The following is a 71,001-nucleotide window of genomic DNA, read 5'->3' as shown; positions in this document are numbered from 1 at the left end:
CAAAGAGCACAGGATAGGGGTTGCAGGAAGATAGGGACGGGTATTGTTCTTACTTGAATGAGAGGAAATTGTCCAGCGCTGCTGCCTAAGCTGAGACTTAAAAGCAGGCGATCTCTGGACAACATGGACTACAGTGTGTCCCAAAACGCCTTCATCTGCAGTCTGCAATGGCAGATGTGGAGAGAAGCGAGAGGAGCTGGGCAAGAAATGCTAAGTAGTTGAGAAAGAATTTCGGAGTTAAAAACAAAAACAGTTAGATGGGGTTGAGAAAAAACTGCAGGCATTTCCCTCCCCCGCCCCACCCCAGTCGGCCAATTCCTTTTATGTCACACTTCCTCTGTTTATTTTCTGGGGAAAAAAATTATCTTCAGTGGTATTTTTGCCTCAGGCTGGGGACAGAGATTTCATATAAGAATGAAAGAAAGTTAAAGCAGGAGAAGAAGGTATGAGCACCTGCTTTGGAATGGGGAGGGATTGATCCTTAGGGAGGATGTTCAGGCAAAGGAATTCCAGCTTGGAGAGTGGGGGAATCTGGAATTTATTTTGTTTGGTTGTTGTTTTCTTTGGTTGTTTTTTGTTTGGTTGTGGGTTTGTTTTTTGTTTTGTTTTGTTTTGTTTTGTTTTTCTCGGTACTGGGGATTGAACCCAGGGGCATTCTTCCTCTGAGCTACATCTCCATCTTATTATTATTATTATTATTGTTATTATTATTATTATTATTATTTTTGGCAGTACTGGGGATGGAGCCCAGGGGCATTCTAACTCCGAGTTACACCCCCAGCCCTAATTTTTATTCTTTATTTTTGAAATAGGGTCTCACTAAGTTGTCGAGGGTCTCACTAAGTAGCTGAGGTGGGTGAGAACCTGCAATCCTCCAGTCTCAGCCTCCCAAGTACTGGGATCACAAACTTGTGCCAGACACCATGCTCAGAATATGTTCCTTTTTTTGTATTGGGATTGAACCCAGGGGCATTCTACATCTGAGCTATACCCCAAGCCTTTTTTTCTTTTTTTTTTTTTGGTCGTACTGGAATGGTGGGACCCAGGGGCTTTCTACCTTCGAGCTATACTCCCAGACCTATTTTATATTTTATTTGGAAACGGTCTCACTAAGTTGCTGAGAGCCTCACTAAGTAGCTGAGGCAGGCTTCGAACCTGTGCGATCCTCCTTTCTGAGCCTCCCAAGTGCGGGGATTACAAGTGTGCGCCACCACGCCCGGCTTATTTATTTTTTGAAACAGGGATCTCACTGAGTTTCAAAGGGCTTCATTAAGTAGTAGCTGAGGCTGTCTGCAAACCACAATCCTCTTGTCTCAGCCTCCCAAATGCTGGGATTACAAGCGTGAGCCACCATGCCCAGCTTCCTACTTTTTATTCTTTATTTTGAAAGAGTCTCCCTAAATTGTGGAGGACCTCACTAAGTACCTGAGGCTGTCCTTGAACCTGCGATCCTCCTGTCTTAGCCTCCCAAGTACTATGATTATAAGTGTCGTCCCAAACACCTGGCTGAATATGGGCTTTGAGAATGTTATTAACGTACCAGAAATTATAGAAATTGTTTGAAGGGAACCAATATTCCCAGAAGATATATATATTATATATATATAATTTTTTTGTGTGTGGTACTGGGGTTTCTGGAAACCCTTCTACCTCCAGGCTACACTCCCAGACACCTATTTTTTTATATATATTTTTATTTGGAAATAGGGGCTCTTAAGCCAGAGAGAGACCTATCGAGGCTTCGAACCTGCGCTATCCTCCTGTCTCTGCCTCCCAAGCGCGGGGATTAAAAGCGTGCGCCACCAAGCCCGGCCAGAAGTGATTTATAATTTAATGCCTGCGTGTACACTCACATAGCTATGTTATGCTTTTTTCAGGAAATTCTGGAAAGGAGTTGAGGAATAGATTTGCACAGAAAGTCACCAAACAAATCTTTTCCCAAAAAGATTTTCCAGAGTTGGGCCTGGTGGCACACGCCTGTAATCCTAGTATTTGGGAGGCTGAGACAAAAGGATCTCAGGTTCAAGGACAGCCTCAGCAAGTAGTGAGATGCTCAGCAAACTAGTGAGACCTTGCTTCGAAATAAAAAATAAAAAAAAATAGGGCTGGGGGTGTAGCTTGGAGGTAGAATGTCCCTGGGTTCAATCCCCAGTACTGAAAAAAAAAAAAAAAAAAAGAGGTCTACTTCTGTAGCTCTGAAGGGAACTACCATGTAAACTGAAAGAAAGTGGGAGTGGGGCACGGCCACCCCTGCAGGGAAAGACCCTCTCTGCTTCCTTCCTTCTTCCATCCTGCGTTCAGGAAATTGAGAAAAAATTGAGATGAGGTCAGCACTGACCAGAGAGGAAATAGCTATCCTTGGCTGAGAGATTTTTATCAGAGGCATCACAGCAGGTACTTTGAGAATCAAACAGTCCTGGGTAAATGTTCCCATCCTCCATAACCAAGGCCAGCAGAAGAAGACTATGTGTGCGTGTGTGTGTGTGTGTGTGTGTGTGTGTGTGTGTGTGTGTGGTACTGGGGATGGAACACAGGGGCATTCGACTTCTGAGCTACACCCCCAAACCTATTTTTTATTTATTTTTTTTCTTTTTTACAGGACTGGGGGATGGAACCCAGGGACGTTCCACCTCCTACCTATACTCCCAAACCTATCTTTTATTATTTATTTTGAAATAGGGTCTCACTGAGTGGCAAAGGGCCTCACTAAGTAGCCGAGGCTGGCCACACACCGAGATCCTCCTGTCTCAGCCTCTCAAATGCTGGAAGTGTGCACTACCACGCCCGGCTTCCTTAGTCCTATTTTTAATTCTTTATTTTGAAACAGGGTCTCATTAAGTTGGGGAGAGCCTCACCAAGTAGCTGAGGATGGCCATGAACCTGAGACCCTCCTGTCTCCGCCTCTCAAGTACTGAGATTACAAGCGTGCACCACCACGCCTGGCTTAAGGGGGACTCTTTTTCCAATCTAGAAAAAAATGCTTGGTCCTTCCTCTGTGCACCTCCACCACGGCGATGGAGACTGCGACCAGGCTTCAGGGAAAAGAGCGAGGCTGGATGGCCGTGGTGAGTTAGGGACAGCAAGAGGGAAGGGCAGCTTTTTTTCCTGGACTGGGAGGAAAGAAGAGAAAGGAAAGGGTAAAAGCTTCTTGGTAAACTTTTCTTTTCTTTTTGGTGGTACTGGGGTTCCTGGAAGCCCTTCTACCTCCAGGCTACACTCCCAGACCTATTTTTTATTTTATTTTTGGAAACAGGGTCTCTTAAGCCAGAGCGGCTGGCTTCGAACCTGTACGATCCTCCGGTCTCCGCCTCCCAAGCGCGGGGATTACAAGCGTGCGCCACCACGCCCGGCTGGCTGACTTTTCTTTCCTTCCTTCCTTCCCTCCTTCCTTCCTTCCTTCCTTCCTTCCTTCCTTCCTTCCTTCCTTCCTTCCTTCCTTTGTGGTACTGGGGAATGAACCTAGGGGCATTCTACCTCTAAGTTACAGACCCCAGTCCGATTTTATTTTTATTTTTATTTTTTAAAAAAGGTCTCACTAGCCGGGCGTGGTGGCGCGCACGCTTGTAATCCCGCGCTTGGGAGGCAGAGACAGGAGGATCACGTAGGTTCGAAGCCAGCTGCGCTGGCGTAAGAGACCCTGTTTCAAAAATATAAAATAGGTCTGGGAGTGTAGCCCGGAGGTAGAAGGGCTTCCAGGAACCTCAGTACCACCAAAAAAAAAAAAAAAAGGTCTCACTAAATTGATGAGAATCTATTTGCTGAGACTGTCCTCACACCTGTGATCCTCCTGTCACAGCCCCTAAGTACTGGAATTACAAGTGTGTGCCATTGGTAGACTTTTCTTTGAAAATAGTGGCTGGAGTCCTGATGGCACCTTATTTAGGTCTGAAACCCACTTTGAGTCTGGCCTATACTCCCAGTACTTGGGAGGCTGAGACAGGAGGATCACAGGTTTGAGGACAGCCTCAGCGGCTTCGTGAGACTCTCAGCAACCTAACGAGACCCTGTTTCAAAAATAATAAATAGCCGGGCGTGGTGGCGCACGTTTGTAATCCCCGCGCTTGGGAGGCTGAGACAGGAGGATCGCATAGTTTCGCAGCCAGCCTCAGCTACTTAGTGAGACCCTGTTTTCAAATAAAATATAAAATAGGTCTGGGAGTATAGCCTGGAGGTAGAAAGCTTCTGGGTTCCACCCCCAGTACCACCAAAAAAAAAAAAAAAAAAAAAAAAAAAAAAAATAATAATAATAATAATAATAATAAAAAGGGCTGGGGTGTAGGTCAGAGGTAGAATGCCCTTGAGTTCATTCTCCAGTACCTAAAAATAAAAATAACTTTAAAAGCCAGGCATGAGCCGGGTGTGGTAGCACACACTTGTAATCCCAGTTTTTGGGAGGCTGAGATGGGAGGGTCGTGGTTCAAGGACAGCCTCAGCTACTACTTAGTGAGGCTCTTTGCAACTCAGTGAGACTTTGTTTCAAAATAAAGAATAAAAAATAGAACTGGGGTGTAGCTCGGAGAAGGCTCCTGAGTTCCATCCCTAGTACCACAAAAAAAAAAAAAAAAAAAAAAAAAGCCAGGCATGGTGGCCCATGCTTATAATCCCAGCATTTGGGAGGATGAGACAGGAGGATCACAGTTCATGGACAGCCTCAGCTACTTAGGCCCTCCACAACTTAGTAACCCTTTTTCAAAATAAAGAATAAACCAGGCGTGGTGGCGCATGCTTATAATCCCTTCACTTGGGAGGCTGAGACAGGAGTATCATGCAGGTTCAAAGCCAGCCTCCACTGGCTTAAGAGACCCTGTTTAAAAAAAAAATATATATATATATAATAAAAATATAATATATATGTATGTATGTGTGTATATATATATATATATATATATATATTTTTTTTTTTTTTTGGTGGTACTGGGGATGGCAACCAGGGGCCTTCTACCTCCAGGCTACACTCCCAGACCATAGGGCCCCTGGTTGCCATCCCCAGTACCACCAAAAATAAAATAAAATAAAATAAAATAAAATAAAGAATAAAAAATAGGTCTGGGGCCAGGCATGGTGGCGCACGCTTGTAATCCCAGCGCTTGGGAGGCTGGGACAGGAGGATCGCACAGGTTCGAAGCCAGCCTCAGCTACTTAGGCTTTGAGCAATTTAGTGAGACCCTGTTTCCAAATAACCTATAAAATAGGGCTGTGGGTGGAGCCGGGAGGTAGAACGCCCCTGGGTTCCATCCCCAGTACTGCAAAAAAAAAAAAAAAAATAGGGCTGGGGGTATCTCTCGTAGGTAGAGTGCCTCTTGGTTCCATCCTCAGTAAAAAAAAAAAAAAAAAAAAAAAAATTAAAAAGAGCTGGAGGTGTAGCCCGGAGGTAGAATGACCCTGGGTTCAATCTCCAGTACCAAAAATGAAAGCCACTTTGGGCCGGTGCACGCCTGTAATCCCAGCGACTGGGGAGGATGAGGCGGGAGGAACACACGTTCCAGGCCAGCCTGGGCAACTGAGCCAGAACCAGTCTCAGAAGTAACAAGGGCTAGGGATGTGCCTCAAGGACCACTCTCCCTGGGCTCAATCCCCAAACAAACAACCTCCCAACCACATCAGCTTTTCCATCTGGACAGTTCTGGTTAAGACCGCAATAACAGAAGATCTAATCAGCAAGTAGGCGGAGAATTCCGCCCCATGGGAGAAGAGTCCTGAGTCCCAGCAGCTCCATCCCCAGCTTCAGAGGCGCAGGGGAGGCGGGGTAAGTTTGGTGGGAAACAGTGTAATTTCCTCTTTTTACTTTGACAGCGAGAGTGCAAACCCAGAATGGATGTCCTCTTGGTAGCAATCCTTGCCGTGCCACTGATCCTGGGTAAGTCCACAGCTCTGCCGGAGCTTTTGCACCAGATTGTCTGCCATAAATGGGGAGGGGGGCGAGGAAAGTGTGAGGGGAGACTTCGCTTGGGGCTTGACTACGCTTTCTCATCTGTTTCCTGGACAATTAGAGTACTGGAAGACAGAGCCAGAGGCCAGGAGGAAAGCAAAGCCCTATCAAAACAGAGAGGTTAGCTGGGCGTGGTGCCCCATGCCTTTAATCCCAGTCCTTGGGAGGCTGAGACAGGAAGATTACAGGTTCGCAGCCAGCCTCAGCAATTTGGTGTGGCCCAGCCCAAATTAGTGAGACCCTCTTTCAAAATAAAGAATAAAAAAAAAAAAAAAGAAAAACAGAGCTGGGGGGTGTAGCTCAGAGGTAGAATGCCCCTGGGTTCAATTCCCAACACTGCAAAAATAAAGAAAGAAATAAAAATAGCCGGGTGTTTTGGTACAGGCTTGTAATCCCAATACTTGGTTGTCTGAGACAGGAAGATCACAGGTTCAAGGCTGCTTAGTGAGCCCTCTGCAATTTAGAGACTCTATTTCAAAATGAAGAATAAAAAATACAGCCAGGTATGGTAGCCCACGCTTGTAATCTCAGCATTTGGGAGGCTGAGACAGGCAAATCGCAGTTTGCAGACAGCCTCAGCTACTTAGTGAAGCTCTTTGCAACTCAGTGAGACCCTATTTAAAAATAAAGAAAAAAAAATAGGGCTGATGGTGTAGCTTAGAGGTAGAATGCCCCTGGGTTCTATACCAGTACCATAATAATAATAATAATAATAATAATAATAATAATACAATAATAATAAATAAAGCTGGGAGCTGTGCATGGTGGTGCACACTTGTAATTCCAGCATTTGGGAGGCTGAGACAGGAGGATTTTACAGGTTCAAATCCAGCCTCAGCTACTTAGTGAGGCTCTCAGTAACTTAGTGAGACCCTGTTTACATATAGAGTAAAATAGGTCTGGGAGTATAGCCCGCAGGTAGAAAGCCCCTGGGTTCCACCCCTAGTACTGCAAAAAAACAAAACAAAACAATAATATCTGGTGTCAGATATTGTGTGTCATGGTGGCACTTCTTGTAATCCCAGTATTTCGGAGGCTGATACCCGAGGCTGGCAGCCTCAGTTACTTAGTGAGGCCCTGTGTGAAAATAAAGAATAAAATATAGGGCTGGGTGGGGAACTCGGAGACAGAATGACTTGGGTTCAATACCTAGTACTGCAAAAAATAAATATAGAGTCAGGCGTGGTGGCACATGCTTGTAATCCCAGTACTTGGGAGGCTGAGACGGGAGGATCGCACAGGTTCGAAGCCAGCCTCAGCTACTTAGTGAGGCTCTCAGCAATTTAGTGAAACCTTGTTTCAAAATAAAATATAAATATAGATCCCTGGGTTCCATCCCCAGGACCACAAAAACAAACAAATAAATAAATATAAAAATAATAGAAATAATAATAAGGGCTGGGGTGTAGAACAATGGTTTCTTGGGTTAAGTCTGGGGGAGGGGGGGAGAGAGAGAGAGAGAGAGAGAGAGAGAGAGGGAGAATAAGAATGAGCTGTGTGTGTGTATGTGTGTGTCTTAGGTAAGATGGAGCCCCAGACTAGACTAAACGTAGTTGTTTTGTTTTGTTTTGTTTTGTTTTGCGGTACTGGGGATGAAACCCAGGGGCATTCTACCTCCGAGCTATACCCCCAGCCTTATTTTTTATTCTTTGTTTTGAAACAGGGTCTCACTGAGTTGCAGAGGGCCTCACTAATTAGCTGAGGCTGGCTGCAAACCTCTATCCTCCTGTCTCAGGGTCCCAGATGCTGGGATCACAAGCTGTGCCGCACCTGGTTTAAACTCAGTTGTTGTATTTTTTCCCACCAGAGTTGTACCAGATAAGAGGAACTCACTTAAGTGAGAGCAAAAGAGAGAAGTAGATTCTTTAAAGTTAAACAGTATGAAACTAGTGAGGGAAGTCAGGGTATTTCTGTGCCCAGGGAATAGGAGAGAAAAACCCTCCTATTAAGACACAGATGTGGGTTGGCCTTTATTTTTATTTATTTGTTGTTGTTGTTGTACTGGGGATGGAACCCAGGGGCATTCTACCTCCAAGCTACACCCCCAGCCCTATTTTTTTATTCTTTATTTTGAAACAGGGCCTCACTGAGTTGCAAAGGGCCTCACTAAGTAGTAGCCTAGGCTGTCTGCGAACCGCGATCCTCCTCGCTCAGCCTCCTGAATGCTGGGATTACAAGCGTGCGCCACCACGCCCGACTCGTGGGTTGGCCTTTAAAGTAGTGGAAAGCTGGCTGCCTTCAGGGACAGGGTTCCTAGAGCTTGGCTCTAACCTGGTGCAGTGCTAGACCCCTACAATCCCAATACTTGAGAGACTGAAATAGAGGATCTCAGGTTCAAAGCTGCCTCAGCTATGTCGTAAGAAGCTTGTTTCAGAATTAAAAATAATATTTGGGAGGCTGAGACAGGAGGATTGCAGGTTCGATGCTAATCTCAGCAATTTAGTGAGACCCTCAGCAATTCAGTAAAATCCTATTTTGGAGGGGGGTTATTTTTGTGGTGGATGCAGAGGATTGAACCTGGGGACACTCTGCCTTAAAGATACACCACAGACTTATTTTAGTTTTTGTTCTGAAACAAAGTTTCACTAGCTTACTTAGTCTTACTACTTTGCTGAGGCTGTCCTCAAACCTGATTCTTTTGTCTCAGCTTCCCAAGCACTGGGATCACAGGTATGTGCCACCACACCTGGCCGACCCTATTTCAAAACAAAAAATTAAAAGCCATGTGTGGTGGCATATTTTTGTAATCCCATTACTTGGGAGGCTGAGGCAGGAGGACTACAGGTTTGAGGACAGTCTTAGCAAGTAGCCTATCAAACTAGTGATACCCTGTTTCAAAATAAAAAATAATAAGCTGGGCCAGACTCAGCTACTTAGTGAGGCCCTTTGAAACTCAGTGAGACCCTGTTTCAAAATAAGAATAAAAAACATGGCTGGGTGTGTAGCCCAAGGTAGAATTCCCCTGGATTCCATCCCTAGCGCGCGGGTGTGCGCACACACACACACACACACACACACACACACACACACACACACACAGGAACAATAACAAAAGAATAAGAAAGAATAAGCTGGATGTGTGGCACATGCTTGTAATCCCAGTACTTGGGAGGCTGTGACAGGAGGATCATAGGTTCTTGGCCAGCCTCAGCTATTTAGTGAGGCCTCCACAACTTTGTGAGAATCTTACTGTTTTACAATAATGAATAAAGAATAAAAAATAGGCCGGACATGGTGGCACAGGATTGTAATCCCAGCATTTGGGATGCTGAGACAGGAGGATCACAGTTCACGGACAGCCTCAGCTACTTAATGAGGTCCTCTGCAACTCAGTGAGACTCTGTTTAAAAATAAAGAATACAGAGATGGGCTTGGTGACACACGCTTGTAATCCCAGCATTTGGGAGGCTGAGATTGGAGGATCGCAGGTTCACGGACAGCCTCAGCTACTTAGTGAGGCCCTTTGCAACACAGTGAGACCCTGTTTCAAAATAAAGTATTAGCCAGGCGTGGTGGCGCATGCTTGTCATCCCCGTGCTTGGGAGGCTGAGACAGGAGGATCACACAGGTTCAAAGCCAGCCTCAGCTACTTAGTGAAGCTCTCAGCAATTTAGTGAGATCCTGTTTCCAAATAAAATATAAAATATGTCTGGGAGTATAGCCCAGAGGTAGAAAGACCCTGGATTCCACCCCCAGTACCACTAATAATAATAATAATAATAATAATAATAATAATAATAAATAATAGGAGATGGAGGTATAGATCGGAGGTAGAATGCCCCTGGGCTCAATCCCCAGTACTGCAAAAATTAATTAATTAAGGTTAATTAATTAAAATTAAAAAGGGTTAGCAAGGAGTGGTGGCGCACGCCTGTAATCCCCCGCTTGGGAGGCTGAGACAGGAGGATCGCACAGGTTCTAAGCCAGCCTCAGCTACTTAGTGAGGCTCTCAGAAACTTAGTGAGACCCTGTTTCCAAATAAAATATAAAAAAATAGGTCTGGGAGTATAGCCCGGAGGTAGAAAGCCTCTGGGTTCCACCCCCAGTAACACCAAAAAATAAATAAATAAAATAAAATAAAATAAAAAAGGGTTGTGGAGTGTAACTCAGAGGTAGAACGTCCCTGGTTGCATTTCCAGTACCACACACAAAAACAAATAAATAAACAACTAGGGCTAACGGTGTATGTAACTTGAACATAGAATGCTCCTGGGTTCCATCCCCACCACACAAAAAATAATAAATATAAATAAATAAATAAATAAATAAATAAATAAATAAATAAAATAGGTCTTGGAGCATAACTCAGAGGTAGAGGGCCCCGGGGTCAGTGGGCCTGCCGCGCAGTGGAGAGGTGGGGGCATCTGGGCTCCTTCCAGCCTTTGTCCCCCGTCTGCCAGGTGGGTTCATTGTTTCCTTCTGGCCCAGATCCCTGTGTCATGAGCTTGGAGCTCAGGGAAGTGGTTAGCAGGAGCCCCAGAGTTCTTGATCCAATCATCAAAGCCAGGTATTTTTAGTTCTGGAGAGGAAGAACTCCTGACGGCGCTGGGTCCTGTAGCCCAGCTGACTCATTTTAAGACGGCGGATGTTAAGTAACTGGTCAAGGCTACGCGGCCCGTGAGCGGGGAGCAGCGAGGCTGGAAAGAAAGCGCACATCTCAGCGTCCCGGGTGTGTGGTTATTTGTGAGAGACGCTGATAAACATCCCTTGGGATGCAGGCGGAGCTCCGCGCCGATCTGGCCCCGCACGTCCCTGGCTCAGTCCCTAGCAATGAACACCAAAAAAAATTTTCTCAAATACCATACATTCTGGAGCATACTGAACAGAAGTTTTTATTTATTTATTTATTTATTTATTAACGTATTTTTTTGTGGTACTGGAGATTGAACCCAAGGACATTCTAACTCTGGGCTACACCCTCAGCCCTGTTTTTAAATTTAATTTAATTAATTTTTATTTTATTTTATTATTATTTATTTATTTATTGGTGGTACTGGGGGTGAAACCCAGAGGCTTTCTACCTCCAAGCTATACTCCCAGACCTATTTTATATATTTTTTTATTTTTTTATTTTTTTTGGGGGGGTCTAGGGATGGAACCCAGGGGCATTTGACCTCCGAGCTACACCCCCTAGCCCTATTTTTATTCTTTAGTTTGAAACCGGGTCTCACTGAGTTGCAGAGGGCCTCACTAAGTAGCTGAGGCTGTCTGCGAACTGCTGTCCTCAGGTCTCAGCCTGCCGAATGCTGGGATTACAAGTGTGCGCCCCCACGCCTGGCTTATATTTTATTTGGAAACAGGGTCTCACTAAGTTGCTGAGAGCCTCACTAAGTAGCTGAGGCTGGCTTTGAACCTGTGCGATCCTCCTGTCTCAGCCTCCCAAACGTGGGGATTACAAGCGTGCACCACCACGCCAGGCTTTATTTATTTATTTTTGGAGTCCTGAAGATGGAACTCAGGGGCATTGAACCTTCAACCTACATCCCCAGCCCTATTTTTTAGTCTTTAATTTTTAAACAGGCTCTCATTAAGTTTTGAACCTGTGCAATCCTGTCTCAACCTCCCGAATGCTAGAATTACAAGCGTGTGCCACCATGCTCAGCTTGTTTTTTATTTTGAAACAGGGTCTCCAGGCATGGTGGCACATGCTTGTAATCCCAGCACTTGGGAGGCTGAGACAGGAGGATCACACAGGTTCGAAGCCAGCCTCAGCTACTTAGTGAGGCTCTCAGCAACTTAGTGAGACCCTGTTTCCAAATAAAATATAGAATAGGTCCAGAAGTATAGCCTGGAAGTAGGAAAGCCCCTGAGTTCCACTCCCAGTAACACACACAAAGAAAAGAAAAGAAAAGAAGAGAAAGGAAAGAAAGAAAGGAAGGAAGAAAGAAGGTCCTACTAAGTTGCAGAGAAACTTATTAGGTTGCTGAGGCTGGCTGAGAACCTACGATACTTGCGTCTCAGCGTCCCCATGTACTGGGATTACAAGCATGTGCCACCATGAATAGAAGGTTTGGTGTTTGGAGGTGTGGAAACTGAACCCCGGGTCATTCTACATCTGATACCTCTGAACCATATACACAGCCATCCTTGTTAGAGTCTCATTAACTTGAAAAGGCCTAAATTGCTGAGGGTGATGCAAACCTGTAATCATGCTACACCGAGGATTCTACCTCTGAGCTGTACCCCAGGTTCCTAAGAGCCTCACTAAATTGCTGAGGTTGGCTGTGAACCTGCGATCCTCCCGTCTCAGCCTCCCAAGTGCTGGGATTCCAAGTGTGCACTTCCGTGCCTGGCTGATTCTTGTGTTTTTAATTTCTGGTCCTTATCTTCTTTATATATATTATATGAAGACTTTTTTTCTTTTTAGGTTTCACTCTCCCTTTGCGTTTATAGTATGTGAAGGGGCCTGTTTACTATACGAGGAGTTCCTGAATTGAAAGGGCACAGCCAGGCTTGATGACACATGTCTATAATCCCAGTACTTGGCAGGCTAAAATAGAAGGATCGCAGGTTCAAAGCCAGCAATTTAGACCCTCCGAAACATAGCAAGACCCTGTTTCAAAATAAAAATAAAGCTGGGCATGGTGGCACACGCTTGTAATCCCCGCGCTTAGGAGGCTGAGAGGAGGATCGCGTGGGTTCAAAGCCAGCCTCTGCTAGTTTAAGAGACCCTGTTTCAAAAAAAAAAAAAAATAGGTCTGGGAGTGTAGCCCAGAGAAGGGTTCCAGTACCACCAAAAAATTAAATAAATAAATAAATAAATAAATAAATAAATAAATAAATAAAACAAAACAGGGCTGGGGCTCGGCGTGATGGCACACCCATGTAATCCCTGCATTCAGGAAGCTGAGACCAGAGGATTGCAGTTTGCAGACAGCCTCAGCTACTTAGCGAGGCCCTCTACAACTTAGTGAGACCCTCTTTCAAAATAAAGAATAGGCTAAAACCAGGCGTGGTGGCGCACGCTTGTAATCCCAGCATTCGGGAGGCTGAGACCAGAGGATCATGGTTTGCAGACAGTCTCAGCTAATTAGTGAGGCCCTCTGCAACTTAGTGAGACCTGGTTTCAAAATAAAGAAAAAATAGGGCTGGGGTGTAGCTTGGAGGTCAAATGCCTCTGGGTTCCATCCCCAGACCCGCAAAAAAATAAAATAAAATAAAATAAAATAAAATAAAATAAAAGCCAGGCGTGGTAGTGCACACTTATAATCTCAGCACTTGGGAGGCTGAGACAGGAGGATCACACAGGTTCAAAGGCAGCCTCAGCTACTTAGTGAGGCTCTCAGCAACTTAGTGAGAGAGACCCTGTTAGTAAATAAAAAATAGGTCTGGGAGTATAGCATGGAGGTAGAAAAGCCCCTGGGTTCCACCCCCAGTACCACCAAAAAATAAAAATAAAATAAAAAATAGGGCAGGGGGTATAGCTCAGAAGTCGAATGCCCCTGGGTTCCATCCCCAGACTCGCAAAATAAATAAATAAATAAATAAATAAATAAATAAATAAATAAATAAAATAGGGCTGGGGATGTATTTTAGAGATAAAAGGCCCCTGAGTTCAATCCCAATAACACACATACACGCGCGCGCACACACACACACACACACACACACACACACACACACACACACACACACGACAGAGTAGCAAGCCTCAGTACAGATAGGGAGCCCGAGACTGAGAAGGGTTTCGAGGTGCAGAAGCAGGGAGATGATGTGACCCTCAGATGGGAAGACGCAGAGAAGGAACACTGGGGCAGTGGGGACCGACTCCTGCTGCTGCAGAGGCCATGTGTCCTGTTTCTCCTCCCCTAGGACAAGAATACGAGGACGAAGAAACACTGGATGAGGATTACTATTATCAAGTGGCTTATTATTACACAGTCACCCCTAATTATGGTGAGTATGTGAAAGCCTTCGAGGGGCGGAGAGAGGCTTTGGAAATATTTAGTTCTGATACGTCGAGCTTACTTTTCTCAGATGTGATGGCACACACTTATAATCCCAGCACTGGGGAGGCTGAGACAGGAGGATCGTAGTTTGTGGATAGCCTCATCTGCTTAGTGAGACCCTGCTTCAAAATAAAGAATAAAAAATAGGGCTGGGGGTGTAGCTCAGAGGTAGAATGCTCCTGGGTTCCATTCCCAGTACAAAAAAAAAAAAAAAAAAAGACTCATAATGTTAGGCAGGCATAGTGGCGCACACCTGTAATCCCAGTATTTGGGAGGCTGAGATAGGAGGAATTTAGGTTTTCGGCCAGCTTCATCAACCTAGTGAGACTCCATTTTAAAATAAAATAAAATATGGCTAGGGGTATAGCTCAGAGATAAAATGCCCCTGGGTTTAATCCACACACCACCACCACAACAACAAAAAGGCTCATGATTTTATTTTTCAAGCTAGTGATTCTTAATTCCTTGGAAAATGTTTGAAATAACCCAGAAAGTTTCAAACTTGTAAATTCTTTTAAGCCAGGCGTGGTGGCGCACGCTTGTAATCCTAGCATTTGGGAAGCTGAGACAGAAGGGTCACAGTTCACAGACAGCCTTAGCCTCTTAGTGAGGCCCTTTGCAACCCAGTGAGACCTACTTCACAATAAAGAGGGGGGGGGGAAGCCATGCATGGTGGCGCACGCTTGCAATCCCAGCATTTTGGAGGCTGAGAACGGAGGATCGCGGTTCACGGACAACCTCAGCTACTTAGTGAGGCCCTCTGCAACTCAGTGAGACCCAGTTTCAAAATAAAGAATAAAAAATAGGGTAGGAGGTGTAGCACGCATGTCAAACACCCCTGGGTTCCATCCCCAGACCAGCAAAATAAATAAAGAGGTGTAGCTCAGTGGTAGAATGCCTCTACATTCAATCTCCAGTTTCACACACACACACAAAAAGCTGGTCATGGTGGTGCATGTCTTTATTTCAGCAAGTTGAAACGTTCTGAGCAATTTCTTCCCCTTTCATTTTTGAAATTAGTCCCTTTTCTCCATCTGTGCGTGGTGCTGCAGCCCAGTAATCCCAGTACTTGGGAGGCTGAGATAATAGGATTGCAGGTTTGCCACTAGCCTCAGCAAGACCCTCCACAACATCATGAGACCCTGTTTCAAAATAAAAGATAAAATAGGGAGCCGGGTGTGGTGGCGCACACTTGTAATCCCAGCACTCGGGAGGCTAAGACAGGAGGATCACACAGGTTTGAAGCCAGCCTCAGCTACTGAGTGAGGCTCTCAGCAATTTACTGAGGCCCTATTTCCAAATACAGTGTAAAATAAAATAGGTCTGGGAGTATAGACCGGTGGTAGAAAAGCTCCAGTGCCGGATAAAAAAAATAGGGCTGAGAGTGTACCTCAGAGGTAATGCCCCTGAGTTCAGTCTCCAGTAACACACACACACACTCACACACACACACACACACACACACAGTTTCCTTTCTTTATTGTTACTACTGATTTTTTTCCTTCTCCCCAGATTACTATAATGTAAATTTTACGATTGATTACTCCATGTTTGAATCAGAGGACACGATGGTGAGTGACCTCCATATCTTAAACGGTCAGGTAAAGCTGGGCGTGATGGCGCATGCTTGTAATCCCAGCATTCGGGAGGCTGAGCTGGAGGATCGCAGTTCGCAGACAGCCTCAGCTACTTAGTGAGGCCCTCTGTCACTTAATGAGACCCGTTTTCAAATTAGAGAATACAAAATAGGGCAGGGGATGTAGTTCGGAGGTTGAATGCCCTTGGGTTCCATCCTCAGACTCAAGGGGAAAAAAAAGCACGGGGTAGGGAAAATCCCTGAGTTAGGTTTTTTGGGAGGCAGGGGAGTTTAAGGAGAAGGCTGGGGCAGGGAACCATAGATTCTCTAAGTAGAGAATCTTTGAGGATGTTGGATGGCGATTATAACTCTGATTCTCGATCCTACGGAGGGCAGAACAAAATGAGTAAGAAGGTAACCACGGAAGCCACGGAGACGACCATTCCTCAGAACACAGAAGGAGCCGGCCAGCAGAAGCCTGTAACTGTAAAACCAGTCACAATGGAACCAGTGAGTTGAACGGGCACTAGAGAGGAGGGGCACGAGACATCGCTCACCCAGGAGATCCCAGGGCTGGTCCATGGGGAAGACAGAGGGCCAGAAAACAGGCTCCTATTGGAGGGGGGAACCAAGTAACTAGTACTAGCTGGGCGTGGCGGCTCAAGGCTATAATCTCTGCACTTGGGAGGCTGAGACAGGAGGATCGCAGGTTTGCAGCCAGCCTCAGCTACTTAGTGAGGACCTCAGCAACTTACTGAGACCCTGTTTCAAAATAAAAAATAAAATAGGGGTGGGGCGCCGAGCGTGGTGGTGCACGCTTGTCATCCCAGCATTCGGGAGGCTCAGACCGGAGGATCGCGGTTCGTGGACAGCCTCAGCTACTTAGTGAGGCCCTCTGCAACTTAGTGAGATCCTGTTTCAAAATAAAGAATAAAAAACACGGCAGGGGTGTAGCTCAGAAATCGAATACCCCTAGCTTCCATCCCCAGACCTGAGGAAAAAAAAATAGGGGTGGGGGTGTAACTAGGAGGTAGAATGCCCCTGGGTTCAAACACCAGTGCCACATACACACACAGAAAAATAAACTAAAAACAACCGTACCGCTCTGATGCAGGGGATCCTCTCAACTTGGCCATTATATTTTTCATTGACCTTTCATATAACGCTGGGAGGATTTGGAATTGCAATTCAAGTGTGATGGCACAGGCCTGTAATCCAGTTAGTTGCGAGGCTGACAGGAGGATGGCAAATTCAAGGCCAGTCTCAGCAACTTATTGAGACCCTCAGCAACCTAGTGAGACCCTGTTTCAAAATAAAAAATAAGCCAGGAAGAGTGGCACCTGCTTGTAATCCCAGCATTTGGGAGGCTGAGATAGGAGGATCCAGGTCACAGACTGCCTCAGCTAGTGAGGCCCTTTGCAACTCAGTGAGACCCTGTTTCAAAGTAAAGAATAAAAAATAGGGCTGGGGGTGTAGCTTGGAAGTAGAATGCTCCTGGATCCCATCCCCAGTACTGAAAAAAAAAAAAAAAAGAATTAAAAAAATAGGTCTGGGGGTGTAGCTCAGAGGTAGAATGTCCCTGGGTTCAATTTCCAGTATCACAAAAGTAAATAAATAAATAAGCCAGGTATAGTGGCGCAAGTTTATAAACCCAGTACTTGGGAAGTTCAGACAGAAGGATCATAGGTTCAAAGCCAACCTCAGCTACTTAGTGAGGCCCTCTGCAACTCAGTGAGACCTTGTTTCAAAATAAAGAATAAAAGCCAGGCGTGGTGGCACACGCTGAGACGGGAGGATCACAGTTCGAGGATAGCCTCAGCTACTACTTAGTGAGGTTCTTTACAACTCAGTGAGACCCTGTTCCAAAATAAAGAATAAAAAATAGGGCTGGGGGTGTAGCTTGGAGGTAGAATGCCTGGGTTCCAGTACCAAAAAAAAAAAGGCTCGTGATGTTAGGGAGGCTGGTGGCCCACACCTGTAACCCCAGCATTTGGGAGGCTGAGACAGGAAGATCAACAGGTTTTCAATCAGCCTCATCAACCAGTATGCCAGTACTGAATAAATAAATAAATAAATAAATAAATAAATAAATAAATTAAAAAAGCCAGGCTTGGTGGCTCCTGATTGTAATCCCAGTATTGGGAGGCTGAAACAGGAGGATGGAAGGTTCATGGCCAGCTTCAGCAACTGTGAAGCCCTCTACAACTTAGTGAGACACTGTATCAAAAGAAAAAAAGAAAAAATAGGGCTGTGAGCTAGGTGTGGTGGCGCACGCTTGTAATCCCCGCGCTTGGGAGGCAGAGACAGGAGGATGGCGCAGGTTCGAAGCCAGCCGCGCTGGCGTAAGAGACCCTGTTTCCAGATAAAAATATAAAATAGGTCTGGGAGTGTAGCCTGGAGGTAGAAGGGTTCCATCCCCAGTACCACCAAGAAAAAAAAAAAATAAAGTAGCATTGTACAAAAACTATTCAGTTTTGTGCAAGATGCAAGTTGCACATGAGAGAGACTCGTGAGATTTGCACTGTCCCAAGCATGACCTATAGAAAACCTAAACTAATAAACCAGGCATAGTGGCGCATACCTGCAATCCCAGTATTTGAGAGGCTGAGACAATGTAGCAAGACCCTGTTTTCAACATAAAAAATAAAAATAAAAAGCTGGGATGGAAGCCAGAGGCAGAATGCTCCTGGATTCAATTTCTAGCATACATGCACGTGCACACACACACACACACACACACACACACACACACACACACCTGGTCATGGTGGTGCACACTTGTAATCCCAGCTTTAAAGAGGCTCAGACAGAAGGATGAAAGTTCGCCAACAGCCTCAGCTATTTAGTGAGGCCCTTTGCAACTCATTGAGACCCTAAATTAATGAGGCTGGCTTTGAATCTGCCTGAGACTGGTTTTGAATCTGTGATCCTCCTGCCTCAGCCTCCCAAAATACTGAGATTACAAGCCTGAGTCACCACACCCAGCTTTAAATATGTTTTAATATTTATAATAATATTAAATATGTTTTATGTTATTTATAATATTTAAGTAGGCTGTAAGTATATTTGGGAAAATAATTGACCAAGCTGAGAGTTTTGGTGCATGCCTGTAATCCCAGTATTTGGGAGGCTAAAATAGGAGGATTGCAGGTTCGAGGACAGCCTCAGCAAGTAGCGAGACTCATCAACTAGTGAAATCTTCTTCCAAAATAACAATGAGCTAGGGCTGGGGAGCCGGGCGTGGTGGCGCACACTTGTAATCCCCGCACTTGGGAGGCTGAGGCAGGAGGATTGCACAGGTTCGAAGCCAGCCTCAGCTACTTAGTGAGGCTCTCAGCAACTTAGTGAGACCCTGTTTCCAAATAAAATTTAAAAAGTAGGTCTGGGAGTATAGCCCGGAGGTAGAAAGCCCCTGGGTTCCACCCCCAGTACATGTATATATGGCTGGGGTTGTAGCTTGGAGGTAAAATATCTCTGCATTCAATCCCCAGCACCAAAAATAACTAAATAATTAAGTAACCAAATAAATAAATAAATAATAAAATGGGGCTAGAGGTGTAATGGTTAACTCAGAGATAGAGCGCCCCCTGGGTTCAATCCCCAGTACCAAAAAAAATAAATTTTTTTTGACCAAAATGGGAAACCAGGGGAACCAGAGTGGTTTAGGAGGAAGTTATAAACTTGTTATTGGTCAAGTTTAACTCATGTTGACAGCCCTAAGAGGGTGTCCTAAGGCAGAACTAGGTCAGGGTGAGAGTTCTAAGTGCAAAGTCACAGTTACGAAAGTAAATGGGCTCAATAGAGCCAGTACACACAGAGGATCAAAGGGCCAGCAGTCGTGCCTGTGGTTAGTGGGAGAAGAGCAATCAGCCAAGGAAGCGGCAGTGGAGTGATTGAAAGCGCAGGCAGGAAGCCAAGCTTGCACTATAGAGTCTAGAAGAGAATGCTGAATATAATCAGGCAAAGCTACCCAGAGCTGGGCGAGGTGGCACATGCCTGTAATCCCAGCATTCCGGAGGCCGAGACCGGAGGATCGCGGTTCGCGGTTCGCGGACAGCCTCAGCTACTACTTCATGAGGCCCTCTGCAACTCAGTGAGACCCGGTTTCAAAATAAAGAATAAAAAATAGGGCAGAGGTTGTAGCTCGGAGATCGACTGCCCCTGGGTTCCATCCCCAGACCCGCAAAAAAAAAAAAAAAAAAAAAAAAAAAAAAAATCTGGGCGTGGTGGCACACACTTGTAATCCCCACAGGTGGGAGGCAGAGACAGGAGGATCACTCAGGTTTGAAGCCAGCCGCGCTGGTTTAAAAGACCCTGTTTTCAAATAAATAAAAAGTATAAAATAGGTCTGAGAGTGTAGCCCGGAGGTAGAGGGTTTCCAGAAACCTCAGTAACACACACACATACACACACACACACACACACACACACACACACACGTTACCAAGAAGCCAGATGTAGTGGCACATGCCTGTAATCCCAGTACTTGGGAGGCTGACACAGGAGGATCAGAAGTTTGAGACCAGCCTCAGCAATTTAGTGAGGCTGTCAGCAATTTAACAAGATCCTATTTCAAAATAAAAAATAAAATAAGAGCCAGGTGTGGTGGCACACACTTGTAATTCCAGCATTTGTGAGGCTGACACAAGAGGATCATGGACAGCCTCAGCTACTTACTGAGGCCCTTTTTCAAAATAAAGAAAAAGCCGGTTGTGCTGGTGCATGCTTGTAATCCCAGTACTTGGGAGGCTGACAGGAGGATCACAAAGTTTTGAAGCCAGCCTCAGCTACTTAGTGAGGCTGTCAGCAATCTAGTGAGACCCTGTTTCCAAATAAAACATAAAAATGAGTCTGGGGCGCGGCATGGTGGCGCACACTTGTAATCCCCGCGCTTTGAAGGCGGAGACAGGAGGATTACGCAGGTTCAAAGCGAACCTTGCTGGCTTAAGAGACCCTGTTTCCAAATAAAAATATAAAAAATAGGTGTCTGTGCGTGTAGCCCGGAGGCAGAAGGGTTTCCAGGAACCCAGTACCACCCAACAACAACAAAAAAAATAGGTCTGGGGGTGTAGCCCAGAGGTAGACGGCCCTTGGGTTCCATCCCCATTACCACACATACACAAAAAAAGAAAGAATAAAAAATAGGGTGCAGAGTGTACCTCAGAGGTAGAATGTCCCTGGGTTCCATCCCCAGTACTGCAAAACATAAAATAAGACTAGGTGTGTAACTCTGAAATACAATGACCCTGGGTTCAATCCTCAAAGCCACATACACAGATAGAGCCTTGCACGGTGGTGAATGCCTATAATCCCAGTACTTGGGAGGTTGAGACAGGAGGATTGCAGGTTCAAAGCCAGCTTCAGGAATTCAGGAAAGCCCTCCGCAATTTAGCAAGACCCTGTTTCAAAATAAAAAATAGGGCCAGGCATGGTGGCGCACACTTGTAATCCCAGCGCTTGGGAGGCTGAGACAGGAGGATCGCATAGGCTCGAAGCCAGCCTCAGCTACTTAGTGAGGCTCTCAGCAACTTAGTGAGACCCTGTTTCCAAATAAAATATAAAATAGGACTGGGGGTATAGTCTGGAGGTAGAAAGGCTCTGGGTTCCACCCCCAGTACCTCCAAAGAATATAATAATAAAATAAATAAATATAAATTAAAAATAGGGCTGAGGGTGTAGCTCCGAGGTAGAACACCCACACACACACACCATTCCATCCTCAGTACCACAAAAAAAAAAAAAAAAAAAGTTAGGTGGTGCATGCCTGTAATCCTAATACTTAGGAGGCCAAGACAGGAGGATCAGAGATTCATGGCCAGCCTCAAAATAAAAAATAAAATAGGGCTGGGGGGTAGCTTGAAGGTAGAATGTTCCAGGGTCCAATCTCCAGTAAAATACACACACACACACACACACACACACACTCACACACACACACACACACACCTCATTGAATTGTAGTCTCCCTGATGTGGTCAGAGATGGCTGAAATAATTCCTTGTAGGGATGGGGAGAGGGCTGGATCTTTCTCTGAGACAAGAGGAAAGAAAGAGATTGGTGTAAAGAAGTGGCCATCCTTCTGGAGGGGGAGCAGGCAGCGGTGGGGAGGATGGCATGACCTCCCATCAGGGGCTATCCATACTTAACAGAGTCCAGATCTGAACAATGCTGTGTCCAGTCTTCGGGGTCCTGTTTCCCTTCTCCTGACCTGGGTCCTGCTTCAAGGAGGGATATATTTCGTATAGAAGGTAAGAGTGCATCCCCTGAGCCGGGCGTGGTGGCGCACGCTTGTAATCCCAGCATTCGGGAGGCTGAGACCGGAGGATCACGGTTTGCGGACAGCCTCAGCTACTTAGTGAGGCCCTCTGCAACTCAGTGAGACCCAGTTTCAAAATAAAGAATAAAAAATAGGGAAGGGGCTGTAGCTCGGAGGTCAAATGCCCCTGGGTTCCATCCCCAGACCCACAAAAAAAAAAAAAAAAAAAAAAAAAAAAAAAAGTGCATCCCCTGGCCTTGGAGGAATCTTCAAAGTAATTTCTGACTAGTTATTTCTGTCTAGGATTTCCATTCTGGTCAATTCTCAGCTGCTTAAAGAAGGAACAGGGGTTATCTTTAGAAAAATGTCCTTATTATCTAATCTTAAAGAGTGCGGGAGATGTTAAGGCTTTTGTGATATGCGTCATTAATTGTCCTGAATTGGGAGGACTCTCTGACCTCCTAGAGTAGCGGGTGTAATAGAGAAGAGACCTCTTGAAGAATCAGAGCTTATTCCATCTGGCCATGTTTCAAGGCATGGCAGGTACCAGAGGGCAAAATGGCTGGGTAATAAAAGTGGGTGGAGTTAAGAGGCAAAGTTCAGAGTCAGAATAGGGTGGCAATTTCCTAAGGAACCAGAGAGAGATTGGCGGGGGCAGAACTGTATTTATAAGGAGGAAATTTTTTTCCCCCTATCTCTTTAGAGTGTTTACTTTGAAGCCAGAATCATGGCAGCACAAAGGCACAGAGGTTCATCATGAGAGAGGAAGATATTTAAGTTAGGATTTTAAATAACTATGGAGTAGAAGAGATTTAGCAGGAGGAAGGAATGAGGAGGGAAAAAGACAGCTCTCTCCTAAGAGACAAGTTAGGGAAATCTCAGCTCAGAATATGAAATCTGGTGCCAGGCTTGGTGGTGCACACTTGTAATCCCAGCATTTGGGAGCCTGAGATAGGAGGATCGTGGTTCGAGGACAGCCTCAGCTACTTAGTGAGGCCCTTTGCAACTCAGTGAGACCCTGTTTCAAAATAAAGAATAGAAGCAGGGCGTCATGCCACAGACTTGTAATCTCCATGCTTGGGAGGCTGAGACAGGAGGATCACGCAGGTTCAGCCAGCCTCAGCTACTTAGTGAGGCTTTCAGCAACTTAGTGAGACCCTGTATTCAAATAAAGTATAAAATAGGTCTGAGAGTATAGCTGTGAGGTAGAAAAGCCTCTGGGTTCCACTCCCAAAACCACACACAAAATTTTTTTTTTCAAAATAAAGAATTGAAACTACAGCTGGGGGTGTAGCTCAGAGGTAGAATGCCTTTGGGTTCCACCCACAGAACCTCAAAAAAAAAAAAAAAAAAAAAAAGAAGAAGGCCGGGTGTGGTGGCACACGCTTGTAATTCCCATGTTTGGAAGGCTGAGACAGGAGGATTGTGCAGGTTCAAAGCCAGCCCTAGCTGGCTTAAGAGACCCTGTTTCCAAATAAAAATATAAAATAGGTCTGGGAGTGTAGCCTGGAGGAAGAAGGCCCCTGGGTTCCATCCCCAGTACCACCAAAAAAAAAAAAAAAAGAAATCTGGGGAGTTTTCCTAGAGATGGTGGCAGGGGATGGAGGGACTTCCTGTATCCTCTGATCTGGTACCCCCCTTTCTTTGTTTTTTTAGGTGCAAGAAGGTGCTATGACTCTGTATGGAGATTGGCAAGAGGAAACTGGCAAAAATAAATGAAATAATCTAATCACTGTCTACTCCTTCTTGAGGATCTGTTCTAAAGTTACAATCCTGCTGGGTATGGTGGCACACACTAGTAATCTCAGCATTCAGAAGGCTGTGATCGGAGGATCGCGGTTCACGGCCAGCCTCAGCTACTTACTGAGGCCCTCTGCAACTCAGTGAGACCGTGTTTCAAAGTAAAGAATAAAAAATAGGGCAGGGGGTGTAGCTCGGAGGTCGAATGCCCTTGGGTTCCATCTCAGACCTGCAATAAATAAATAAATAAATAAATAAAGTTATGATACTAAAGAGAACACCAGAATTGGAGGTAAAAAGAGTAGATCAGCAGAGCGTGGTGGCACATGCATGTTCTTGGAAAGCTGATACAGGAGGATCACTGGTTCATAGCCAATCTCAGCGACTTAGTGAGGCCCTTGCTCAAAATGAGACCCTGTTTCAGAATATAAAATAGGTATGAAAGTATACCCTGAATAAAGAATAAAGAATAACACACACACACACACACACACACACACACACACACACACACCTCATTGAATTGTTGTAGTCTCCCTGTTACCACAGATGGCAGGTTTATTCAGAACCTGTAATTCCCTTCAGTTCTATTGTTTTATCTTATTAAATATAGTGCTGAGACATTCTTTTGGGGGGAACAGGGTTGAATAAAGTATAAAGAATAAAGTTGGGCGTGGTGGCGCACACTTGTAATCCCCGTGCTTGGGAGGCAGAGACAGGAGGATCGTGCAAGTTTGAAGCCAGCTGCGCTGGCTTAGGAGACCCTGTTTCCAAATTTAAAAATATAAAAATGGGTCTGGGAGTGTACCCCGGAGGTAGACAGGTTTCTAGGAACCCCAGTACCACCAAAAGAAGGAGGAGGAGGAGGAGGAGGAGGAGGAGGAGGAGGAGGAGGAGGAGGAGGAGGAAGAATAAAAAAATAGGGCTGGGCATGGTGGTGCATCCTTGTAATCCCATACTTGGGATTCTGAGACAGGAGGATTACAGGTTCCTGGCCCACCTCAGCAACTTGTGAGGCCTTCTGCAACTTAGTGAAACCCTGTTTCAAAATAAAGAATAAAATAAGGTTGGGGTGTAGCTCAGAGGTAGAATGCCCCAGGGCTCAACCCTAGTTACAGGAAAAAACAAAAACAAAAACAAAAAAACAACAAAGCCAGGCGTGGTGGCACACACTTGTAATCCCAACGCTTGGGAGGCTGAGACAGGAGGATCACATAGGTTCGAAGCCAGCATCTGCTATTTAGTGAGGCTCTCAGCAACTTAGTGAGACTGTTTCCAAATAAATTATAAAATAGGGCTAAGGGTCTAGCCTGGAGGTAGAATGCCCATGGGTTCTATCCCCAGTACTGCAAATAGTTAAATAAATAAATATAAAAATAAAATTAAAAATGAATAAAAAGCCGGGCGTGGTGGCGCACGCTTGTAATCCCCGCGCTTGGGAGGTGGAGACAGGAGGATCGCGCAGGTTCGAAGCCAGCCGTGCTGGCGTAAGAGACCCTGTTTCAAAAATATAAAATAGGTCTGGGAGTGTAGCCCGGAGGAAGGAGGGCTTCCAGGAACCCCAGTACCACCAAAAAAAAATAACTAAATAAAAGAATAAAAAATAGGACTGGGGGTTTAGCTTGGAGGTTAAATGCCCATGGGTTCAATCCCAAGTACCTAAAGAAAAAAAAAGTAGATTAGAAAAAGAGGTTGGCTGGGGTGGTGTTGCACGCCTGTAATCCCAGTACCTGGGAGGCTGAGACAGGAGGATCACCATTCATGGACAGCCTCAGCTACTTAATGAATCCCTCCACAACTTAGTGAGACCCTGTTTCAAAATAAAGAATAAGAAATAGGACTGAGGGTTTAGCCTGGAGGTAAAATGCCCATGTGTTTAATTCCCAGTGTAAAAAACAAAATAAAAGAGTTAGGTGCTGGACATGGTGGCCAACGTCTGTGATCACCGTAGTTGGGAGGCTTAGGAGGATGGCAGGTTCACAGCCAGCGGCAGCAATTTAGCAAAGCCCTCAGCAACTTAGACTATATTTCAAAATTTAAAAATAAAGAATTTATATTTCAAAATTAAAAAATAAAGCTGGGCATGGTGGCGCACTCTTGTAATCCCAGTGCTTGGGAGGCTGAGACAGGAGGATCACAGGTTCAAAGCCAGTCTCAGCTACTTAGTGAGGCTCTCAGCGACTTACTAAGACCCTGTTTCCAAATAAGGTATAAAATAGGTCTGAGAGGATAGCCTGGAGGTAGAAAGGTCCCTGGGTTCCACCCCCAGTACCACACACACACACACACACACACAAAAATAAATAAATAAAAATAAAAAATAAGTCAGGTACATAGGAGGATTGCAAGTTCAAGGCCCACCTCAACAATTTAGCGAGACTCTCAACAACTTAATGAGAACCTCAGTAGCTTAGCAAGACCCTGTTTCAAAAAAAAAAAAAAAAAAAAGCTGGGCATAGTGGTGCTTGTCTGTAAAACTAGTATTTATCAAGCAGAGACAGGGAGATCCCAGGTTCAAAGCCAGCCTTGGCAACTTAGCAAGACTCTCAGCAACCTAGTGAGACTTTATTTCCAAATAGTAAATTCAAACAATCGGGCTAGGGGTGTAGCTTGGAGCTAGAATGCCTCTGGGTTCAATCTTTAGTTACACACACACACACACACACACACACACACACACACACACGGTCTGGAGTGTAGACAGGTAGAGAGCTAAATTATTCAATCCCAAGGTTGAAGAAGGAGGACGAGGAGGAGAGGAAGAAAGGAAGAGTTAGGGAGTTGATGACAGTAGATTAAAAGGAATTATGGGCTGTAAATATACCTGGAATTTTGGGTAGAATGACCAACCACAGATGACAAGTTCATTCAGAACCTGTAATTCCCTTCACTTATATTGTTTTATATTATTAGATATAGTGTTGAGACATTGTTTTGGGGGAAGCAGGGTTGAAATATATTTTGAAACCATTTCTTCTTGCAAAATACATTGTTAAACATATATAAAATATTAAGGATTAGAACAGATTTCAAATATTCACACCTTCTCCTGACTACCTATACCCCTGACCAACAATTTGCCTTTTGCATTTAGTCATTGTGGCAGGGAGATTTCTTTTTTTGGGTCTCGATCCTCGGGACCCTAATCAGAACTGAGCTGCCCCCTTGCGGTCTCTCCAGTAGCATCGCTTCAACCTGCTCGCGGTCGCTGAGATCTGTTCCCTTCTCTCCTTTGTTCTTTTTCAATTCTGCGAGGAGCAGCGAATAGTTACGACTCAGTTACTTTTGAGACTAAATTCTGGACTCGCCTCCTTTCCTGCTACAGTCTTTCGGATCTTCTCCAGTGGACAAATAAAGAAACGGAAGCTGGTCAAAGCCGCAACCTAAGGAGATCAGGGATCTACCCCATTCTATTTCTGGGCTCAGAATCGGAGAGCGCAGCGCCCAGGACCCGAAGAGCCGAGGCCGGAGAGTCAGGAGCAGCCGAGCCCGGCGTTGACCTCTAGAGTCTTGGCGGGCTGGCATCTGGGCTGGTAACGTGCGTGGCAGGTTATGTAAGGAGAGGGCCGGAGGAGCCGCCCCAGCGGGAGCCCGGGCGAGGACGCGGTGTTCCCGGCCGCAGTCCCCACCCTCCTCGCCCAGCAGGGCAGGAGGCACCCAACTTGGAGGCGCTAGCGGAGGGGCGGGTGGAAAGGGAACGGCGTCACGAGGGCCGGCCGCCGCGGTGGGCCGGATGCACGGTGTCACACATCCATTCTCGCACACACGTTGCAGGCACTAGCCGCCGGCGGGCTCCACGTGCTGCGCTCGTGAGCGGAGGCGCCCGGGCGGGACAGGCGTGCCGGCTCGGGGCACGCGCCTCAGACGTGCAGCCTCCCCGGAGCGCTGCAGCGCCGCGTCTCCCGCGCATCACCATCCTATTTAAGGCCACGGTCCCGCCCTTTTCCGCCCCTTCCTTCTTTTCTACTCTTTTTTCCATCCGCCTCTCTTTTTTTCATCACCGGGTCCGCTCCCGGAGCCGCATGTAGGGGCGGAGCACGGAATGCTTCCCTTCCAGCCAATCCTCACCGGGCTGATTTTCTATTGGCCGAGCCCCTGTGCGCTGTAGCAAATAGGCTGTGAATGTCCCTAACCGGAGTCACGTGTTGCCGGCTAGACGACCAATGAGGGCGCGAGGTCTGTGTACGCAGGGGGAGGCACGTGCAGAGCCGCACGTGTCTGGGAGGGGGAAGGGGCGGGACCCACCGAGAGAGGCGGAGGTGGGTAGATCAGACGCGGGGCGAGCGAGGAGGAGCTGGAGACCGAGCCCGGGCTGGAGCGATCGGCACAGGTAAGGAGACCCGGAGGGCGCAGAGCGAGCCGGTGGCGGGGACTGGACTCCGGGAGTGGGTTTGCGGGACTGCGTGCGGGGGGGAAAGGGGGATTGCATCACCTGGCAGGCGCGACCGGAGAGGGACCGGCGCCGGAGTCCGCCGTGACAGCCCGTGGGGGCGGTTCCCCAGGGGCCGCTCCGTGGGCTCAGGTGCGCCAGCGCCAGTGGTGCAGCCTCAGGTCGGGAGCTCAGGCCGGCTGGGGAGCAGCGGGTGGAGGGGGAGATGTCTAATCAGATACTGACTCTGAACCTGGGGAAGGAAAGAACGGAGGCTGTGTCAGACCGAGAGCCGCTTTGCAGAGGCCAGAGAGGCAGTCCAGTTTTTTTTAATGGGTGGGGGTAGGGAAGATGACTTTTTCTATTGTCTTTATGGAGAGGGGAAAAAAAAAGAGGTGTTAGTCCGCGCAGTACGCCCCAGCCTCCCAGCCCACTTCCTCGTTCTTAGACTCTGATTTCCAACTCCCTCGCTTTGCTCTCTAGTTGCAGGTTCCGATTTTTGGCTGCTCCAGAGCTGCTCTCCAGCCCCTGCTTCTGGACCTATGGATTCTCCATCTAGCGTGTCATCTTATTCCTCCTACTCTCTCTCTCCCTCTTTCTCCACCTCCCCTGTGAACAGTGACTTTGGCTTCCCCTCTGATAGCGAGAGGGAGGACAAGGGGGCCCATGGGCCCAGGCCAAACACTGTTGGGCAGAGGAGAGGGTCCCAGCCTAGCCTGGGTCCTATTCGCATCAGGCATCGAACCAAGGTTTCCGGGAACCAACACAGAGCGTCTTACCCGGAACAGCGAGGCGTCACTTCATCTGTGGCAGGATCTGGGATGAAGAGATCTAGAACTGGGGAACTGGAGACCTGTCTAAACATCCAAGGTTGTACCAGCGCAGGAGACCTGCTCTTTGCTCAGAAGGTGAGAGGAAGCAGGAGAAAGGAGGCACTCCTGCTAAAACACCCAGCAGGCTGAGACGGCCCTTCAGGGGAAAGGAGCTAGATTTGGAGGCAGAGAAAGAATTACAACTGAGCTGGGCAGTTCTTGGTCTTTCATAGCCTCTGTCCTGTGTTTCTACAGTGTAAAGAGCTCCGAGGATTCATCCGCCCCCTCACAGACCTACTGAATGGGCTGAAGATGGGTCGTTTTGAGAGAGGTAATAATCTGATTAATTGCATTATTTTGTTCTAGGTTTTTTTTGGGGGGGGTCTGGAACCCAGGGGCATTTGACCTCTGAGCTACACCCCCTGCCCTATTTCTTATTCTTTATTTTGAAACCGGGTCTCACTGAGTTGCAGAGGGCCTTACTAAGTAGCTGAGGCTGTCCGCGAACCGAAATCCTCCAGGTCTCAGCCTCCTGAATGCTGGGATTACAAGGGTGCGCCTCCACGCCCGGCTTGTGCTAGGTTTTTACCTCTGTGTCTGTTTCCTCCCCATCTCTCTCTCTCTTTCTCAGATGTGTATGTCTCTTAAGACTATTTGGTGCCTAGATTATTCCTTTTTTGCATCTGCAACTTAATTTTTTTGTGTGTCTGGGGATGGAACCCAGGGGCATTCTTCTTCTGAGCTACACCCCCAGCCCTATTTTTTATTCTTTATTTTGAAACAGGGTCTGAGTAGCAAACAGCCTCACTAAATAGCTGAGGCTGTCCGTGAACCACGATCCTCCTGTCTTGGCCTCCCAACTGCTGGGATTACAAGCGTGTGCGGCCACGCCCGGCTTGTAACTTAATTTCTTTAGGCAGATCCACTGTCCTTTTACCTAACTACATTCAGCCTTTAATCTTCTTTGGCCCCCAGGATTGAGCAGTTTCCAGCAGAGTGTGGCAATGGACAGGATCCAGCGTATCGTAGGTGTTTTGCAGAAGCCTCAGATGGGGTAAGCTCTTTGGTTCTTTCCTTGGTTCCTCATAAAAAGATCTCTCTAGACCTGTCTTGTTTCATTTTTCACACTTAATGTTGCTTTTCTTTCAATGTTCTTCTCACAGGGAGCGTTATCTAGGAACCCTGCTACAGGTAGAAGGGATGTTAAAGACGTGGTTTCCTCATATAGCTGCCCAGAAGTCAACACTGCGTGGAAGCGGGCATCAGCAGACCAAGGTAAGAGCTTTAAAACCTGAGGAAGAGCCAGGCATGGTGGTGCATGCTTGTAATCCCAGCATTCAGGAGGCTGAGACCGGAGGATCGCGGTTCGTGGACAGCCTAAGCTACTTAGTGAGGCCTCTGCAACTCAGTGAGACACGGTTTCAAAATAAAGAATAAAAAATAGGGCTGGAGGTGTAGCTCAGAGGTTGAATGCCCCTGGGTTCCATCTCCAGACCCGCATATAAATAAATAAATAAATAAATAAATAAATAAATAAATAAAACCTGAGGAAGAAGCCAGCCGTGGTGGCACATTCTTGTAATCCAGTACTTGGGAGGCTGAGATGGGAGGATTGCAGGTTCAGGGGCAGCCTCAGCCAACAGTGAGACTTCATCCACCTAGCAAGACCCTGTTTCAAAATAAGAATAGCCAGGCATGGTGGCACACGCTTGTAATCCCCACGCTTGGGAGGCGGAGACAGGAGGATCGCGCAGGTTCGAAGTCAGTCGCACTGGCGTAAGAGACCCTGTTTCCAAAAATAAAAAAATAGGTCTGGGAGTGTAGCCCAGAGGTAGAAGGGCTTCTAGGAACCCCAGTACCACCAAAAGAAGAAAGAAGAAGAAGAAATAAAATAGGGATGGGGTGGAGCTCACAGGTAAAACACCCCTGGGTTCAATCCCTAGCATCAAAACAAAACAAAAACAAAAACTGAGGAAGGGGTGAGAGAGTAATCAAGAAAATGAACTGTCCACGCAGAAGTAGACTCTCCAACCTCGTTTTTTTCTGGATCTTTTTTTCAGTTCCCTTTCAAGGAAGGAAATGCCTGAATATCCTGCATTGTCTTGATTGCTAGATATATTGTTCAGTTTTGTGAGAATCATTGGCCAGAACTCCATAAAGTTTAATCCTATCTCTCACATTGTAGTTTCTCTGTTTTCTGAATAGATACAGAAGAATTTTTACCTGGCCGAATGATTCATGTAGAAAGATGCCTCAGCTTCTCTCTGCAAAGCTCTTCTTCCTTGCTGCCCGTAAAAATCTTCCTCCGCTCTCCCTCTTCTGAACCCAGTCCAAATGTACTTGTACCAAACTCTGTGGAAACCTCTAAGTCTTCACTATGACTATGACTAGTCAAGGACTAGTCATAAGAGTTATAGCACCAGGCATGGGAAGAGGGTACTCAAGGGGATGCCATAGGGAAGAGTGTTGGATAGATTCTTAGACCCGGTATGGAAGCGACCTATTTTCTGTGCCCTCAAAGAATAGGGTATTTAGAGGGCATTGGAGTAATAGGAGGGGGGAGTGGCCTAGATAAAGGCCTGTCCTTGTTATTTATTTGTTTGTTTATTTGTTGGTGGTACTGGGGATGGAACCCAGGGGCATTCTACCGCCAAGCTACACTCTCATCCCCATTTTTTATTCCGTATTTTGAAACAGGGTCTCACTAAGTTGAGGAGGGCCTAAGTAGCTGATGCTGGTTGTGAAACCCTGACCCTCCTGTCTCAGCCTCCCAAGAACTGGGATTACAAGTGTGCACCACCACGTCCAGCTCCTATCCTTGTGCTTAGTTGACCATGGTTATTAATGCTGTGAAAATAACTGATTAAAAATAAGTAGCCAGGAGCCAGATGTAGTGGTGCACATCTGAATTCCATACGTCGGAGGATGAGACAGGAGGATTGCAAGTTCACAGCCAGCCTCCGCAGCTTAGCAAGGCCCTCTGAAACTTAGTGAGAGCTTGTCTCAAAAATAAAAAGAGCTGGGCATGGTGGTGCATGCTTGTAATCCCAGCATTTGGGAGGCTGAGACAGGAGGATCACGGTTCGTGAACAGCCTCATCTACTTAGCGAGGCCCTTTGCAACTCAGTGAGACCCTGTTTCAAAATAAAGAATAAAAAATAGGGCTGGGTGTGTAGTGTGGAGGTAGAATGCCCCTGGGTCCCATCCCCAGTACTGGAGAAAAAAAAAAAAGCCAGGTTCAAGGCCAGCCTAGGCAACTGTCTCAAAAAATAAAAGGCTATAGCTCAGTAGTAGAGTATCCTGGGTTTGATCCCCAGTACCAGAAAATAAATATAGAAATTGGGAAATTATGAATCCAGGTAAAAATACATTTTTCTTGCTGGGTGTGGTGGCATACACCTGTAAACTCAGTACTAGGGAGCTGAGTCAAGAGGATTATAGGTTCAAAACCAGCCTCAGGCCTGTGTGGTGGTGCACACCTGTAATCCCAGCATTTGGGAGGCTGAGATGGGAGGATCTCGGTTCGAGAACAGCCTCAGCTACTTAGTGAGCCCCCCCCCCACAACTTAGTGAGACCGTTTCAAAATAAAGAATAAAATAACAGGGCAGGGGGTATAGCTCTGAGGTCAAATGCCCCTGGGTTCCATCCCCAGACCCACAAAAAACAAAAACAAACAAAAAACGCCTCAGCAATTTAGGAATGCCCTTAGCAACTTAGGGAGTCCTGTTTCAAAACAAAAAATAAAGCCAGGTGTGGTGGCACATGCTTTTAATCCCGGTACTTGGGAGGTTGAGACAGGAGGATCTCAGGTTTGCAGCCAGTCTTAGCTACATAATGGGCCTCCTCAACTTAGTGAGACCGTTTCAAATTAAAAAATAAAAAAGTAGGGCTGTGGGATGTAGCTCGGAGATAGAATGCCCCTGGGTTCCATCCCCAGTACTGCAAAAATAAATAGAATAAGTAAAATAAATAAGTAAATAAACATATCAGACTGGGGGTGTGTGGCTCAGAGATAGACTGCCCCTGAATTCAATACCTAGTACCACAAAAAATAAAAATAAAAGGGCTGGCTAGGCGGGTAGCTTATTGGTAGAATGCAGGCCTAGCATGTGATAGGCCCTAGATTTGATTCTCAGGACTTAAAACCAGGCCTTGGTGGTGTGCACCCTTGTAATCCCAGTACTTGGGAGGCAGAGACAGGAGGATTGAGAGTATGTGGGCAGCCTCAGCTGCTTAGTGAGGCCCTCCACAACTTAGATCCTGTTTTTAAATAAAGAATAAAAGCCGGGCGTGGTGGCACATGCTTGTAATCCCAGCGCTTGGGAGGCTGAGACAGGAGGATTGCGCAGGTTCGAAGCCAGCCTCAGCTACTGAGTGAGGCTCTCAGCAACTTAGTGAGACCCTGTTTCCAAATAAATTATAAAATAGGTCTGGGAGTGTAACACGGAAGTAGAAAGCCCCTGGGTTCCACCCCCAGTACCACAAAAGAAAGAAAGAATAAAAAATAGGGCTGGGGGTGTAGCTCAGAGGTAGAATAACCTTGGGTTCCATCCCCAGTACCGCAAAACAAAGCAAAACAACCAATTTTTCTAAATAAATTCTAAAAGGAATTATTTTACAAATAGTGGCAACTATAGGACATAGAGGACTATTTCTTAATCATGACCTTGCAAAAACATACCTATTGCCGGGCGTGGTGGCGCACGCTTGTAATCCCTGCGCTTGGGAGGCGGAGACAGGAGGATCGCATAGGTTTGAAGTGCTGGCTTAAGAGACCCTGTTTCCAAATTTAAAAAAAGTATAAAAAGTAGGTCTGGGAGTGTGGCCCAGAGGTGAAAGGGCTTCCAGGAACCCCAGTACCACCACTAAAAAAAAAAAAAAAAAAAAAACCTATTGCACAAAACAAGATATATTTGCACTGCTAACGCAGTCCCTAGGGAAGCAAAGGTTTAAGCATCCAGGTGGCGTTAATTTGAAAGCTATCTCCGGTTCTTTTTCTCATTCCTTCTCTTCCCTAGGATTTCCCAAGCCACCACAGTGACTCAGCAGCTTCCTCTCCTGCACCTCCTGTGGACGCCATGGGCCAGGCACAGCTGGGACATTTAGTTTGGAAACCAAAGCAGTCCTGGGACCTCACAGAATGGCCAGCCATGAACCTCACCTGGATCCACACCGCCCCGATCTGTAACCCCCCTCTGGGCTCCCCAGGGGGCGTCTCCGTTAGCCATGATCCTCTGGGCACGGGCACCAGCATAGGTGTCATCCTCTTCCTCCAGCACGGAGCACAGCCCCTCCTGCGCTCTGCGCCAGCCACTCCGGTCCCACCTCCTACAGCCACTGCCGTCACCCCTGGCGATCCTAAGAAACTAGCGGGAGAGGGACCTCGCTGCCACAGTCTGCCAGTAACTGTAGCATCAGACCTGTCCCCTCCTGGGATACCTAGCAGGGCCAGAGAGAGGACCACGGGACACCCAGAGCAGCAGACGAGAAGCCATCCTCACGCTGCCCCCAAGGCCCACCTTCTCAACCCCTAGCCCCAGCCCACACCGCGCGGCTCTCCTCTGTGATCCAAATCTGTGTAATTATATGTACATATATTTTTTACTTTTAATGTGTGTGTTGAAGGAAGATAAGTCCTTTCTGATTAAAGATTTTTTTTTACCTAAACACTTTGTTGATTGAGATAAATCAAAACTTTCTGCCTCAGCTGGACGTGGTGGCGCACGCTTGTAATCCCAGTACTTGAGAGGCAGAGGCAGGAGGATCGCAGGTTCGTGGCCAGACTCAGGTACTTGGTGAGGCCCTCTGCAACTTAGCAAGACTCTGTTTTAAAATAAAGAATAAGCCGGGCATAGTGGCACATGCCTGTAATCCCCGCGCTTGGGAGGTGGAGACAGGAGGATCGCGCAGGTTCAAAGCCAGCTGCGCGCGCTGGCTTAGGAGACCCTGTTTTCAAATAAAAATATAAAATAGGTCTGGGAGTGTAGCCCAGAGGTAGAAGGGCTTCCAGGAAACCCAGTACCACAAAATAAATAAGAAAGAAGGAAGGAAGGAAGGAAGGAAGGAAGGAAGGAAGGAAGAAAGAAAAATAGGACTGGTGGTATAGCCTGGAAGTTGAATGCCCCTGAATTCAATACCCAGTAGTGGAAAGAAAGAAAGAAAGAAAGAAAGAAAGAAAGAAAGAAAGAAAGAAAGAAAGAAAGAAAGAAAGAAAGAAAGAAAGAAAGAAAGACAAACCAATACTGGGGAAAAAAACCTTTCCATTTCAAATCCCAACTTTTATTATCTGATCTGAAGAAAAGAAGACGAGATGGGGGTGTCTGTGAGCTCCACCATGTTAGGGTCTGGATGGGACAATATAAATCCTGTGAGAAGCCAGGCGCGGTGGTGCATGCCTGTCATCCTAGTACTAGGGAAGCTGAGACAGGAGGATTGCAGGTTCACAGCCAGCCTCATCCACTTAGTGAGGCTTTGTTTCAAAATAAAATATAAAATAGGGGACTGTGGGTATAGCACAGAGGTAGAATGCCTCTGGGTTCAATCCCCAGGAGCACAAATAAGTACAAATAAATCCTATGAGAGAAGTAAAGAGACTCTTGCCACTGTTTTCCTAGGGAACACCCTTGGGACAGTTACAGGGTTCAGAGTTGAATTTATTTTTCTTGCTCAGGCTTAGAGACTAGCAGCTTTCCCTTTGTGTCTGTCCCCTGGGGAATCTTCCAGCTGGCCCAGACCAGCAGGTTCTTCTGCTCTGGGCCTTCTGATGGGAGCTGCTGGTGCTCAGGGGCAATGCATGTGCAACCTGCTGTGCTGGAGGAGGAGCAGAGGAGCCACCTGGTTACCAGAGCTGAGAGGGAGGGGCGCCCTAGAATCATCAGCCTTGGGGGGCACTCGAATGCTGGGCCTCATCCTCATTCAAAAAGCTGGGGCTGCTAGATGCATGCTGGGCTGAGGAAGGCTAGCCGGTATTATCAGCAGGCAAACATTAAGCCTGTGAATGTATCTATTTCTACTCTTCTGTGTGTATTACGCTTTCTGATTTGTCCCAGTTTCCACCAAAACGATTTCCTCTCCCCTTTGTTGTGAATCGGAATAGTCGGTCATCTTAGTCATGGCTTATTGACTGCGTATCTTTCTCACAGCTGGTCAGACATCTTTCCCCATTTCTCCCGTCCTCTGTTCTTGGTGAATAATTGCCTCCCTTTATTTCAGAGAATATGACCTCCTTTCGAAGGCAAGCCTCGCTAGTTGTGCTCTGCCTTTGACTGCCTTTCCCTTCTGAAACTTTCGCTGTATCATGCTCCCTTGCGACTTCATGTGTGTGTGAGAGAGGGATACTGGGGATTGAACCCAGGTCATTCCACCTCTGAGCGGCATCCCCAGCCCTTTAAACTTTTTGTTTTTAAAACGGTCTCGCTAGGTCACTGAGAGTCTTGCTATGTTTCTGAGGCCAGCGGAAGCCTGTGATCCTCCTGTCTCAGCCTCCCAACTCTAGGGATTACGGGTGTGCACCCCCCCCCCAGCTGCCCTATCACCCCCTTCTGAGCCTGGTGCTGGGGGTCAATTCCAGAGTCTGGAACATACTAAGCAAGTGTTCTACCACTGAGCCAATCTACCAGCCCTTTCCATAATTCCTTTTTTGACAGTACAGGCATTGATTGATTGATTGATTGATTGATTTTGTGGTACTGGGATTGAACCCAGGGGCATTCTAACTCTGAGCTACACCCCAGCCCTATTTTATTTTATTTATTTATTTTTTTAATTTTGAAGCAGGGTCTAAGTTGCTGAGAACCTTGATAAATTGCTGAGACTGACTTTGATTTTGTTTTTGCTTTTTGCGGTACTGGGGATGGAACTCAGGGGCATTCTACCTCCGAGAGACACCGCCAGCCCTATTTTTTATTCTTTATTTTGAAACAGGGTCTCACTGAGTTGCAGAAGACATAAGTAGCCAAGGCCAGCTTCGAACCTGCACAATCCTCCTGTCTCAGCCTCCCGAATGCTGGGATTACAAACATGTGCCACCATGCCTGGCTGCTGAGGCTGACTTTGAACCTTCAATCTTCAGCCTCCCAAGTACTAGGATTCCAGGCCTGGGCCACCACACCCAGCTAGCCCAAGGGATTTAACCCTGGGCCTTGCATACTGGAGGCAAGCCATCTGCCACTGAGCTGGATACCCAGCCTTTTTGCTTGTTTTTGTTCTGAGACAGTTGCCCGGGCTGGCCTTGAACTTGAGACCCTCTTGCCTCAGCGTCCCCAGAAGCTGGCATTACAGGTGTGCGCCACCACAGTGGCTCTACCGCTTTCTCTTGGTTGGACCTTCCAAAGTCCCTAATGATTCCACTGCCCCAGTATTATGTAGCTTGCACCTAAGAAACAGCTAGACCCTCGCGGAGGTTCCGCGCTTCACGCCCTGCGGCTCCTTTGACACCTGATGCTGCCTCCCCTGCATCCCGTGACTGCACTCCAGCCTCATCTCCTCTTACCCAACTGGCAGCAACTTCTAGGTCTCTTACTGCCACCACTGCCACCTACTCCAGAGTGTGGGTGTCCCCTTAGGCTCAGGCCTTCACCTTTTTTCTAACTATATTCTTTCATATAAAGACATTGTTTGCTTTCATGGCTTTAGTAATTGCCTCAGCTTAGATGATTGCTAAATCTTCATCTCCAGCCCTAACCTCTCCCCTGAGAAGGCATACTGAATGTATACATTTCTGTTGGATAGTTGTGTGTGGGGGGGTACTGGGGCTGGAACCCAGGGGCATTCTACCTCTGGGCTACACTCCCAGACCTATTTTGTCCTTTATTATGAAACAGGGTCTCACTAAATTGTGGAGGGCTTCACTAAGTAGCTAAGACTGGCTTTGAACCTGTGCGATCCTCCTGTCTTAGCCTCCCAAGAGCTGGGATTACAAGCGTGCGCCACCATGCCCAGCTATTTTTTATTCTTTATTTGAAACAGGGTCTTACTGAGTTGCAAAGGGCCTCACTAAGGAGTAGCTGAGGCTGGCCTCGAACCGCAATCCTCTGGTCTCAGCCTCTGGAATGCTGGGATTACAAGCGTGTGCCAGCACGCTTGGCTCTGCTGTACATTTTTATTCATATATTTCTACATCAAAATTATTTAAAAACCTCAGCATTTTAGAGACAAGGTGTAGTTCTCTCCTGTGTCTGTCTGTCTGTCTGTCTGTCTGTCTGTCTGTCTCTCTCTGCAGTACTGGGGATTGAATTGAGAGGCATTCAATCTCTGACCTACACCCCCAGCCCTATTTTTTATTCTTTATTACCTTGTGTGTGTGTGTGTGTGTGTGTGTGTGTGTGTGTGTGTGTGGTACTGGTGTGGCAACCCAGGGGCCTTCTACCCCTGAGCTACACCTCCGGTCCTATTTTTTTTTTAATATATTTTATTTGGAAACAGGATCTCACTAAATTGCTGAGAGCCTCACTAAGCTGCTGAGGCTGGCTTTGAACCTGCAAACCTCCCGTCTCAGCTTCCCAAGTACTGGGATTACAAGCGTGTGCCACCACGCCCAGCCCAAGATGTATTTTTTATATTTCATTCAACCCAACCAACCCCTTTGTCTTACAGATGAGAAAATAATGTGTGCTACAGAGCCCTTGTTTTCCAATCTAGTGCTTTCTCCAGTGGTCACCAACGAAATAATGCTTAAAAAAATATCCTGTTCCCTTTTTTTATAGTCTCCTTTTAGTCCTATCTATGCTACCTACTTTTTTTTTTTTTCAGGTCTGGGGATGGAACCCAGGGGCATCCGACTCCGAGTTACACCCCATGCCCAATTTTTTATTCTTTATTTTGAAACAGGGTCTCACTGAGTTGCAGAGGGCCTCACTAAGTAGCGGAGGCTGGCTGTGAATCGTGATCCTCTGGTCTCAGCCTCCCAAATGCTGGGATGACAAGTGTGCGCCACCACGCCCGGCTCATTTTTTTAGATAACTAGGTTTAAAATGTAGTAGCAGTCAGACACTAAGTTCCATTTATTTATTTATTTAATTTACTTTTTTGTGATCCTAGGGATTGAACCCAGGGGTATTCTATGAGCTACAACCTAGACTGACTGACTTATTTATTTATTTATTTATTTATTTATTTATTTATTTATTTATTTGTAGTAGTATGTATTTGAACTCAAGGCCATTCTACCTCGGAGCTACATCCCAGCCCTCATTTATTTTTATTTTTTTTTTTTGTTTTTTTGCAGTGCTGCAGATGGAGCCCGGGGCATTCTACCTCAGAGCTACATCCCCAGCCCTATTGTTTTATTCTTTATTTTGAAACAGGGTTTCACTCTGAGATTACAAGTGTGCGCCACCACGCTCATCTTCCACCCCTCATGCATTAATTAATTTTGTAGTATTGAAGATTGAACCCAGGGGCATTTTACCTCTAAGACTACACCCCCAGCCTTATTTTTTTTTTTAATTCTTTATTTGGAAGCAGGGCCTCACTAAATAGCTGAGGCTGGCTGCAAACCTGTGATCCTCCTGCATCAGCCTCCCAATTACTGGGATTACAAGCGTGTGCCACCATGCCTGGCTCCTCTTTTATTTTTTATTTTGAAACTGGGTATAGCCGGGCATGGTGGCGCACGCTTGTAATCCCCACGCTTGGGAGGCTGAGACAGTAGGATCGCACAGGTTCGAAGCCAGCCTCAACTACTTAAGTAGTGAAGTAGTGAGGCTCTCGGCAACTTAGTGAGACCCTGTTTCCAAATAAAATGTAAAATGGGTCTGGAAGAATAGCCCGGAGGTAGAAAGCCTCTGGGTTCCACCCCCAGTACCACCAAAAAAAAAAAAAAAAAAACAACAAAAAAAAACTGGGTCTTAAGTTGCTGAGGTTGGCCTTGAACTTGTGACCCTTCTGTCTCAGCCTTCTAAGTACTGGGAAAACAGGCCTAGGCCACGATGCTTGGCTCCTTTAATATTCTTTATTTGGGATGTCTCTTACAGTCCATTTTTGTTTTGTTTTTCTATCCATTCCATTGCCACTGCTATAGTCTAAAAGTTCACCACCAAAATAGTTTTAAGTGGGCACGCTTGTAATCCCAGAAGGATCGCGGTTCGCAGCCAGCCTCAGCTACGGCTACGTAGTGAGGCCCTTTACAACTCAGTGAGACCCGGTTTCAAAATAACGAATAAAAAATAGGGCTGGGGGTATACCTCGGAGGTATAATGCCCCTAGGTTCCATATATACCGCAAAACATACATATATAATTTTTTATATTTTATATATATGCAAAACATATATATGTACCGCAAAACATATATATACCCCAAACATAAATACATATTTGCAAAACATATACCGCAAAACATATATATATATATATATATATATATATATATATATATATATATAATTATTTATATATATATATATATTTTTTTTTTTTTTTGGTGGTACTGGGGTTCCTGAAAGCCCTTCTACCTCCGGGCTACACTCCCAGACCTATTTTTTATACTTTTTTATTTGGAAACAGGGTCTCCTAAGCCAGCGCGCGCGGCTGGCTTCGAACCTGCGCGATCCTCCTGTCTCTGCCTCCCAAGCGCGGGGATTACAAGCATGCGCCACCACGCCTGGCCTAATTATTTATATTTTATATATATGTTTATATATATATTTTTTGGAGGGGTACTGGGAGATTGAACCCAGAAGCGTTCTACTCCTGAGCTATACACCCAGCCTTATTTTATTTTATTTATTTATTTATTTGCAGTACTGGAGATGGAACCCAGGGGATTCTAGCTCTGAGCTACACCCCACCCCTATTTTTTATTCTTTATTTTTGAAACGGGCTCACTGAGTTGCAAAGGGCTTCACTAAGTAGCTGAGGCTGTCCTCGAACCACGATCCTCCTGTCTCAGCCTCCCGAATGCTGGGATTACAAGCATGCGCCACCACATACGGCTGTATTCTATATTTTATTTTGAAACAGGGTCTCACTTAGTTGTAGAGGGCCTAAACCTGCAATCAAGTGTGTGCCACTATGCCTGGCATTTTTTTTTTTTTCCCCTTGGCTCTGGGAATTGAACCCACAGGCATTCTACCTCTGAGGTAAACCCCTAGCCCAAATTTTATTTTTATTTTTTATTTTATTTTTTTGGTAGTACTGGGGGTGGAACCCAGGGGCTTTTCTACCTCCAGGCTATACCCCCAGACCTATTTTATACTTTATTTCGAAACAGGGTCACACTAAGTCGCTGGGAGCTTCACTAAGTAACTGAGGCTGGCTTCGAACCTGTGCAATCCTCCTGTCTCAGCCTCTCAAGCGCGGGGACCAGCGTGCGCCACCACGCCCGGTGCTATTTACCTTTTATGTCACCATAGTGTCTTCTAGTGACGCAAGAGGCACTGTTGATATCAATCTACAGTGCCTGGCGCAGAGCAAGCATTAAATACAGGTTTGTTGATAAGCATAATGATATGCTGGTCTAGCTCTGTTTCAGCACTTCAGACTTGGCTTACTCTGAGGCAGGCTTAATCTTTGTGAATTCTTGTTAGTATAACTGATGAGGATACCAGGCAGGAAATTCAGTCCTGTGTGAGTTGTAGGGGAGGTACGTTTTTTCCTGTAGTCATTAAATCTGAATGTCTGTGAATAACCCAATTTGATATGTAGACGTAGTACAGAAGTAAAATAAAAGGAAATGTGGAATAATAGATTTTTTAAAATCAGGTTTTATTAGGAGGCAAATGACAAAGGTGACATCAAGATTTTTTATTCTAAACCCTGTGTTTCCTATTTATTTTTTGTTTGGGCGGGGGATGCTGGGAATTGAGCCCAGGGGCGCTCTATCACCGACCTATCCTTCCAGCCCCATATTTATTTTTTTAGTTTGAAAGAGTCTCATACATTATCTGAGGCATTCGGAAACTGGCCTCAAAAGCCGACTGTGGTGGCGCACGCTTGGAAACCCAGCATTCGGGAGGCTGAGAGAGAAGGATCGCGGTTCGCGGACAGCCTCAGCTACTTAGGTCCTTTGCAACTCAGTGAGACCCCGTTTCAAAATATAGAATAAAAAAAAAAAAATAGGGCTGGGGGTGTAGCTCGGAGGTAGAATGCCCCTGAGTTCCATCCCCAGTACCACAAAAGGAAAAAAAAAAAAAAAAAAAAAAGAAAGGAAAGAAAGACAGAAAAGAAAATCAAAGAAAATAAAAGAAACTGGCCTCGAGCCCTGCAATCCTCCAGAGTCCCAAGTGCTGGGATTACAGGCGTGCTCCGCCGCGCACATCTTTCCCATATCTTTACTTAGTGATTTCACCTTATTTAGTGAAATGACTAGGAAGGTGATGTTATAGGACGTACGCACCACCGTACGTCATTTGTTTCTTTTCTTTAGTTTTTAGGCAGAACTTGTCTTTCCATCCTGGGATTAGATCTGTGTCTTTTCCAAAGTAAACAATCAAACAAACAAACCAGGAAGCGCATGTTCAAGAAGCGATGCCTATTTCTCCCATTTTCCATCCAGGAAAAAAAAAAGAAATCGCTTAAGTATCCAGTAAGGGTTTAATAGGATTAAGGGATAGAGAATGGGGCTGACCTCGGAGGCCCAAAGACTGCGGTTGTGTGGGAAGGCGAGGAACCCGTCGCGGCGGAATCCGAGTCAAGGAGTGTTTTACCCGGAGGCAAGGAGAAGCCTAAAAAGGGGGCCCAAAAGAGCGTTGCCATGGTTTCCGGGGGCCGTTTTCTCGCTGCGCCCCGGCTGCGGTGCGCCGCGGAGGGGATTCCGTAGCTTCCGCTTCCGGTCGCGAGCCGGCCTGGGGTCGGGGCGTCCGGAGGGCTAGGGTGAGGAGCCACCCGGGAGCGCGAGGCGGCGGGCGGGGGGCGTGGCGGCCTGAGCCCTTCCCATCTCGGCCCAGATCCTGCGGCGGCCCCGGGGGCCTGCGGCGCCTCCCTGCCCCGCGCCAGCCTCGGTAGGGCCGCCCCGGTGCTCCCCTGCCGCGCGCTGCGGCTCGTACTAGCAAAAGCCAAGGAACGAGTCTTGATGAGCATCCGCACGTTCTCGGCTCCACGTGCCCCACCTCGCGTGTGCCTGGGCACGTTTCGTTTTCACACGTTGAATAAAACCCGCGGTAACGTGTGTGTTTCTTACTTGGCTTCTGTGCTTTCCTCGCCCTTTCTCCATCATCCTGTAGGTCCTACAGAGTGAAGTCTTAAACCCAAGGTTATGGCACAACATCTGAAGTTCGTTGCCAGGACGGTGATGGTACAGGAAGGGAACGTGGAAGGTGCATACAAGACCCTGAACAGGTAACCAAAGGGATCGGGATCATGGCTAAATCAACTCTCAGAAGTGCGGTGGTTATGTACCCACCCCTCACCACACCCGAGGGTTGTCCTCAAACCAGTGACAGCCCTGGTGTTCGCCTCTTGAAACTCATTAGCTACCTAGTTTCTTGTCTTTTTTTTTTTTTTTTTTTTTCGTTATTGGGGATTGAATCCAGGAGCATTCTACCTCCGACCTACATCCACAGCTCTATTTTCTTTCTTCTTTCTTTCTTTCTTTCTTTCTTTTTTTATTTTTGCGGTACTGGTGATGGAATCAGGGGCATTGTAACTCCAAATGACACCCTCAGACCTATTTTTTAGTCTATTTATTTATTTATTTATTTATTTATTTATTTTTGTGGGTCTGGGGATGGAACCCAGGGGCATTTGACCTCCGAGCTACAGCCACTGCTCTATTTTTATTCTTTATTTTGAAACAGAGTCTCACTAAGTTACCGAGGGCCTCACTAAGTAGCTGAGGCTGTCTGCGAATCGCGATCCTGGGTCTCAGCCTCCCGAATGCTGGGATTACAAGTGTAGGCCACCATGACCGGCATAGTCTTTTTATTTTTGAAACAAGGTATCACTGAGTTGCAAAGTGCCTGGCTAAGTAGCTGCACCTGTCCTAGGACTGCCATCCTCCTGTCTCAGCCTCCCAAATGCTGGGATTACAAGTGTGCATCACCACCCCCAGCTAATTATCTTTTTTCTTGGTGGGGGTTGAACCTAGGGACATTCTACCTCTGAGCACTGTCTTCAGCCCTACTTTACTTTTAGTTTGAAACAGGGTCTAAGTTGCTGAGGACCTTGTTCAGTTTGAAGCTTATCTCCCTAAATACTGGAATTACAGGCATGAGCCACCTCACCGGGCAGTTTATTATCTTAAAAATGAAGTTCTTCGCCGGGCGTGGTGGCACACGCTTGTAATCCCTGTGCTTGGGAGGCGGAGACAGGAGGATGGCGCAGGCCAGATGCGCTGGCTTAAGAGACCCCATTTCCAAATTTAAAAATACACATATAAAATAGGTCTGGGAGTGTAGCCCAGCGGTAGAAGGGCTTCCAGAAACCTCAGTACCACCACCAAAAAAAAAAAAAAAAAAAAAAAATATATATATATATATATATATATATATATATATATTATAGTTCTTCCCCAAAACCTAACTGTATGAAACTTATTCAACAAGCAAATATCATACCTTTGATGATGAACCTGAATTCTCTTCAAAACTTAAAAAGAACCCAAGTAGAAAACCAAGATGTGAAGCTCCTTAGGAAGCAGGGACCTGGTACATGGAAACAGCTTGGGGTTGTTGTGGAGACGAGGCCCGTGGAAGAGGTGAATTAAGATTGGGACTGTGGAAAAACAAGCAGGAAATGGGAAGGCTTTCCAGGATTTAAGGAGGGTTACAGCATAAGCAGAAATACATAGTGGTAAGTTAACAGAAGTAGGGGGCTGTATTGAAAGAGGGGTTTTTTTGTGAGTGTGTGGTGCTGGGGGTAGAACCAGAGCCTTTCTACCTCCAGATTATATGCACGCACCTATTTTATACTTTATTTGGAAACAGGGTCTCACTAAGTTGCTGAGAGCCTCACTAAGTAGCTGAGGCTGGCTTTGAACCTGCGTGATCCTCCTCCCAAGTACTGGGATTACAAGCATGCGCCACCATGCCCAGCTAGGAAAGAGTGCACATAACCTGTTTTAGATTCTAGCTCTACAGCACTTGCTAGCGTCATGATGTCTGGTAAGCTACATAATGTAAAATGGAGTTTCTTAATGGTGCCCACCTCATGGGATTGACTTGAGGCTTGTTAACTGATTCATTTAAGGAACCTAGAACTGTGCTTAGTACATAGTAGTTATATTAGGCAGCTTTCCTTTGCTGTGACAAAATACCTGAGAAAATCAACCAAAAGAAGGAAAGGTTTATCTGGCTTGGTTTCATAGGGTTCATTACCATGTGCTGACCATAAACTGAGCCTCTGAAAGCCTGAGCCAGAAGAAACCTTTCTTCCTTTTGGTTGATTTTCTCAGGTATTTTGTCACAGCAAATGAAAACAGAGTATTCCCGGGGGGGGGGGTGACAGAGCAAAGCAGGTTACCTCCCACTGTTGGGAGAGAGGAAAGGATGGGACAAGGTCAAGGATGACCTCCCGTTAGCTAGGCCCCAGTTTTTACCACCTTCCAATAATCCATCCAAAGTATGAATCCATTAGTGGATTAATCCACTGAGTAGGATGGTTCCTTTTTTTTTTTTTGGCAGTAGTGGGGATGGAACCCACGGGCATTCTAACTACGAGCTACATTGCCTGCCCTATTTTTTATTCTTTATTTTGAAACAGAGTCTCAGTTGCAAAGGGCCTAAGTAGCTGAAACTGTCGGCAAACCACAATCTTCCTGTCTCAGCCTCCCAAATTCTGGGATTACAAGCATCTGCCACCACGCCCTGCTAAGATGGGTTCCTCTTAATCTTCTCATTTCCTGAAACCCCACTTCTGGACTCTCCTTCAGTGGGGACCAAGCCTTCTTCACATGAGCCTTTGGGGAGACTCCAGCCCCAACTATAATAGTAGGCATTATGTTAGCTGTTATTCCAACTTGGAACTCATTGTAAGAGAGTTGTGCTTCCTTAAAGAAGCTTTGCTTCCTACAGTGGAACTCATTGTAAGTTGGTTTTGCTCTGTGGGGGGTTTGTTTATTTTGAGAGACTGAGGATTTACTTTAACTGTCTTTTTAACTATTAAATAGGGTATACTTAAGGTAGCTCAGAGATGAAAAAAGCAAGCAAATAATTTTACTTTATTTTGACATATGGATCAGTTTACTACTGGTATTAGAATGTATTTTTTTTTATAGACAGATATTTCCCAACTAAGTCTTCCTCTGTTTAGCCTATTGATAATCTCTCTCTTTTTTTTTTTCCCTTTGGTGGTACTGGGGATGGAACCCAGGGGCTTTCTACCTTTAGGATGTAGTCCCAGACTGACTTCGAAACCATGCGATCCTCCTGTTTTAGCCTCCCAAGCACGGGGATTACAAGCGTGCGCCACCACATTTGGCTTTGATAATCTCATTTAAATAACAGCATTTATTCCCTCTCTAAAACATATTACATATATATTTATGTCAAGAACTTAAAACAAGCCAGGCGTGGTGGCGCAAGTTTTGTAATCCCAGCATTCGGGAGGCTGAGAAAGGAAGATCCTGGTTCGCTGACAGCCTCAGCTACTTAGGCCCTCTGTAACTCAGTGGACCCTGTTTCAAAATAAAGAATAAATAATAGGGCTGGGGATATAGCTCAGAGGTAGAATGCCGCTGAGTTCCAGCCCCAGTACCGCAAAAAAAAAAAAAATTGACTCAAGCTGGGCGTGGTGGCGCATGCTTGTAATCCCAGCATTGGGGGGGGGGGGCAAGACTGGAGGATCACGGTTCGCAGACAGCCCCAGCTACTTAGTGAGGCCCTTTGCAACTCAGTGAGAACCTGTTTCAAAATAAAGAAAAAAAATAGGACAGGGACTGTAGCTCCCAGGTTCCATCTCCAAACCCTCAAAAAAAAAAAAAAAGAATTATCTGACCATAACATTTTTTTCCAAAGACTAAGTCATTTAATATGAGACTTTAATATGTAGTCAGGATTTAAAATCATTGTAGCCGGGAGTGGTAGCTCACGCTTGTAATGCCCGTGCTTGGGAGGCGGAGACAGGAGGAGCGTGCTGGTTCGAAGCCAGCCTCGCTGGCTTAAGAGACCCTGTTTCCAAATAAAAAGTATAAAATAGGTCTGGGAGTATAGCCCAGAAGAAGAAGGGTTCCATCCCCAGTACCACAAAAAAATAAATCATTTTGCCGGGCGTGGTGGCGCACACTTGTAATCCCCGCGCTTTGGAGGCTGAGACAGGAGGATCACACAGGTTCGAAGCCAGCCTCAGCTACTTAGTGAGGCTCTCAGCAACTTAGTGAGACCCTGTTTCCAAATAAAATATAAAAAAGGTCTAGGAGTATAGTTCGGAGGTAGAAAGCCTCTGGGTTCCACCCCTAGTACCACCTAAAATAAATAAATAAATAAAAAATAAATAAATAAAATCATTGTAAGCTGGGCATGGTGGCATATGCTTGTAATCCCAGTACTTGGGAGGCCACTACAGGAGTCTTTTAGGTTTGAGGACAGCCCCAGCAAGTAGTGAGATTCTATCAACCTAGCGAGACCCTCTTTTTTTTTTTTTTTTTTTTTTTTTTGGTGGTACTGGGGGTGGAACCCAGAGGCTTTCTACCTCCGGGCTATACACCCAGACCTATTTTATACTTTATTTGGAAACAGGGTCTCACTAAGTTGCTGAGAGCCTCACTCAGTAGCTGAGGCTGGCTTCGAACCTGTGCGATCCTCCTGTCTCAGCCTCCCAAGCGCGGGGATTACAAACGTCCGCCACTACGCCCGGCTCTAGCAAGACCCTCTTTAAAAAATATAAATAAAATAGGGCTGGGGGTGTAGCTCAGAGATAGAATACTCCTGGGTTAAGTCCCCAGGACCACACATACACACACATTTAAAAAAAAAAAAATCATTGTAATAACGCCAGGTATAGTGGTACACACCTGTAATTCCTGTACTTGGGATCCTAGACAGGATCACAGGTTCAAGGCCAGCTTCAACAACTTAATGGGGCCCTGTTTCTTTTTTTCTCTTTCTTTCTTTCCTTTTTTTTATTTTTTTTTTTTATTTTTTCAGGTACTGGGGATGGAACCCAGGGTCATTATACCTCCAAGCTACACCCCAGCCTCATACCTTCAAGCTACACCCACAGTCCTATTATTTTTATTCTATATTTTGAAACAGGGTCTCACTGAGTTGCATAGGGCCTCACTAAGTAACTGAGGCTGTCCGTGAACCACAATCCTCCCGTCTCAGCCTTCCAAATGCTGGGATAGTCTTTTTATTTTTGAAACAGGTTCTCACTGAGTTGCAGAGGGCCTCACTAAGGAGCTGAGGCTGCCCGCAAACCGCAATCCTCCCGTCTCAGTCTCCTGAAGGCTGGGATTACAAGCGTGTATCACCATGCTGGACCCTGTTTCAAAATAAAAAGTAAAATAGGGCTGGGGGTGTAGCTCAGCCCCTGAGTTCAGTCCCCAATACCACATACACAAAGAATCATTGTAATGAGACTAGGCTCCTTAAGGGCAGAGTCCATGTCTTCTTTTTTATTTGTACATCCTTTGTGTTTACCAAAATGTCTGGTACACAGGAAGCTCTCGTTAAATGTCGCTAATGAACATAAATGTTCCTTTGTCTTTTGTCAATCCCTTTTAAGTTTGTCAAACTTTTCCACTGAAGTGTTTATAATAGCAGGCGAAAGTAAAGAAACTATAGGAGCTGTGCCACTGTAAGCAAACACAGGATTTCCCTGACATCTCTCTTTTTAAGTAAATTTTAAGCGAGCTTTGTCTTCCTTGCTATCACATTTGTTTTAAAGATTAGCACCCCCACTGCCATTCCTATTTAAATTGGTGCATCAGGGCTGGGGATATAGCTCAGGGGTAGAGTGATTGCCAAGCTCGTGTAAGGCTCTATATCCATTCCCAGCACAGCCAAAATGAAAAGGATTTTAAGAGGATTTTGGTTTTCCAGGCAGATGTATCAAATTGATCTAGAAATTGTACTAAGTACTCTAGTTAAGACACACAGTGTTAACCAGGTGTGGTAGCATACACCTATAATCCCAGTACTTGAAATGCTGAGACAGGAGAACCACAGGTTCGAAGCCAGCCTCGGCAACTTAGCTCAGCTCCCAGCAACTTAGTGAGACCCTGTTTCCAAGTAAATAAAACAGGGATGGAGGCTGGGCATGGTGGCGCACGCTTATAATCCCAGCATTCAAGAGGCTGAGACAGAGGATTGCAGTTTGCGGACAGCCTCAGCTACTAGTGAGGCCTTCTGCAACTCAGAGAGACCCTGTTTCAAAAAAATAAAGGATAAAGAATAGGGCAGGGGATGTAGCTCGGAGGTCGAATGCCCCTGGGTTCCGTCCCCAGACTGCAAAAAAGGGGGTGGTGGTGGAGTGTAACTCAAAGGTAGAATGCCACTGGGGTCAATATCTAGTATCACCAAAAAACCCAGTATTTTTTTCTTCAGGGATTAAAACACCAAGGTAGAAATAGATTTAGGAAGCCGGGCATGGTGGTGCACACTTCTAATCCCAGCATTTGGAAGGCTGAGAAAGGAAGATTGTGGTTCATGGACAGCCTCAGTTACTTAGGCCCTTTGCAACTCAGATCCTGTTTCAAAATACAGAATAAAGAGTAGGACTAAGGGTGTAGCTCAGAGTTAGAATGCCCCTGGGTTCCATCCCAAGTACTGCAAAAACTGGGGGGGGGGGGGGGCTGGGCATAATGGCGCACACTCAAAAGAGACTGAGATGGGAGGATCGCGGTTCGCGGGCAACCTCAGCTACTTAGTGAAGTCCTCTGCAACTTAGTGAGACCCTGTTTCAAGATAAAGATTAAAAAATAGGTCTGGTGGTATAGTTTGTAGATAGAATGTCCCTAGGTTCAGTTCCCCATACCACACACACACACACACACACACACACACACACACACACACAAAGTACACTGGGAATGTAGCTTAGTGGTAAGCAGTTATATGATGTGTGAGGTCATGGGTTCAATCCCCAGTCAACATACACACACACACACTCACAGAATTGAGATTCCAGAGACTTGAAATCTGAAGTTAATTAATTTGTTTGTTTGTTTATTTTGTGTGGTACTGGGGTTGAACCCAGGGGTACTCTGCCTCTGAGCTACACCCCAGCCCTTTTTTTTTTGTTTTTGAAACAGTCTGAGTTGGCTAAAGTCTTACTATGTTTCTTTTTTTTTGGGGGGGGGGTATTGGGGTGGAACCCAGAGGCTTTCTACCTCCGGGCTATACTCCCAGACCTTTTTTATATTTCTTATTTGGAAACAGGGTCTCACTAAGTAGCTGAGGCTGGCTTTGAACCCGTGTGATCCTCCCGTCTCAGCCTCCCAAGCGTGGGGATTGCAAGCATGTGCCACCACGCCCGGCTAAGTCTTGCTATGTTTCTGAAGCTGTCCTTGAAACTGCAATCTTCCTGTCTCGGCCTCCCTTCCAAATACTTGCATTACAGGTATGCGCCAACATGCCCGGCTTATGTTTTTAAATTCTGAAACAGAACAGGGTATCACTGAGTTGCTGAGGGTCTTGCTAAGTTGCCAAGGCTAGGTTCAGACTGGGGAGGCTCCTGCGTAGCTTCCCAAGTACAAGGATTACAGGTGTGTACTGCCACACCCGGCTGGTTTTCCTGTGTGTGTGTGTGTGTGTGTGTGTGTGTGTGGTGCCAGGGATTAAACCCAATAGCGTTCTACCTCTGAGCTACACCCCTTAGCCCTATTTTATTTTAATTTTTGCAGTACTAGAGATGGAACCCAGGGGCATTCTACCTCTGAGCTACACCCTCAGCCCTATTTTTTATTCTTTATTTTGAAACAGGGTCTCACTGAGTTGCAAAGGACATCACTAAATAGCTGAGGATGTCTGTGAACGGCGATCCTCCGTTCTCAGCCTCCCATATGCTGGGATTACAAGCATGTGCCGCCATGTGCAGCTCCTGTTTTATTTTTTTTATCATGAAACAGGGTCTCATTAAGTTATTGAAGTTGCCCACAAACGTGGGATCCTCCTGTCTCTGCCTCCTAACTACTGTGATTATAAGCATGTGCCACTACTCCCGGCCAGGCAAGGACCTTTTTTGTGTGTTTGGTACTGGGGATTGAGTCCAGGGGCATTCTACCTCTGAGCTACACCTCCAGCCCTATTTTGTATTTGCATTTTGAAACAGAGTCTCACTAGGTTGATGAGAGTCTCACTTACTTGCTGAGGCTAGCCTCGAACTTGAGATTTTCCTGTCTCAGCCTCTCAAGTACTGGGATTATAGATGTGTGTCATCATGCCCAGCTAGGCAAGCACTTTTACACTTCCACTTCTGAATGGGCCAATTCTGGAGTGTTCTAGTATTCTCTCTTCCTGCTCACTAAATACAATATGTTCTGAGTGATGTACTTTTTCTCTAATGTCCTCTCTGGCCACCTTTTCTGTATACCTCCCTTATATCCCAGGCTTCTCCTTACCTCTCAACTTTCTGATAGTTGGTAGTTTAAAAATAAGTGGCTCGTTCTATGCTCTAATTATAGTAGGTGCGAGAGCAAATGAGAGGAGAAAGATGTTAAAGCGTGTTTGGAGTGGAGAGGGCGTCCCACAGAGGAAACAGCCCATGTGTCTGCCCAGTGAGACTGCCACAGAATGCCTGTTACATAACCGGGAGCCCTCATTGGTGCCTTGGGATGAAGAGCTGGAGAGCGGGATTGCTAGGAAGCCCATGTGATTGGCTGGCCTCCAAACTAGGAGAGGCTGACATACTGGAAGCGTGCCCAGTTGACCCCTTTTACTCCTGGTGGGCAGCTTCTGGGCCCATTGAGTCCTTCTGCATACACGTTGGTCCTGACGTAAGCTGGCTACACTGACATGTGAGTTTGCCGCCCCCAGCTCGTCCCTCTAGGCGGCTCAGCTCCTTTTACATAATCAGTTGAATTTCACTAAAACTGGCAGCTGGTTTCTCCTTCATATTAGGTTGCCAGGCACCTGAACTCCAGCCTGAGATGTTTACACTAGTGCTCTTGGCCTGCTGGACCTTGAACCACCTTTGGAAGCAGCAGCAGCATAAGGAACACCCTCCGAGTTTATTCTTGAGTTCTGCAAAGCTTTCGTGCGTCCTTGTCTGTTAGAGATAAGTTGAGTAGATGCCTCCCTTTGTAGGGACTCGGGAGCATTTGAAGCTGATCGGTGCTTTTTTAGGATGACCAAGGGGTTTAGGGTGAGGGAGGGAATCCTCACCTGGCATCTTGGAATTCATTTGGTCTGTGTTTTGGAAGTAACTAGGACCGTTCAAGGAACTCTTAACCAGTCCCATGTTCTTTCTGTCCTTTCCCCTCTTCCATCCTTATGTTCTTTTATTTTCTTGTCCTGCTTTATTGTTTCACAAAGTCATTTACTTAGTAAGATGATCACCTCTGTTTCAAATCCTTTTGAAAGTCCAGTCGCTCCCCAGTGTGTGTCTCAACTTTCTCCTTGTGTAGTTTTCTTTCATCTTTATTATTTTGCGTGCGTGCATGTATTACTGGTGATTGAACCTAGAGGCATTCTACCACTGAGCTACACACCTAGCCTCAGCCCTATTTCTTCCTTCCTTCCTTCCTTCCTTTCTTTTTCTTTCTTTCTTTCTTTCGTACTGGGGGTGGAACCCAGAGGCTTTTCTACCTCTGGGCTATACTCCCAGACCTATTTTATATTGGAAACAGGGTCTCCCTAAGTTGCTGAGAGCCTCACTAAGTAGCTGAGGCTGGCTTCAAACCTGTGTGATCCTCCTGTCTCAGCTTCCCAAGTGCTGAGATTACAAGCGTGCGCTACCACTTCCAGCTTATTCTTTATTTTAAAACAAGTCTCACTATGTAGCTGAAGCTGTCTGCAAACTGCGATCCTCCTGTCAGCCTCCCAAAATGCTAGGATTACAAGAATGTTCTACCACGCCTGGCTTTTTTATTATTTATTTTTTTATTTTTATTTTTTTTTTGGTGGTACTGGGGGTGGAACCCAGGGGCTTTCTACCTCCAGGTCACACTCCCAGACCTTTTTTAAATTTTATTTGGAAACAGGGTCTCCCTGAGTTGCTGAGAGCCTAAGTAGTTGAGGCTGGATTTGAACCTGTGGGATCCTCCTGTCTCAGCCTCCCAAGCGCGGGGAATTACAAGCATGCACCACCACGCCCGGCTATAATTATTTATTTTGAAACTTGCGGAGGGCCTAACTAGCACACACACACAAAAAAAATAGGGGTGGGGAGCTGAGCGTGGTGGCACACGCTTGTAATCCCAGTATTTAGGAGGCTGAGACAGGAGGATTGCGGTTCGGGGACATCTTAGTGAGACTCTGTTTCAAAATAAAGAATAAAATAAAATAGTCTGGGGTGTAGCTCAGGTGGGATGCCTCTGGGTTCCTCTCCAGTATCCCCCCTCCACATTTCCCCACAATTAAATGTAGGCAGTCAGCCGGGCGTGGTGACAGGAGGCTGAGACAGGAGGATCGCACAGGTTCGAGAGCTACTGAGTGGGGCTTTCAGCAACTTAGTGAGCCCCGTTTCCAAAATAGGTCTGGGAGTGTACCCCGGAAGTAGAAAAGCACCTGGGTTCCACCCCAAGTACCATACACACACACACACACAAAAAGTAGGCAGTTACTGCGGTCTTGTCAGCACTCTCCATTTGTTTTACAAACACCTGTTGCTTCATTCAGTTGACTTGTGAACATCTGCAGATCTGTAGAGTATCAGTAATGAGCGCAGGCCCCTAAGCTTGCTCCCTCTCTTCATACAGAATTCTCAGCATGGATGGGCTCATTGAGGACATCAAGAGACGGAGATACTACGAGAAGCCTTGCCGCAAGCGCCAGCGCCAAAGCTATGAAAACTGCCGGCGGATCTACAACATGGAGATGGCTCGCAAGATCAACTTCTTAATGCGAAGGAATCGGGCGGACCCGTGGCTGGGCTGCTGATAGGACTGGATAGGAGGCCCCCGGCAGTCTTCTCCTTTCCCCAGCCTCATTGCTGTCCTCTTTCTCTACAATAAACTCAATCATATGTATGTAAGACCTGCATATATACAAGCAATCCTATTGGCCCGCAGTGGACGCTCTCATGTGCGAGAAAAACTGAGTCCAAAGTAGTCTAGGAGTAGAATGGTGGTTGCCAGGGGAAAGGGGAGGGGGCAAAGGGAGTTTTTAAAAATGTGTACAGAGTTTCAGTTTACAGATAAAAAAATTCCAAGGTGAGTGGTAAAGTATTTACAATTAAAAATGTTTTAAGTGGAAAAGGCCCAGCACAGAGGTGCATACCTGTAATCCCAGCAATTGGGGAGACTAAGACAAGAGGATTGCAGGTTTGAGGCTATCCTTGGCAAATAAAAAAATAAAAGTCAGGCATAGTGACTCACTTGTTATCTCAGTACTTGGGAGGCTGTCAGGAGGATCCCAGGTGCACAGCCGTCTTCAGCAACTTAGCAAGGACTTCTTCAAGTTACATCCTGTTTCAATTTTTTTTTTTTTTTTTTTTTTTTTTGGTGGTACTGGGGATGGAACCTAGAGGTATTTTATCTCCAAGTAATACCCCCAGCCCTATTTTTCATTCTTTATTATTCAAACAGGGTCTCACTGTCTTGCAAAGGACCTCACTAACTAGCTGAGGCTGTCCTCGAACGGTGATCCTCCTGTCTCAGCCTCCCAAATGCTGGGATTACAACTGTGTGCCACAACGCTAGGTTGATGAGCCTAGTCCTATTTTTAATTTTGAAACAGGGTCTCACTAAGTTGTGGAGGGCATAACTAGCTGAGGCTTGCTGCAAACCTGCAATCTTCCTGCCTCAGCCTCCTAAGTACTGGGATTACAAGCATGTACTACCATACCTGGCTTTCAGCACTATTTAATATTGTTTTCCTGTGGTACTGGGGATTGAATTCAGGGGCATTCTACCTCTAACATACACTCCCCACTCTATTTTAATTTTTGTGATACTGGGGGTGGGACCCAGGGGCTTTTCTACCTCTGGGCTACACTCCCAGACCTATTGTATACTTTATTTGGAAACAGGGTCTCACTGTCTTTCCAGTAGTTTTCCTAAAGGAGGCTATGGGAGTGATGGTGGAGAATAAATCAGTAGATGGATGATAGAAAAGATGAAATAGAGGTGTGTTGGGAGAAAAAAAAAAGGGCAAAGAGCTAGAAATACCCTCTCAAAGTGGTTCTCAAAGTGTCCTTAGATCAGCAGCAGCATCACATGAGAAATGGTTTGAAGTGCAAATTATGGAACCCTACTTTAGGTCTCCCTGATTAGAAATTAGGATTGCAGCCCAGCAGTCTGTTTTAACGAGGCTGCAGGCGAGTCTCCTGCCTTCTGGAGCTTAATAATCATTGCCTTATATGTCCTCAGCATCCAGGCAAAGACTCCCGCCACCACCACCTCTCTCCAGCAGGCACTGCTTTATATGTTTTGTTTCTTGGTACTGGGGATGTAACTCAGATATTCTACCTCTGAGCTACACCCCCAGCCCAGTTTGCTTTTTTTTACTTTGAAACAGGGTTGCACTCAGTTGCTAAGGACCTTGCTAAATTGCCGAGGTTGGCTTTGAACCTGTGGTTCTTCTGTCTCAGCCTCCCAGGTACTTATGTTCCTTGGACCACAATGATAAGGCCGACTGCTCTGCGTCCCCTCCTGCCGTCCTCTGAAAGCCATGCTGCCAGTATTAAGAGTTGGCAGCAGGCATGGTGGTGCATGCCTGTAATCCCAGTTCTTGGGAGGCTGAGAAGGGAGGATTGTAGTTTGAGGCTAGCTTCAGAAACTTAATGAGGAAACTTAGACCTGTTTCATAAAAAAAAGGGTGGGGATGTACCTCGGAGATGGAGAGCCCCTGGGTTCAATCCCCAGCAGCATACACACACATGAGTTGGCACTGCTGGGCACGGTGGCACATGCCTGTAATCCCAGTACCTGAGAGACTGAGACAGGAAGAGCACAAGTTTAAGACCAGGCTCAGCAACTTAGCAAGACCCTGTTCAAAAGATGGGAGCAGGACCATGGTGGTGCATGCCTATAATCCTAGTATTTGGGAGCCTGAGACAGGGTCACAGGTTTGTAGCTAGTCTCAGCAACTTTGGCGCTCTATAATTTAGTGAGACCCTGTTTCATAATAAAAAAAAAAAAAAAGCCAGGCGTGCTGGTGGACACTTCTAGTACTGGGGAGGCTGAGACAGGAGGATTTCAGGTTTGAGGCCAGCATCAGCTACTTAGGCCCTCCACAATTTAGCAAGACCTTGTTTCAGATAATAAAAAATTGGACTGGGGATGTAACTTGAAGGTAGAATCCCTTTGGGTTCAATCCCCAGTACCACCAATAAAATTAAATCAAATAAAAAATAAAGTAGGCCGGGCGTGGTGGCGCGCGCTTGGGAGGCAGAGACAGGAGGATCGCGCAGGTTCGAAGCCAGCCGCGCGCGCTGGCTTAGGAGACCCTGTTTCCAAACAAAAATGTAAAAGTAGGTCTGGGAGTGTAGCCCGGAGGTAGAAGGGCTTCCAGGAACCCCAGTACCACCAAAAAAAAAAAAAAAAAGGCAGGAGGTGCAGCTTGGAGGTAGAAAGCCCCTGGGTTCCATCCCCACTACCGAAAAACTAACTAACTAACTAACTAAATAAATAAATAAAAACAAAAGACTAAAAACTAGGCCTGGGATGTAGCTCAGAGGTACAATGCCCCTGGGTTCCATCCCCAGTACCGCAAAAAAAAAAAAAAAAAAAAAAAAGTAGAATCTCCTGGGTTCAATCCCTATTATGCTACCTACATGCACAAAAGAAAACAGCCATGTGCCAAACTACCTAACACTTATTTGTTAGTGTTCAAACATCACCCCCTTGTGGCAGAATACAGTGGCTTCAGAGTTGTGGCCTTCAGTCCTTTAAATAAATTGTACTTTTCACAATTATCAAGCAGGACTTGGTGGCGCACGCTTGTAATCCCAGCGTTGGGAGGCTGCGACAGGAGGATTGCGGTTGGTGGACAGCCTCAGCTACTTAGGCCCTCCGCAACTTAGAACCTGTTTCAAAATAAAGAATAAAAGCCAGGCGTGGTGGTGCACAGGAGGAGTGAGACAGGGGGATCGAGGTTCAAGGCCAGCCTCAGCTACTTAGCAAGGCCCTTTGCAACTCAGTGAGTCTCTGTTTCAAAATAAAGAATAAAAAATAGGGCTGGGGGTGTATCTTGGGAGTAGAATGCCCCTGGGTTCATCCCTAGTACCGCAATAAATAAAGAATAAAAAATTAAAAATAGGGCAGGGGTGTAGCTTGGAGGTAGAACGCCTCCAGGTTCCATCCCCAGTACCGCAAGGAAAAAAGAAAGAAAGAAAGAAAGAAAAAATGATCATAGTTCCTGATGAAGCGAGACCGGCAAGAAGATATTGTGGAACCACGGTGATTCCTGCTTCTCAGTACTTCCTCATCTTTCCCTCACATTAGCAATCAGGCCCAGTGAATCCAGCGTTTTGTGCCCTCCATAGAAACGGCTTAGAAATGAGCCCTTGCCCTGAGGAAGCTTACGTTATGACTGGGGAAAAAAACTCTGGATAGACTGTATTCAACTTTGTTACATTTAAGCAAACTCATTTTAACAAATTAGACATAGACACTTCTGAATCTTTCAAACTTCTGAATTTGGCTTTTAAATGATCATTTCAAGTCCAAGCCAAGGTGGTAGCACACATCTGTAATCCCAGTACTTGGGAGGCTAAGACAGGAGGATCCCAGGTTCGAGGCCAACCTCAGCATTTTAGTGAGACCTTGTTTCCAAATAAAATAATAAAGCCGGGCATGGTGGCCCACACTTGTAATCCCAGCGCATGGGAGGCTGAGACAGGAGGATTGCACAGGTTCAAAGCCAGCCTCAGCTACTTAGCGAGGCTCTCGGCAACTTAGTGAGACTCTGTTTCCAAATAAAGTATAAAATAGGTCTGGGAGTATAGCCTGGAGCTATAAAAGCCCCTGGGTTCCACCCTCAGTACCACACACATACACACACACACACACACACACACACACACACACACACAAAATTGGGTCTGGGAGTATATCCTGGATGTAGAAAGCCTCTGGGTTCCATCCCACTACCACACACAAAAAAATAAACATAAAGTTCTAAAGGGTAGCTAAGATCTAGTTTACTCTCTGAAAAGTATTTCCTACAGTGGTTTGTGTGTGTGTGTGTGGTACTGGGGGTGGAATCCAGGAGCTTTCTACCACCAGGCTATACTCCCAGACCTATTTTATACTTTATTTGGAAACAGGGTCTCACTAAGTTGCCGAGAGCCTCCAGTCTCAGCCTCCCAAGCTCGGGGATTACAAGAGTGCACCACCACGCCTGGCCTTCCCTGCAAGTTCTAATTTTCAGTCTTGACCATAGTTCATACTTCCCAAGAGCAGTCAAACAACAATGGGCCTTAGCACATAGCTGAGATGTTTCACAGGTGTGTATTGGGCGGCTCAAGTTCCAATCTGCTTGTGCTGTGATTAGTGGAGCAGAAACACTCATTCTCTTCTCTTGGAAGCTAGAAGACACTTGTGTGGTGGTTAGTGACTTGGGTTGCTCTAGTCATTTTATTTCTGTATTGGTTTCAGAGGAATGGTGATTTTCTTTTTTTGTGGGTCTGGGGATGGAACTCAGGGGCATTCTACCTCGGAGCTACACCCCCAGCCTTAGTTTTTAGTCTTTTTTTTTTTTTTTTTTTTTTTTTTGGTGGTACTGGGGTTCCTGGAAGCCCTTCTACCTCAGGGCTACACTCCCAGGCCTATTTTTACATTTTGATTTGGAAACAGGGTCTCCTAAGCCAGCGCGCGCGGCTGGCTTCGAACCTGCGCGATCCTCCTGTCTCAGCCTCCCAAGCGCGGGGATTACAAGCGTGCGCCACCACGCCGGGCAGAATCACTAGTCTTTTTATTTTTTAGCTGGTATTGGGGGTGAGGGGTGGATTCCAGAGGCTTTCTACCTCCGGGCTATACTCCCAGACCTATTTTTTAATATTTTATTTGGTAAAAGGGTCTCACTAAGTTGCTGAGGGCCTAAATAGCCGAGGCCGGCTTCGAACCGGTGCGATCCTCCTGTCTCAGCCTCCCAAGCGCGGAATTACAAGCATGAGCCACCACGCTCGGCTTTTAGTCTATTTTTTTTTTTTATTAAAAAACATTTTTTTGTTGTTGTTGCGGGTCTAGGGATGGAATCCAGAGGCATTTGACCTCCGAGCTACATCCCCTGCCCTATTTTTATTCTTTATTTTGAAACAGGATCTCCCTAAATTGTAGAGGGCCTCACTAAGTAGCTGAGGCTGTCCCTGAACCGCGATCCTCCGGTCTCAGCCTCCCGCATGCTAGGATTACAAGCGTGCGCCACCACGCCGGGACTTAATCTTCATTTTGAAACAGGGTCTCGCTGTTGCTGAAGGTCTCGCTAAGTTGTTGAGGCTCACGAACCTGTGATCGTCCGGCAATCAGCCTCCCAGGTATTGGGATCACCGGCGTGCGCCACCGAGCCCGGATTGGGGCACTTAAAGCCCTGCTTCAGGCGACAGCTGTTCCATGTAGCGGGAGTCACCCAGGCCGGCGCGGTAGAGGGAGGCGGCCGCCGCGGCGCATGCGCCCTCCGCTGCGAACGTGTTAAACACGGCTGGCCAATCAGCGCCCGGCCCCACGGCTGGCCAATCAGCGCCCGGGCCCCCGGGTCACGTGGCGGGGCCGCAGCGTGGCGGCGGCAGAGTCGGGAGCGACGGCAGGCCGGAGGGCGGGCGGGAGGTTTCCGGTTCCGGTGTAACGTTCGGGCTCCGTCTCAGGGGCTGAAGTTTGTGAGGTGAGTAGTGGCCCCGGGCCCGGAGAGGCTGCCCCGGCGCCGGGGCCCGCGGCCGGGCTCAGCCCCACGGCGAGACCCGGGCAGGGTGGGCGGGCCGTAGCGGCAGGAGGGCTCGCGAGGAGAGCGGGAGCGGCCCGGCGGGGGCGGGAAGGGGCAGCCCCGGGGCGGGGAGTTGGGGTAGGACGCGGGGGCTCGGGGCCGGTGGAGGAGGCAGAGTAGAAATGGAAGAGTGTGGGTCTCCAGGAGAAACTAGGGTTGTAGCTGGAAAGAATGGAAAATCCCTCCCGAAGATTGGATCCTGCTACCTGCTCATTCAGAGATCTTTGTGCCTTGACCCTCTCGCTCCCCCACCCCACGCACTTGCTGGTGGACCCTGGGATAGTGGCAGAATTAGTTACTCTTTTTTAATCCATGGACTGTTTAGTTTGCAGTCTAAACGTCTGACGGAGGAGAGTTGGGTTGAAAATGAATGCATTTGTTAGTGTAGAGCTGGGGTAGACATTCCATGTGATAATTTTGCTACTTCATTTATTGCTTTGAGTTTCCAAATTCATCACACTGGCCAGCGTAGGGTTCGATTCTAGCGAAATGAGGCCCGTCAAGCAAGGATTCTTGTTTTGTTCACCGTTACCGTTGTATGCATCCTCAGTACCCAGGAAGGACACTGGTTGGCACTTAGTGGTTACTTAGTATATGTTTATTGAAGGCATTAAGTATGATGTAGGTATGGCAGTTGTCCTCATTTGCTAAAATAAATAAACTGAGTCTCAGAGGAGTTAAATTGCTAAAGACTTATAAATAATGGTGGTGCACCATATCCCAACTGTTCAGTGACCTCTTCATTCCCCTTTCTGCCTTTACCCTTTGGTGGTCCTGTATATGCTCTCCCCCCCCCATTTGGTACTGGGGATTGAACCCAGGGGCATTCTAATTCTGAGCTACATCCCAAGCCCTTTTTATTTTTTGTTTGGAAATAGGCTCTCACTAGCTTGCTGATGTTGTCCTCTAACCTGCAATCCTCCTGTCTTAGCCTCCCAAGTACTGGGATTAAAGGTGTGCACCACCATGCCTAGATCTGTATATGCTTCTCTTGAACAATAAACATTTAATATGTAGAAATACATAGGCTGTATTCTATCTCATGATGGCATAATAAAGTCAACATCAAATTATTTTTTTATTTTTATTTATTTTATATTTTATTTTATTTTTATTTATTTATTTATTTTTTTGCGGGTCTGGGGATGGAACCCAGGGGCATTTGACCTCCGGGCTACACCCCCTGCCCTATTTTTTATTCTTTATTTTGAATCCGGGTCTCACTGAGTTGCAGAGGGCCTGCCTCACTAAGTAGCTGAGGCTGTCCGCGAACCGCGATCCTCCAGGTCTCAGCCTCCCGAATGCTGGGATTACAAGCGTGCGCCACCACGCCCGGCTCCCAACATCAAATTATTAACACAGCATGTTACCGAGGCACAAAATCTTTCAGTCTTCATTTCATGACTTTAATCTGCTAGCTTTGTTTAGGTATGTTGAAATTCAATCCACTATTTGTCAGTAGATCTTATAGAAGACAAACCTGCCAAGAATAGAGAAGTTGATCAGACAATTTCTGACTTAACAATTACCCCAGTACCCCCGTGGTACTGGGGGTGGAACCCAGGGACATTCTACCTACAAGCTATACTCCCAGCCCTATTTTTTATACTTTCTTTTTTTTTTAATTGGTACACTATAGTATCACATCATAATATGGATCATGTTGACAATGGCATATATTCACACATTACTTGGTGCCCCCCTTCCACTTTTCCCTCCCTCCCAATACTGAGTGTCCAGGTTAACAATGGTATATTCACATGTATTCACATAGTTGCATGTAGCTTTTCCATGAATAAACCTCAGCCTTCTTCCTCCCCTACCCTTCCTTCTTGCCTTCGCTAATGTTTCCCCTCCATTATCTGGATTCTCTCTGGGATTCCTAATATTCCCTAGATCTCACCAAGTTGTGAGGGCCTCACTAAGTAGGTAAGGCTGGCTTTGAACCCAGATCCTCCTGTCTCAGCCTCCTAAGTACTGGGATTACAAATGTGTACCAACACACCTGGCTTCAAACAATCTTTTAGAAGGGAAGATGTCTTAAAACATTGTAAGAGATGGATTGTCATACCATACTATGATGAGTAGCAATGCTATAAAGAGGTTAGCTTGAAAATTGAGGTCATTGCAGTCCTACAGCCATTATGAAGAACATCAGAAAGTTTTCTCTGTGCTTATGAGGATATTTGAGATTTTGGGAGGAGAGCGAATATAAACATAAAGAATGTAACATTTTGTACTCGTGTGAATTAAATAATGACTTGTGGATGGTCTTTTATGATATTGTTTTCTCTGTTGGGGTAAAATATAGAATCCAAAATGAGAATATTTTCTGAGTTCATGGATTATTCTCATCAAGTCAGCTGACAGAGACCTGATAGGATAGAATAAGAATTATCTATGCATAGAGTTCCCACTGGCACAGCCAGGTGTGGTGGCACACACTTGGGAAGCTGAGACAGGAGGATTGCAGGTTCCTGGCTAGCCTCAGCTACTGAGGCCCTCTGCAACTTAGTGAGACCCTGTTTTCAAATGAAGAATAAAAAGTGGGGCTGGGTGTGGTGGCACACGCTTGTAATCCCCGAGTTTGGGAGGCAGAGACAGGAGGATCACACAGGTTCAAAGCAGGTTCAAAGCCAGCCTCCCTGGCTTCAGAGACCCTGTTTCCAAATAAAATATAAAAATAGGTCTGGAAGTGAAGCCCGGAGGTAGAAGGGTTCCATCCCCAGTACCACCAAAAATAAATAAATAAATAAATAGACTAAAAATAGGGCTGGGGGTGTAGCTCAGAGGTACTAACTAGATTTTTTTTCTTCTTTTTTGCGGGTCTGGGGATGGAACCCAGGAGCATTCGACCTCTGAGCTACACCCCCTGCCCTATTTTTTATTCTTTATTTTGAAACCGGGTCTCACTGAGTTGTAAAGGGCCTCACTAAGTAGCTGAGGCTGTCCACTAACCGCGATCCTCCGGTTTTAGCCTCCCGAATGCTGGGATTACAAGCGTGCGCCACCACGCCCGGCTCTAAGTGGATTGTTTTAATTGTTTTTAATGCCTTAACTCTTCTGGTTTCTTTTTAGGTGTGATATTGAGTCTCACTTGAGAGCTACTGTTCTTTCCTGGAAAAATGGCACTGTCCAAGAGAGAGCTGGATGAGTTAAAACCATGGATAGAGAAGACAGTGAAGAGGGTGCTGGGTTTCTCAGAGCCCACCGTAGTCACAGCAGCATTGAACTGTGTGGGGAAGGGCATGGACAAGAAGAAGGCAGCTGGTAGGTACCTTGTTGACTGTTTTGACTTAACATGTAAGATGAACACCCAAATAACTGCCTAATTATTTATAATTATTGTGTGTGTGTTTGTGCACACATGCACTAGGAATTGAATGAACCCAAGGGTCCTCTGCCTACAACTATACCCCAGCCCTTTCTTTATCTTTATCTTTTTCTTTTTCTTTTTTTTTGGGGGGGTGGTACTGAGGGTGGAACCCAGGGGCTTTTCTACCTCTGGGCTATACTCCCAGATCTGTTTCTTTTTGTTTATACTTTATTGGGAAACAGGGCCTCACTAAGTTGCTGAGAGCCTAAGTAGCTGAGGCTGTCTTCGAACCTGTGCAATCCTCCTGTCTCAGCCTCCCAAGCGCTGGGATTACAAGCGTGCGCCACCATGCCTGGTGTTCTTTTTCTTTTTTGAAAGAGGGTCTCACTAAATTGCTGAAGTCGGCATCAAAACTGTGATCTTCATGTCTCATCTTCTCAAGTATTGGGATTGCAGGCATGTGCCATGATCCCCAGCCCAGACACTGCTTTGGCCATATTGTAATATCTTATAATGGAAATAGCATAAATAATTGATTTTTCTCTTACTGCTGTATTGATTGATTGGCTGGTTGATATTTTGTGGCATACTTTGAATCTTAGACTGACCCATTGGCCACATACTGTCACTTAACTTAGATTTAGTTACAAAATATGTTAAGGTCATATAGGTAGATTCAGAATGACATCTCAACAATTGAAATTCTTTCTAAAATACATTAAAAACACCCAGAGTCAGGCATGATGGCACCCACCAGTACTTGGGAGCTGAGTAAGGAGGATGACACGTTTAAGACCAGCCTCAGCAGTTAAGACTCTCATCAACCTAGAGAAATGCTCTTTCAAAATAAAAAGTAGAGCTGGGAGTTTAGCTTAGAAGTAGAATGCCTCTGGGTTCAATCCCTAGTACCACACACACACACACACACACACACACACACACACAGCTAAGGGAGGTAGATTTGTTAATAGTAGTCTTATATGGCCTGCTATTTGAGAAGTGTTAGGGTGATTGATTATCATTCATCTTAAATTTTTTGGGGGGAGAGTATTGAGGATTGAACCCAAAGACACTTAACCACTGAGCTATATCCCCAGCCCTTGTTCTTCTACTTTGAGACAGAGTCTTGCTAAGTTGCTGAGGCTGTTCTCCAACTTGCTAGCCTCTTGCCTCAGCCTTTTGAGCAGTTGGGTTTATAGATGTGTGTCACTGTGCCTACCTTCATCCATCCATCCTTCCTTCCTCCCCCCCCCCTTTGTTGTACCCCCCACCCCCGGAGCTAGGGGTTGAACCCAGGAGCCTTCTACCTCTGAGTTACACTCCTGGCCTGATTTTTTTGTTTTTATTTTTGTGATGCTGGGGATTGAAACCAGGGGCATTCTGCCTCTGAACTACATTCCCAGCCTGATTTTTGTATGTGTGTGGTGCTGGGAATTGAACTCAGGGGCATTCTACCTCTGAGCTACAACCCAATCCTATTTTTTATTCTTTATTTTGAAACAGGATCTCACTAAGTTGTGGAGGGCCTAAGTACCTGAGGCTGGCAGCAAGCTTGCAGTTCTCCTGTCTCAGCCTTCCAAGTATTGGGATTATAAATGTGTGTCACCACACCTGGCTTTCTCAGCCCTATTTTTTATTCTTTATTTTGAAACAATGTCTCACTAAATTAACCTGAGATTCTCCTAAGTACTTTCAGCTTCCTAAATACTGGGATTACAAGCATGAGCCCATGTGCTCAATTTCCCAGCTTCGTCTTAAACTTTGTTACTCAGCTTTAATAGGTTCCTCTGGATATCCTACATCCTAATACAAAAAAATTATAATTATATTTTTACCTCATAAAGCAGGATCATTCACTGTAACAGACTTTATAGGAATTCTGCAAAGAACTTTAAAAACATTTCCTCCCTCCTTTAAATAAAATTCCAGTGTTGGGTGGTGGTATGTACCTATATTCCCAGCTACTCAGAGGACAAGGCAGAAGGACAAGGAGTTCAAGGCCACCTGTGCAACATGGTGAGACCCTTTATTAAAATAAATATATAAGACCTCTGATCCAAGCTGAGGCAGGAAGATCAAGTTTGAGGCCAGCCTGGGCAATTAATTAATTAATTGCGGTGCTAAGAGTTGAACTCGGGGGCATTCTTCCTCCAAGCTACAACCTCACCCCCATAGTTTATTCTTTTGTTTGTTTTTTGGTGCCACTGGGGATGGAATCCAGGGGCCTTCTACCTCGGCTACACTCCCAGACCTATTTTATTTGGAAACAGGGTCTCTTAATCCAGCTGAAGCTGGCTTTGAATCCGCGCAATCCTCCTGTCTCAGCCTCCCAAACGCGGGGATTACAAGCGTGCGCCAACAAGCCCGGCTTCCCATTTTTTATTCTTTATTTGGAAACAGGGTCTCACTGAGTTGAGGAGGGCCTTACTAAGTACCTGAGGCTGGCCACTACCCTGCCATCCTCCTGTCAGCCTCCCCAATACTGGATTACAAGCATGAGCAGTTTGACAAAACCCTGTCTCAAAACAGAAAAAGCCAGGTGTGATGGCCCATGCTTATAATCCTAGTATTTGGGAGGCTAAGACAGGAGGATCGCAGGTTTGTGGCTAGCCTCAGCTACTCAGTGAGACCCTCCACAACTTAGTGAGACCTTGTTTCAAAATAAAGAATAGAGCCATGCAAGCTTGTAATCCCAGCATTTGGGAAGCTGAGATAGGAGGATCCGGGTTCAGGGACAGCTTCAGCTACTACTTAGTGAGGCCCTTTGCAACTTAGTGAGACCCTGTTTCAAAATAAAGACTAAAAAATAGGGCTAGGAGTGTAGCTCGGAGGTAGAATGCCATTGGATTCCATCCCCAGTAGAGCAAAGTAAATAAGTAAATAATAAGAAATTGGGCTGGGGATGGAGTTCAAATGTAGAATGCCCTGGGTTCAACCTCTGGCACCATAAAAATAAGTAAATAAATGAATAATAATAAAATACAAAAAGGGGTTGTGGATATAGCTTGGTAGTAGAATACCCCCCATGGGCTTACTGTCCAGTACTATAATAACTAAGTAAATAAGATTTTTTTTTTCCCTTTGTGGTACTAGGGATGGAACCCAGGGGCCTTCTATCTCTAGGCTACACTCCCAGACCTATTTTATTTTTTATTTAGAAACAGGATCTACAATACGCCTTTAATCCCAGTACTTGGCAGGCTGAGACAAGGGGATCTCAGGTTCGTGGACAGCCTCAACTACTTAGTGAGGGAGGCCCTCTACAACTCAGTGAGACCCTCTTTCAAAATAAAGAATAGGTGGGCGTGGTGGCTCACGCTTGTAATCCCAGCCTTTGGGAGGCTGAGACAGGAAGATCACAGTTCGCAGACAGCCTCAGCTACTTAGTGAGGCCCTTTACAACTCAGTGAGACCCTGTTTCAAAATAAAGAATAAAAAATAGGGCTGGGGGTGTAGTTCAGAGGTGGAATGCCCCTGGTTCCATCCCCAGTACTGCAAATAAATAAATAAATACATGGAGTGACACTACAAGCAAGCAAAAAATAAAGAATAAAAAATAGGGCTGGGTGTGTAGCTCGGAGATAGAATGCCCCCCTAGCTTCAATCTCTAGTGCCACAAAATAAAAAAAAGAAAGAAAGAAAGAAAGAAAGAAAGAAAGAAAGAAAGAAAGAAAGAAAGAAAGAAAGAAAGAAACCGGATCTCACTAAATTGCTCAGAGCCTCACTAATTTGCTGAGGCTGGTCACAAACCTATGATTCTCTTGTCTCAGCCTCCTAAGTACTGGGATTACAAGCGTGCATCACCACATCTAGCTCAAAAAAATAAAATATTAAACTAGGTACAGTGGTGCATGCCTATAATTTCAGCTATTCGAGAGGCTGAGGTGGGAGGATTGTTTGAGCTCAGGAATTCAGGACTGGCCTGGACAACATAAGCCCCTATGTTTAAAAAAAAGAAGAGAAGATGCAGTGATGCATGCCTATAGCCCCAGTACTTGGGTAGCTGACACAGGAGAATTGCAGCTTTGAGGCCAGTGTGTGGTAATATAACAAGACCTTGTTTCAAAATAAAAAGGGCTGGGGATGTAGTTCAGAAGTAGCATTTTCCTGGATTCAATATACCCAGTACCTTAAAAGAAAAAATCAGTGCTAATATATGTTATATGCCTAGCGGTGGAGTTTATGCTCTGATCTTTTCAATCCCACAACTTCTTTTTTTCTTGTCAGACCATCTGAAACCTTTTCTTGATGATTCTACTCTCCGATTTGTGGACAAACTGTTTGAGGCTGTGGAGGAAGGCCGCAGCTCTAGGCATTCCAAGTCTAGCAGTGATAGAAGCAGAAAACGAGAGCTAAAGGTAGGTTACAGTTCACTATCTCTGTGCTCAGAGGTGTTCTGAATGATAACCCAAGTTGCCGAGCTTACCTAGCTCACACAGTGCTATCCATTATTAGAAGACCTAGTATTAAAGAGAGATCCTTAGACTAAAGTAGAGGAGGTGAATTTGTAGTATCATCTTAGGATGAACTGCACAATCATTTAAAGTATACCAAAGAAATAATTGATAGTTTTGTCTTTTTTTATATACAGTTAGGAGTTTGGGTTCTTATGTTTCTCCAGGTCCCCCCCCCCTTTATTACTACTTATAAATTGATTGCTCTGAGATTTTTATCTTTGATTTATTTGAAGCCTAATAAGTTGCTTCATATGTGACTCTGCTGCTACCTGAAAAATAGACCTACTGTTGCTCTTTTATAGAGATTTTATTGCAAGGTATTTGTAGATAGGATACCTAAGAACATTATTTATTATGTTCTTGAGAACGTACCATTTGCTATAAGAGCTTATCACAGGTCATCTGTCCCCGTGACTGGTATACTTAAAAGGTCCCTTTCCTACTATTTTATTCTGTAGTTGCTGATTGAACATGGCCTTTTTCAATGTTAGCAGTGTCAAGCAGCTGATCTCTCTCATTTCCCTCAAGTAGCCAGTCTGTCCGTGCCACTTCCATCTCTGCAGGGTGGCGTGCTTCCGTGACTGCCACTCAGCCTTCCCAAGGGATTTGGATACCTTGGCTATCCCATTGCTTTTCCTAAAATACAAAGAATGGATAAGCAGTGTCTGCTTAGTCCCTTGGCCAGGCTGAGGAATCAAGAAAAATAAAAATTCATGTGCCTTTTGTTTTTAGAGCACCGTAGCTTGATCAGAGGAATGAGAAATAGGGCTTGCCCTAAGAAAAGTTTGCAACTAAAAAGGGTGGGAAGATACAGTAAAATATGGTCACAAATTATAAAATCTGAGTAGCAATTTTATGTAAAATTTAGGGTTGATTATAGAATTTCAGACTAGGTTGAATTTTGTTATACTTAAGGTAATGATTAATGCATAGTTTTCGGAGGTCTGTATCACGAAGATTATATTATGATAGGGCACACCACTGTGTCGGTGCTGAGGCCATGCTGTAAATGAAGTGACTGCCTTGGGTGGGATTAATAAAAATGGCTTCTTAAAGGAGGTATCTAGATAGCCAAGGGATATGGGTCCCATTTTTTTGGTCCATTCAAGTCCCCACTCCACACAATATATTATGGGAGAGTCCTTTTTCTTGAACTGTAGGAGTTCCAGGAAGCGCTCGCCCCTGGCCGAGGATATGTCCTTGCAAAACACGAGCCCTCCTAGTGAAGAGGGGATGTCACCCAAAGCCTACCACCGGTGTGTACATTTGCTTTTTCCCATTGTCCCTTCCAGTTGGCCACTCTTGGTCCTGTTAAATTCACGTTGCAAATTAGTCGACATATGTGAGTTCCCATTGTTTGATGAGAAGAACGTGTACGGGGAATGCAGAGAGAGCCCCTGCCCCAGAAGAGCGTAGACTCCAGTTGGGAGGAAGTGTTGCCATTGAAAGCCCTAACACTTGACAATCTCAACTGTGTAACTTAATCTAATATGAGCCAAGTTCTCAAGAGCTAAGAGGATGTGAAAGAAAAGTTTGATCAGAATGGGATATGGTTAGAATGAGGAAAACTTCGTGGAGGAGGTGAGTTTTAGGCAGGGTTTGGAGCAGGGGGTGCAGAAGTTAAGGGAAAGGATTATCAGTGTAGGCAGTAGCATTTGCAAAGACTTTGAGATGGGAACATTTGTAAGACCACGGGGATGAAATTTGCTTGACTGGCATAGGAGAATGAAGAAGCTGGGTCAAATGGTCCATTTGATGGAGAGTCTAGAAAACCCTCCTCTGGCAAGTAGTTATTTGCAAGGTTGTGTCATATTCCCCTGGGAAAAGCCACAAAATGCTGGTAGGGGCTAGGATGATTCTTCCCTTCTCCCCTTGGGGAGGGATACAGTTCTTCTTTCATCTTGGGTTCCCTTAGGAGGTGTTTGGTGATGACTCTGAGATCTCCAAGGAATCGTCAGGAGTAAAGAAGCGACGAATACCCCGTTTTGAAGAGGTAGAAGAAGAGCCAGAGGTGATCCCTGGGCCTCCATCAGAGAGCCCTGGCATGCTGACTAAGCTCCAGGTTAGTTTCTAGGGACTGAAAATAAAGTAGTTTTATGAGTTGAAGCAAGGGGTGCGTGTGATCTTGATTTGAGTTAGTGTTTAGCATTTGGAGAATTTTTATTTCCTGCTTTATGTTTTAGCATTCCTTGGCTTATCCTGGAATGTTCCAGTTCAGGATTATTGAAATTGCATTTACGGAGTATCTCCCATGTGTCAAAGTGTGTTAAATATATTGTTTGCTTAATTGTCTACCTGATTAGTTCATTAGGAAAATAAAATGGAATGATCAGAATTCATCTTAAAGGCAGAGAAAAAGAATTTCCAAATATGCTAAGTAGTTATAATCCACTTATAAGTAATTTGAAGTTAACATTGTACTATATTTAATAAGAAGTTTTTTTGTGGTTTTTTTTTTTTGTGTGTGTGTTTTTTTTTTTTTTTTTTTTTTTTTTTGAGGTACTGGGGGTGGAACCCAGGGACATTCTTCTACCTCTGAGGTGCACCCCCAGCCCTCTCTTTTATTCTTTAATTTGAAACAGGGTCTGACTGAGTTTCAGAGGGCATCACTAAGTAGCTGAGGCTGTCCCCGAACCGTGATCCTCTAGGTCTCAGCCTCCCGAATGCTAGCATGCGCTACCACACCCAGCTTATTCTTTATTTTGAAACAGGGTCTCACTGAGTTGCAGAGGGCCTCACTAAGTAGCTGAGGCTGGCAGTGAACCCAGATCCTCCTGTCTCAGCCTCCCAAATGCTGGAGTTACAAGCAAACATGCGCCACCACACCAGGCTGAAGTATCTGTTTTAAATGGGTACTGGTAACAGTCCCATCCTGTCCGTGTGTGGTCCTTCCCCCATCCCCCATCCCCCACCCCATACTGGAAACTGAACCCAGAGGCAATTTCCAAGCTATACCACTGGCCCTTTTCCTATCCCTATTTTGTTATTTCGTTGTTGCTTCTTTTTTTTTTTTTTTTTTTTTTTTTTTGCAGATCTGGGGGTGGAACCCAGGGGCATTCGACCTCCGAGCTACTACACCCCCTGCCCTATATTTTATTCTTTATTTTGAAACCGGGTCTCACTGAGTTTCAGAGGGCCTCACTAAGTAGCTGAGGCTGTCTGTGAACTGCGATCCTCCAGTTTCAGCCTCCCAAATGCTGGGATTACAAGCCTGTGCCACCACACCCGGCTTTTTTTTTTTTTTTTTTTTTTTTTGGTGGTACTGGGAGTGGAACCCAGGGGCATTCAACTCATCTACAGCCTCAGCCCTATTTTTTATTCTTTATTTTGAGACAGGGTCTCACTGAGTCGCAAAGGGCCTTGCTAAGTAGCTGAGGCTGGCTTTGAACCTGCGATCATCCTGTATCAGCTTCCCAAATACTTGGGGTTACAAGTGTGCAACACCACTTCTGGCTTTTATTTCAGTTTTTTGTTTTGTTTTGTCTTGTTTTGTTTGCAGTACTAGGGATTGAACCTAGGGGTATTCTGCCTCCAAGCTACACCCCCTGTCATATTTTTATTTATTTATTTATTTATTTATTTTATATTTTATTTTATTTTATTTATTTATTTATTTTTTTTTTTTGCGGGTTTGGGGATGTAACCCAAAGGCATTTGACCTCTGAGCTATACCCCATGCCCTATTTCTTATTCTTTATTTT

At 45.8% G+C, this 71,001-nt stretch overlaps 3 protein-coding genes across 3 annotated transcripts in view; all 3 read left to right on the top strand.

The window, feature by feature from the left end:
- Window positions 1-27,613: 27,613 nt before the first annotated feature.
- On the top strand, window positions 27,614-34,166 carry CIART (circadian associated repressor of transcription; the record flags this gene model as incomplete). Its single annotated transcript, XM_080692838.1, has 6 exons — window positions 27,614-27,780; window positions 28,303-28,727; window positions 28,887-28,962; window positions 29,607-29,685; window positions 29,795-29,906; window positions 33,651-34,166. Exons 2-6 carry the CDS (start codon window positions 28,362-28,364, stop codon window positions 34,164-34,166), a joined length of 1,149 nt encoding a protein of 382 aa, XP_080548964.1. The 5' UTR covers window positions 27,614-27,780; window positions 28,303-28,361.
- An 8,659-nt stretch (window positions 34,167-42,825) lies between these two features.
- MRPS21 (mitochondrial ribosomal protein S21) lies at window positions 42,826-53,545 on the top strand (the record flags this gene model as incomplete). The annotated part of the gene is made up of 2 exons (XM_080691047.1): window positions 42,826-42,908; window positions 53,365-53,545. 2 exons carry the CDS (start codon window positions 42,826-42,828, stop codon window positions 53,543-53,545), a joined length of 264 nt encoding a protein of 87 aa, XP_080547173.1.
- Window positions 53,546-62,652: 9,107 nt separating this feature from the next.
- Window positions 62,653-71,001, top strand: part of PRPF3 (pre-mRNA processing factor 3) — a gene marked incomplete at both ends in the record, with an annotated part of 36,611 nt that continues 28,262 nt past the window's right edge. Inside the window, 3 exons of the mRNA XM_080693307.1 lie at window positions 62,653-62,797; window positions 67,071-67,201; window positions 69,216-69,362. Of these exons, the coding sequence (XP_080549433.1) occupies window positions 62,653-62,797; window positions 67,071-67,201; window positions 69,216-69,362 (423 nt within the window). The remainder of the gene's footprint in view (window positions 62,798-67,070; window positions 67,202-69,215; window positions 69,363-71,001) is intronic.

Source organism: Muscardinus avellanarius, assembly GCF_963383645.1.
Source record: "Muscardinus avellanarius genome assembly, chromosome: 3".
NCBI classification, from domain to species: Eukaryota; Metazoa; Chordata; class Mammalia; order Rodentia; family Gliridae; genus Muscardinus; species Muscardinus avellanarius.
The sequence above is the reverse complement of the archived record's forward strand: the minus strand, read 5'-3'. Positions and strand labels throughout refer to the sequence as shown.